Source organism: Rhododendron vialii, chromosome 1a, assembly GCF_030253575.1.
Source record: "Rhododendron vialii isolate Sample 1 chromosome 1a, ASM3025357v1".
Taxonomy (NCBI): domain Eukaryota; kingdom Viridiplantae; phylum Streptophyta; class Magnoliopsida; order Ericales; family Ericaceae; genus Rhododendron; species Rhododendron vialii.
In genome coordinates, this window is record NC_080557.1 from 37309442 (window position 1) to 37379774 (window position 70333).

The following is a 70333-nucleotide window of genomic DNA, read 5'->3' on the forward strand; positions in this document are numbered from 1 at the left end:
TTCTCCCTTAGCCCGTTAAAAATTTTCAATTATACTCAACAATTAGTTACAGAAATTGAGATACATTTTCAGCATACAATTACCGAAATATAATATTTTTTTCAACAGCTATTTACCGAAATGTATGTTCGGCAGTTGTTTACCGAAGGTTGAACATATATTCGACATGTAATTATCGAAATATAATCTTGTTTTCAACAGCTATTTACCGAAATGTTATGTATGATTTTCAACCACTATTTACTGAAATATAGTGGGTTAAGAGAGAAAATACGAGGCTGCGAATAGTCACCCCCTTCCATAAACTCTTGGCTTTTATTCAAATCTTGATTCCATGGTAAGGATTCTTTTTATTTCCTAAAGTGGGTTGTATATTTTCTATCTATCTTGTGTGTATTCTAGATTTCAAATATAGTCGTGCAATGGTTTAATAGTTTGCGATTCAGAGTAATTGAGATAGATTATGCTAGGAGAGACTACTCATGCCTACGAGACGATTCATGCAAAACCTAAGATAGTCTATGTTAACTATTCATGACATATGTAGCAATTTGTACATTTATTAAAGTTTTCTCAGAGAGCTTGAATTTGAGCTCAAGCTCAGCTCGTTTACATTTGCTCGACTCGAATTCGAGCCGAGCTCAATTGTGATCAAGCTCACCGATCCAATTCGAGCAGAGCTCAATTGTGATCAAGCTCACCAATCCTTGAACACTTTAAAGCTCAGCTCAACCTGTTTGTAGCCCTAGCTGGCAATAGCAAGATCGCAGGTGTGGCTATAATAATGTGGAGGCACGTCCTATTTAGACAATTATTTCTATAAAATAAAACCTGCAATTATCTCAATTTGGAAGCTCATGATATACAAGGATAATACATTCCAATATCTAATTAAGTGCTTTTTGGCATGATTGATCTTTTTGACAAGCTCTGTAAAATGAAGAGTTCCGATCATGTCAGTAGGTCTGCAGTGAGCCCCAAAAAACTAAAACTGAACCGGTCCGATGATTTGCGTAACTAGAGAGGATCCAAACCCTTAATCAAACGTAAAAGAAAGAGGACTAGGGACAGTCTCCTTTCCAATGTTTTCATTCCTCGACCTACACCTTATTGGCACTATACCAAAAATTACTGAGAAAACAAGATCGCTAGACCCGTAGATGGTTTGGAGAGTTCCAGTGGGGATATTGCGGCGAGTGCAAGATCCAATGGTGATCCTCCACCCACTCACGTCCACGAGTGGAATACTGGGTCGGACATTGTAGCTGAGAGGCTTTATGTCTGTTGTTTTGTTTTGGTTTTGTTGTGTTTTTTTTTCCTGTATTTTCGGACCAATAATGTCCTTTGCATGCACACGCTTGTACTTGGCTTATGATATGTTCCGCTTTCTCAAAAAAAGAAAAAAAAAAAAAAAAGAAAGAAGATGATCAAAACTGCTCATGAAATTATTTAAATGGTTGGCAGGCCAATGAATGAGGGTTATTCAACAACATATTTCTGTCAAAAACATATACTGTATAAATAAAAATAAAAATAAACTACGTAATTACCGTTGATGATTATGAACTTGAATAGTTCAAATCAAAATGTTTTTTCTCTTCTAACATATTTGAGGTCAGAATAACTGTGAAGAATGCTCAAGAATGAGATCAACAGCTATATTGAGTTTTACCTCTGCGAGAATTTCTATAGATATATTCCTAAACCAAGCTCTTTGGGATCAGTTTCCACCATCCATGGAGGCCTGTTGAAAGTAGGAGTAAGGAAAACTGCTGTAGGAAAAAGGTAATGACAGAATAAGCCCTATCCAAAGCAATTTTACTTGTTCATTATGAAACTGATTGTTCCTTCTGCAGCACGTTTTAGAAGAGCTTCCCTTGCCTCAATCGCGATTCCTTCAGGCTGCATGGGGAGAATGAATATGTAATCTGAGAGGCGCCAGAGAAAATGTTCTGCAAATCAACTCTCTCGGTATTCGGAAGTTGAATATAGCAGTATACATGAGCCAAGAAGTGTCGTTATCAAAGCTTGGCTGAAGCCCTTCAAAAAGCCTGACTTGTTTTTTAGTCAAGATGATGTCAAATGAGCTTTAATCAAGTCGATCACCAGTAGCTTGGTTTTTGTTTGTCATACACCATAAGATTTTCGAGTTGATAAGCTTACCAGTTATCAAAAGTTTATACACCATAAGTCCACTTTTATTTGTTGACAAGACCTTTTTGATACAAACGGACATGTATAGGTCCTTTTCCGTATACAAGCGGCATTTCCGTTTTTCTTTATTGGCCGCTTGTGGATCTGATTTTAGAAAATGAACGAGGTTCCAAATGTATTTTAGCTTGTATCAATGATGCAAGTTGCCAATCTCGAACGAGCTTTTATGGAGCGAACACCAAGTTGAGCTCGAGTAGTTTTGCTCATTCTAAAAACTATCGTTCATGAGACATACCTCTTCTGGAAACCAAACTCCTGCTTGCGTGCTTCCTTCAAGAATAGCAATAGCAAATGCAGCTGCAGCAGCTCCCACTGAACTGCAAGTGGGGTTTTATTAAACAGATAATTAGCACAATGAGATAGGGCTTCAATAACCAGTAACAAGACGATAATTTCTAATGTTATAACTTACACAGAGAGTCGTCTATGACTAAATAAAGCTAATGTCTGGCGCCCATCAGAACACTCCAAATCAACCTGTCCATAAGTAAATGAGGATGTAAGAAACATTTTCATTAGAAAATGAATTGTCCACCAAAATGAAAGTGAAGACAACAGCACTGTATCTGTTTTAAGAATTTATGCAAGTATCATACCCTCATTGAAACACGCTCTCCAGCAATTTCATCAACTGCTCGGACCACAGGGTCAAATAGTTCAACCAACTTCTGAACTTTACTCCTGTCTCTAAGAAATTCCTGCAAGACTAGCCCAAAATTAGAAAGGCCAATATTCAACCACAGTAGATCATACATATGGCATTTGTCAAATTGATAATGAAGTGTAAATCAGTAAACCTTTGTCTTTAAATTCCCATAAACTTGTTTGGATGGACAACATTTCTATTCTGCAGAGCAATTATCAGTAAAAGATACAGTCAAAAAGTACATTAATGGTACTGTACAAAAACAGAAGTGATCGGTAATCTCCAAACAACCATTCTTCATCCACCGTGATGTACTAATGGTATGCTAACTCCGTAATGGAAAGCTAACTCCTACAAAAGCTGTTACTCGTAGTAACTAAGTTATCTTGCTGAATGTCGCTGCGCTTGTCAATTTCTAATTTCTTTAACTTGTTTAGTAGTTACGGGATTTACGAACCTTTTCCAATAATTCAAGGAGAATTCTTAGACCTAGGAAGCAAGGAAAACAAGTGCATGAGACACAACCGAGTTGAACAAAAATGACGATAAGAATGTAAAATCATACCACTGGTAGAAGATTAGTCATCGCTACCATTCCCCAATTCCAGTAAAATGGTGCAGTTCCAAATCGAGCACTAACAGTAGGTACTCCTAGGATCTCATGAGCACTTCTCACCTCTGGTAAATTCCTGAAAGGCATGATCTGTTACTGAAATAGTTTTGAGAGGGAAAAGTACCTAAGCCATCTGCATGATAACCAGGATTTTCTTTTGTACTTCTATAAACCAAATCTTCAGTATTATGAACTACAATTTTTTTGTTATTGCTCTTTCCAAGTTCAACTCCAGTGTGACGCCAGTTTTAGTATTCGCAAAAACTGTATTTACTAATTACATACTCCCTCCGTCCCAATTTGTTTGTCCCCTTTTTGACTTTTACATGTCCCAAATTGACTGTCCAATTTCAAAATCAATTAATTAGATTATGTAAATTTTGAAATCAATAGATCAGATTTGTTTCCTTAATAAGTTGGAACCGAGATTGGACAAACAAATCGGGACGGAGGGAGTAGCATTTAATAGTTAGAAATAACTAAAATTTTATTCAGAGATGACTGACTAGTTGTCAAATCACTTTTGGAAAATATTTTGGCTCCACAACTGTACACATGCAAATTTCGCTCTCGAAGTCTTATCCTAAATACTTACAAGAGATAAACATCTTTTTTTCCAATCCCCTTCCCAAAGTCGATATTGCGCATTCCACTATAGGGCTTGACCTTTATCTTTTCTCCTGACATAAAGTAAACCAAAATATGGGTCTTCAAGTCATAAACTTTATAAAGATATGAGCTAGAAACAAACCTTTACTATATGCAACAACCTCCTCTCCAAGGAGTAAAAAACTAGTGGCTAATATTGTTGGGCCAGCACCACCAGTGCCTGCTGTGTAGTAGGAGAATCTGATACATAATACAAGAACATGTAAGCTCCTCAATTCGTTCAAAAAGAAAGAAAAGGCAGAGTTTAATTGCTCTCGATCCCAACTAACAACTACCAAATTGACACTGATGGATAAAACTATGTTGGGTTTCCATTTTATCAACTGCCCTTACTATTAGCACCTAAGTAGTAGTTTAACGTGGGAATAACTGCGTACAATACACAGAACTATCAGGAAGGCAAGGAACGAGAATATTAATAATGGACCAAAAAAGACCTGGCTAAAATCAACAGAACGAGAGAAGATGGACAAGGATGTTGACTTGGAGCTAAAGGTGTGTGTTCTTTGTTTCTTGTAGTTTTGGTGATGGTTGAATTATTGCCAGCCATCTTTTGTTTGGTGTGGGGGGCACATGATTAGTTCTGGGAGTTGGTGCCAAACTAGTTGGAATGTACTGATTTGGATCAATGATGCCGTATTATCGCATTCTCCTCTCCTGCTAATCTCTGTATACTTATTTGAGATTAAAATTCCTTATTTGTTGTCCAAAAAAAATAAAATGACAAGATGTGCCCCGTTACGTAGTTGAAGAATATTCTTTTTGCCTCCCCCCTCCCCTCCCCCTCTTTCCTGATCCATTATGCAGAGAATCAAGTAAAACTGGACTAACTTTCCAAGTTTTAAATTTCAGAATTCCACTTCGTAATGGCTGCAGCAGATGCTGAAAAGAAGCTAACAATCAAGAAAGAAACCAAACATGAAGGGAACAGGGCAAATGATTACCTTAGCCTCTCAGGCTCTCCCTTGCTTTCACTCCGTGCAGCACGAACTAACTCAGCTGCCATTACTGTCATGAAAATCATTTGGGAGTCAAATTCCAGAGCTGAAGGAAGCAATCCAGACATATTCAATGAATATCTGACCTAATATGAATTCCAACACAATAATACTGAAGTTCAATTCCAATATTTATTAAAAAAGGAAGGTTTTTGTTAGTTCAGACAAGCCATGAACTCTTCCACAAACTGTGGGAAAAACTAAAATCTGTCCGAAATCTCCACTGGAAATGCCGAAGTGTTGAGATATGGATATTGACAGAGATTGCATAAGAAAAAAGTTACTCTGGCACTGATTGGGATTTGGGAAAATGGGGCGGGCCGAGCCAACACTGTATACTTAAATCAACACCTCACAACAGTATACGGGACTAAGAGTTGCAGAGCCAGGGGTACAACATCAGCTGTTGGTTCTGTTTAGCAGCGTGGATACAATGCAGTTCTTTGACTTTCGGTCGTAGAATATTTTATATTTCAAGGATCAGGAGTTGTTTCTGTTTATTGGTGGCATGGCCATTCTTCCTCCAACGCTGTTCTTTCACTTTTGTTCGTAGAATAGTTTATATTTCTATTATAATGTCCTCAACAGGTGGTTATGCAGTTGAAGGTGATTTAAATGCACAAAATTCAACAAGACCGAGTGTACTGGCACCGTTGCTCACTCCAGGATAGATTCCTCCTGTTGTTATGGCTGGAATATTGGCAGCCAGTGCTTTACTCATGTAGGATTTTGCACGGAATGCATAACTGGTATCATCACAAACATCCATGTATGCTGTCTGTGCGGAGGCAAAAACGAAATCAATAAAATGAAGTAGCTAATCCATAAGAAGAAAAATATTTAACAAATTACTAACAAAAACCAAGCTAATTACCTGCTTCTCACCTTGGTCTGTATGGCCACTTCCAGCACAGTGCACTTCTCCGCCTGTTGGAATGGTCCCGCAGAATGAACTACAAGATCCACATCTGCAGAGGAAGCACCACAGTTCAATTTTGGAATGTTGATGAAACCAAAACCATTTTGATGGTGCTATAACCTCGGAGAATATTCTATTGTTGTATTGGACATTTTGAGGGCATCATGTGGTCAGTGTCCTTTACTAAATGCAGTTACAGTCTACAAGCACAAGAAGTCTTCTTTTCTAATGCCATGAACGAGAAGATAACAGTAAGATCCAAAAGGTAACCTGCTAGCAGCATTTCATAAGAACCACATTCACCAGAGATAGGTACAAACATAAACATAAACATTAACAACTCCCAAAGGAAAAGACTTCCGACTAGTTAGACGTACTTTGCCCAAATCTACCTAAGTGTATACTGTGTGTATCTCCTAAATGGGCATTCTCCACTGAACCCTCATTGACTCCAGTTAATCCAACTGCATATAGTGATTCAGGATCCATTTTCGTCCCCCTCCGTATTCACCAATAAGTCCCCGTGCTACACATATATAGGAGAGACGATATGAAGTTAGTCGAAGAACATAGAAAATATATGGCTTCTTTCCACCAATGTGACCTGGGGTTCATAATCAACTACCTAGATGATACGATTGCAGAACTGTATTTAACGAAAGATCAGAACGAAGACATTTCAAGATCTACACGCATACTGAATGTGATTAAACATTTTTCCTGTAATAACAATGGTGGGAACAGAATAGCTAAGATTTTTATTCCAAGCTGATTCCTATTGGTCCGAGTTCAACACTATTTGTCCACAGGAAAATGGAAGATAGAGTCTCAACAAAATTTTGTTGTCCTGAAAACAGCTGGTTGTATACTTCCTGTTAAAATTACCATAGTGACCAATAAAATGCTATATGAAAACAAGAAGTAAAGTATTCCATCTTCAGATGAACAGGAGACCAGCATCCCGAAACTATAGGCAGCAACTGAAGCCTTAAAATTACACTCATGATACTAAGAAATTGTTTCGTTGAATGTTTGAATTTATAATTAGACGGCAAACCACGTAAGGTTGCTTCCAATGATGCTCTCTCTTCAATGTCAACTTCAGCAAATTCTGAGTTTTTCCCTAGTTCAGCCACCCTAGCAGCACCTTTTTCCCTGCCATGGAACAGCAATGTAGACAACTTGAGAATCTGAGATTAAAAATCACGTAGTTTTCGGACTAGAAATGTCAAGAATCTAGCAAATTAATGGGCACAGGAACTGCAGCTCCCACCTGAGAGAGAGAGAGAGAGAGAGAGAGAGAGAGAGAGAGAGAGAGAGAGAGAGAGAGCATCTTCTTTTGTGATTATAATTGCAAGTACATAAACCCATATGCCAAAAGGCATTTTGACAACTGCCTTCCCATATCCCTATCGCATGTAAACCAAACGGGACACTAGTAGAATTGTTGAATGCTTTACTTGTATTCGAATTTTGTCGGCCAACAAGCCCAGATCCATCTTCAACTTGTAGTAATCAGTATCCATAATAGATTAATAGTCTTGTACGAATCTCAAGAGTGCTTATCATTCAGATTTTAACACCAAAAACCCCTACAGAATGATATGGCATTGAAATTTTTGTAATTACAAACAACATTGAAGGAGTGCAATTTAGCCAAATGATTTCGCGACAAAATTTCTGTATGTTAATTATGATAGTATTGCCTTCTCTGCGCTCATACTCTAAAAATACCACAAAAGCTAAACTATAACAACATGTACTGGGCACATGTGATGAAAACTTCTAATAACTTAAGGCTGGAAACTCTACTTCATTGTAGCATCAGCTAAGTATAGGGAAAATAGAACTAATATAAACCGGAGAAATCGCCAGAATTCAAAATCGCTACGTAGCTAAACTTACGCGCTCACAAAATCAAGGAAAATGAAACCTCGCATCCGAAACTAAATATATAACGCAAGGTACCAAAAACAAAAAGCCTAGTTTATTTTCTCGGCAGCCAAACAGGGCGAGGTAAGGGAAAATTGAACAAAATTACTTGTTCCGGCCACCAACGACGATTCGGAGGTCGGGACAGAGCTTGGAGAGAGCAATGGCGGTGGAGCCTCCGACCCTGCCAGTTCCACCGAGTATCAAAACCCTAGAATTTCGAACCTTTTCTGGAAGTAGAACTCTGTGTTGGTTACTCTCTTTGGCACACGCCATTGCCATGCTCCTGCTGTTGTTCAAGTGTAGCCAAGGTCGTGCCATTCTCTCTCTCTCTCTCTCTCTCTCTCTCTCTCTCTCTCTCTCTCTCTCTCTCTTCTTCTTCTATCGTTTCATCACTCTCATCAGTGCTCTATGCTATCAGGTTATCAGTTTATCGTTATTGATGGCGTGGATCATCTGGTCCCACGTGGATGAAAAAGGTTGTTCCACGTGGCTCGTTGATGTATGGTGTCTCTAGCAGCTGGTCCCACTCGCTCTTTAAGTTTCTTAATTACACATCACCTCCTTAAACCATGTGAAGTAGTAAAATGGAGTAATTTTACTTTAACCGCTTTATCTATGTGAAAATAGCGAAATAATGTATTATTGATTGTATTGAAACATAATAATAGAACCTACAAAATATGATAACATAAATTTCTCAATATTGTGTTAACAATCTAAAAAAACCCTACTCATTAGTCTATATTTGTTTGGAACCTATGGAAAGGGAAAAGAAAAGAAAAGAGAAGGAAAATAAGAGAAAAATGGGAGGGATAATTTACTATTTACTAAACTTGAAATCTTTATTTTCTTCTCTCTTTCTTTTCCAGCCAAACAATAGAAGGGAAACATTTTTTTAATTTTCCTTTCTTTTTCCTGAGTTTCAAACAGAGCATCAGTATCACTTAGCCCCTTTTGTTACTCTTTTCTTCAGATTTGAACATTAGATGCCAATATGATAATAAGTCAAGAAACGACGTTATGGATAGGGACCAAATCGACACAAATTTTAAACATTGGTTGCTAAATTGGTCAAATGTTTACATTGGGAATAAAATTGGTTACTCGCTAATACTTTGTGGACTAAAAAGGTAAATAAACAACGAGCTACCACTCAAGTTTGTTGCATTTGAAACAAGTTATATTCGAACAAGTCTCTACAGATTTCTAATCAACTTGAGTTTTACCATGAAAAATAAATACATCAAGAGTTACCTAATAAATAATTTGGATCATCAAATAAAATGGTGATAGACCCCATGGCATAACTTTTTCTACCTAAAACGAGAAATTTTGAAAATTACTTTCCATCAAAGGTTGAAAAAATATGAAATGAATGTACTAAAAGATTTTTGGTGTGCACTTGGCCACCACAATAATTTTGAGTCTTTTGTATTTCATCCCTGCTGTTACAAAGACATCCAAATTATATTCTTTCGTCATGAACACACTAATAATTACATTGCAACATGTGCCTTTTCAGAGAGCGTGATTAACTAACAAAAATGACCATAATCTTTCATTTTGTAGAACTCCTCAAGAACATTTTCTTTGCCAATCTAATTAGTTCATCAAATTGTATGAACGAATTGCTCGTGTGGAAGGAAAAATGGACGGTTGAAGTTTTAAACCCAATTCGGTTTCCCCTTTTTCATGCACAAACACGGTTAATTGACCAATCCCTTCAATGGGTACTACAAAATGAACGATTGCGATCAATTATTTGATTCAATACAAACCTTCAAAGCTGGAAGCTGGAGGGGATTGGGAGACATTAAAGTGGACAAGAAATCGGTCCCAACTCACATGAGTGAAGACACAATTTTGAATGGCACCAGATATAGTACAAAACACCCCATTTCACTTTCAGTCCCCATAGCCTCAAGCCAGTCAAATGGTACAGTATAATACGAGGGATTCGACCAGGGGTATTGTTGACCATGTGTTTTGGGGAATTTGGTATTTGGGTTGCTTGTTGGGTGAGAAAAGCCCAAAATGTTTCTCACTCTCGGCTCCAGACTTCTGATTCTCATCAAACATGGTAAACAAATAAGTCTCAATTGCCCTCCCAGGCCTCTTTGGACTCCCACTCCCTCCTTGCACATGATTGATAAGGTTCCCATAATAAGCCCCTGCATTCACCACCGAAGCAGAAGAGCCACCCGCAGACGGCCATCCGCTCTCTGACACAACGATTTCCACTTTGGGTCCGCCCGCCTTCTCAACGGCAGAGTAGGCAGCGTCCAACATGACATCGAAGAGGTTCCTGTATTGGAACTGACCATCTTGTATCAGGAAACCTCCTGTTGCTGTGCAAAGGGCAAACGATAGAGGCACGTTTAGTTGATCTCCAATGTAGCCGAAGTAGGGGTATATGTTGAAGAGTAGCGGGTTGTCGGTGTTCTTTAGGAAGTTGATGATCGGTCCCATGAATGAGCCCGAGGCGCCATCAAAAGAGCCCTGAGAAGGAGGGAATGAGTTGCTTACGAGTGCCGAGTATGTTATAGTGGAAACCTGTTGGGGAATTTTAGATTTCGATCAATTCAGAGTCATTTATATAAAGGATCACCAACTTGCTTGGCATGTAAGCTAATTTGAAAAAAATAGACCTAGCATCAGTAGTTCAGTACTTTGTATCCTGTCGAGACGATTTCTATCCGTTTACCGTGAGTTAAGATACAACTCAGAGAGCAAGAAGGTAAACCGGAAAACAATATGAAAAGTCAAACCATCCCAAACTCACAACGGCTTTAAATTAGAGAAATGTAGGCTCTGTTTGTTTCGATGTAAAATAATTGGGGAATCACGTAAATTCTTGGGTTGTTTGATTCTTTACAGTTATCGTATTTTCCTACACTAGTTTAGAAATATTTTAATTTAGTAAGCTCTCTCTCTCCTCCTCCTCTCTCTCATTTTGGATTTAATATGACTTGGGAGAAGAAGGAAATGGAATACGTGGTTTTGAAAAATGTCGGACCATCAGGGGGTGAAATGTAAAAATGACTTATGGCCAAAATTAGAGGAAAACAATTTCACCTTCTTGGTGCAAAATGTTTTATCTTGAAAATATTTTCCTCATTTTTATAGCCAAACAACTGGATTTGTAATGGTAAAAAACTTATTTTGAAACGATATGTCAATGACGACTTGAAGGAAACTAATTCTAAGATTAGAAAATCATGGTAATAAAAGTAAGCTTTTGAAGTAAAGAACCTTGATTTGGTCCTTCAAGCCAGCAGAGACAATTGCATCGTAGATCTTTGTCATGGCAGGGAGCACAAACGAAGCAAGGCGAGTCGTTTCACCGCTGTTGGGATTGACCTCATTCCCTACGGCTATGATTCGGAACTTGACATCTGGATTATAGTTCAAGACGTTGTCTTGGACCCACTTTCTTGCAGCGGCACCGTCGTCGTTAGCAAGACCCTCGAGATCGCTGTTGGGGACATCAAGTACGAGCTCGATGCCGGATCCCCGGAGAGCTTGGAGAGCTTGTGGGTTGGGAGCATACATTCTCATCCTTCGAATGCCGTTGGATTTGTAGAGTTGGACTACTTCTTGACTGGACGGTAAATTGTTGCCCAATCGTCCGTTGCACACCCCTATTTGTGCATCTGTACGAATTTTAGTATTTCATTTAGCCAATATGTGGTTGTTTGGATTTAAACCCAATAGAGTTAACCTTATACTTAAAAAGGATTATGCACAGTGGCAATGCCAAAAGTTGGTTTAGCAGGGTCGCTTGACCCGGCTAAGTATTAAAGCTCTTGTATGGACTCGTTCCGTAGGAATTGATAGTATCTGATAGGTTTCGAACCTGAGACTTTAAGAAAGAGCAAACCTCCAAGTCCCAAGCCTTCACCACGACTGAAAAATCCTAGTTTGACTATGTTTAAAGATTTGCTTATTTTTTTAATCTCTTACGGAGTATAAAAATAATCAAACTAATAATCAATATTCAAGCAATCATACGAAGGGAAATCAATAAACAGAATAACTAAGCCAACCCTTGAGGGTACGAGTTTTAATCTTATCTTACATATGAGAGACTACCTCAGATCATTGCGAACACCAGAGAGAGAGAGAGAAGAGAGAGAGAGACCTGTTTGATGAAAATTCGGAAGAAATAGCACCAGTGGCAATAGAGAAACGAGAAAAGAGTCGAAGTAGCGTATTGTTGCACGGAAAACAGCCATTTAGAAGAGGGAAAAGGGAACAACTAGCTAGGAGTAGTAGATCAAATGTCCAGTGTATGTGTAACTGTGTATAGAGAGAGAGAGATTACATAGTAAATACTTTTTCCGTCTCAAATTTTTTGTCCGGTCCGCAAAACAGAGTGTTAAAAATAATACAATTTTTTCAAGAAAAAATTCAAAATTTTTTTACAAATTAAAATACTCATTGATATCTAGTAAGTTATAAAAAAAATTAATTTTTTTTTATTAAAATTGTATTATTTTTAACACTTTATTTTACGGATCGAACAAATAATTTGAGACTGAGGAAATATGAACCAAGAAAAGTATGTCAGTCATGATTTCGCAAGGGCAAGTTGGACTGGACTGGTATAGTATGTAGAAGTCTGCCTGATTTACCCTGATGTAATCATTGGTGGAAAATTCTACGAGTGGGATAATGGCGTGATCGAGGGAGTAGAGGTCGCGATGGAAATGAAGAGAGAGTGAGAGAGAAGACCAGCCACCGACCGACGTGATAAGGTGGAAACTTCGAGGGGACTCCAGACCAAAACGGAGTACTTGCCCCGTCAACTAAGTACTCCATAGACCAGAATTTAGGTCCGTTCCAAAACGAGAAAAAATAAAGCAATTTCAAACTTAAAAATAATTGACTCATTGAAGTCTAAAAATATGCAATATTGATATTGCACATTTTATATGGTGTAAAAAAATTAGAAAATTATTTTTATTTACATTATTTTTTAGTTTGAAAATGTAAAATAAGTAATTATTTTTTAAAAATGTGTTCTGGAACGTGGTCTTACTTCTTTTTTTTCAAACGAGTCGAATTTACAAATACACACTCACATAAATGTAATAGACAATAAACCACAAGTGTGTAGAGCCCCACACATTTATGCAAATATTTGTGTATCTGAGCGTGTATTTTTGATGTGATTGTAGACTTGTTGTAAGTAAATGGGTATCTATTTACAAAAAAATCAAATGGGAGAAAAATGTTAGAAAAACATAGTGTGCTCAAAACTTAATTTTCGTATTTTCCTCTCACTTTCTTTTTAAACCAAACAAGGGGAGGGTCAGTTTCTTTAATATTCCCTCCATCTCTTTTCCACATGTTTCAAACAAAGTTTAAGTTTCCAAAAGGTTAGAAATTCTAATTTATTGTAGGGAGTTGATATCACTCAAGTTCGTTGCATTTGAAACAAGTTACTCCGTACTGTATATTCGAACAAGTCTCTATGGATGTCTGATCAACTTGAGTTTTACCATGGAAGATAAATACATTGAGAATTACAAAATAAATAGCTTGGATCGTAAAAAAATGGTGACCCCAAGGCATAATTTTTTCTACATAAAACGAGAAATTTTGAAATTTTACTTTCCATCAAAAGTTGAAAAAATATGAAGTGAATGGGTGTACTAAAACATTTCTGGTATGCACTTAGAATCATAGTAAGAATAGCCATAACGCCACCACGTACGATAATTTTGAGTCTTCTGTATTTTTCATCCCTACTGTTACAATGGCATCCAAATTACAGTATATTCTTTTGTCATGAACACACCAATAATTACTTGCGCCATGTGTCTTTCTGGAGAGAGTGAGTAACTAACAAAAATGATCATAATCTTTCATTTTGTAGAACTCCTCAAGAACATCTTCTTTGCCAATCTAAGTTCATCGAATTTACTGCATGAACGAATCACTCATGTGCAAGGAAAACGGACGGTTGAAGTTTCAACCCAAATTTGGTTTCCCATTTTTCATGCACAAACGCGGTTAGTTTGTATAGAAAAATGAAGTCCGATTTGAATGATCTTTTGAATGACCACTCTCTTCAGCGGGTTCTACAAAATCAACGATTCCGATAAGTTTGTTGAATTCGAGACAAACCTTAATTTGAAAGCTGGAGGGGACTGGGAAATAGCAAACTGGACAAGAAATCGGTCCCAACACACATGGGTGCCGATACAATTTTGAATGGAACCAGAGTACAAAACACTCCTTCCCTTTCTGGTATTCTCAACAAAATTTCTTTCGAAATTCTCATCGGGAGCGATTCTACTTGCGGTTACAACGATTATTTGACAACTTTCCAATCCCCATAGCCTCAAGTCAGTCAAATAGTACAATATAATACGAGGGATTCGACCAGGGGTGTTGTTGCCCATGTGTTTTCGTATTTGGGCTGCTTGTTGGGTGAGAAGAGCCCATAACGTCTCTCACTCTCTGGTCCAGGCTTCATATTCTCATCAAACATGGCAAACCAATAAGTCTCAATAGCCCTCCCAGGCCTCTTTGGACTCCCTCCCTTCACGTGATTAATAAGATTCCTGTAATAAGTCCCTGCATTCTCCACCGAAGCAGCAGTGCCACCCGCAGACGGCCATCCACTCTCCGACACCACGATTTCCACGTCGGGTCCACCCGCCTTCTCGACGGCAGAGTAGGTGGCGTCCAATATGACATCAAAGAGGTTCCTATACGAAAGTTGACCGTCTTGTACACCAACTCCTCGGGCAGTGAAAAGGGCATACGGAAGAGGCACGTCCTGGGGATCACCAATGTGGCTAATGTAGGGGTATATGTTGACGAGTAACGGGTTGTTGGTGTTCTGTAGGAAGTTGATGATCGGTACCATGAATGAGAACCAGGCGCCCTCGAAAACGCCCTGAGAAGGAGGGATTGAGGTGCGTAGGAGTCCTGGGTATGTTACAGTGGAAACCTGTTGGGAATTTATAGATTTCGATCAATTCAGAGTCATTTGTATGAAGGATCACAAACATCGATAAGTAATTAGAGGGTATGAATCATGAAAGCTAATTAGATAGTAGGGTATAAATTCCACTGAACTCGCCGGAGCAATTGACAAAAATAGCCAAGGACCTCGGCTCGCAAGTCTCCAAGGCATCAAATCGCAAGTCTCCAAGGCATCAAAACTAGTGGGTGTTTGGATCCCTCTTTTTTTGCATTTTCATTTTTAGCTTTTTCTCTTTTTGGCTGTTTGGAAGGAGTCACCCAGAATTATTTATGGCAAAACTCATTCATGGTTTCTTGCTTTAGAGAAGAGAAGCCAAAAAGAAGAGGATAGGAGCTTTTCCCATTCTCGTTTTCTACTTCTCTTTGATTGAAGATGAAAAGACCAACTTGCCCTCCGCATATTTTAGAAATAACACGTCAACAGATAATGCAAGTGCAAGTTCTACTAGTTGTTTTCTTTAAGAAAAAAAATATGCATATAAGCTGATGAAGAGACTTTAGGCTTTGGCATTTTTGTATTGATCGGATTTTTAAAAAATGAATGATTATTTTTATTAGAGAAACATACGAAGATTGAACAATTAATGCAGAAGCATGAAATTAATAGAACTACAAAAAAAAAAAAGGAGAAAGACCAACGAAAAATATCCATGTAAGTTGTTAGATTGCTCCTCTCCGAGCGGCTTTTTAAATATATCTACCAATTGAGGACAAATATATTCTAATTTTAGTTGTCTCTTTATTTTTTCTTCAGTTCCTTTATTTTTTTGGTTTGGGGGGGGGGGGGGGGGGGGGGGGGGGAGTTGGGGGATTAATGATGATTGGAAGTGTTCATGCTCTTTTGCAATAGCTTAGATTTAACTTATCGTTATTTTTTCTTAATTGTCAAAAAAAATTAGTTGGCGACTTTTAATTAACTAAGAATAATACAATTTCATAATATAATTTTTACAAAATTGATTAAACCGTTCTTTGTACCCACTATATCCCATAATAAATAATCAAGGGCAACATGGTAAAAAATTAACTCACAATTCATTGTCATCACATATCTCCCAAATACTATTCATGTTGTAAAATGCATTCTGCACATATCATCCAAATACTCTGCTAGATTCAAAAAACATTCTGACCATAATCCAAAAAGTCAAAAAACAAAAAAGTTAAAAATGAAAAGCCAAAATGTCTAGTATTCTAAAATCATTTCTCTTTGGCTTATATATTTTCATATTTTCGAAAGCTCTTTTCTAGTTATTTGTCAAACTTTTTTACATTTCTAATTCATGTCAACCAGACAAGTTATGGGTCATAACTATTTATTCCGTCGAGACGATTTGTATCCATTTACCGTGAGTTAAGAAACAACTCATAAAGCAAGAAGGTAAGCCGAAAAACAATATAAATCATCCCAAACTGATCACAACGGCTTCAAATTCGAGAAATGTTATGGTCAAAAACTTCCGTTTGAAACCATCGATACGATAGAAAGAGACGAGCGACTTAAAGGAAACTCCTACTAAGATTAAAAAATCATGGTAATAAAACTAAGATTTTGAAGTAAAGAACCTTAATTTCATCCTTCAAGCTAGCAGAGGCAAGTGCATCGTAGACATTTGACATGGCAAGGAGCACCAACGGAACAAGGTGAGCCATTACATCTTTGCTGGGATCGACCTCATTTCCAACGACTATGATCCGGAACTTGACATCCGGATAATAGTTCAGGACATTGTCTCGGATCCACTTTGATGCGGCGGCAGTACTGTTAGCGAGACTTTGGAGATTGCTGTTAGGGACGTCAAGTACAAGTTCTATGTTGGATCTCTTGAGGGCTTGTAAAGTTTGTGGATTTGGATCGTACATTCTCATTCTTCCAATGCCGTTGGACTTGTAGAGATCAACTACTTCTTGGTCGGAGGGTAAATTGTTGCCCAGTCGTCCGTTGCACACCCCTATTTGTGCATCTGCACGCATTAATTAGTATTTCATTTTTAGCCGATAAACTACCAGTGCTAGGCTAGGGAGTAGTAGGAACACAAATCTAAACATATTTTGAGTTAATCCAATGTTTCCCAGCGAGCATTATTGACTAATATACTCAAGTAATAATTAACATTAATACTGTTGTAACCTTATGCTTAAAGGATTATTATATGCTGCACAGTACTGGCGACGCCAAAAGTTGGTTAGGTCACTTGACCCTGCTAAGTATTATTCAAAGTTCTTGTATGGACTTGTCCTACAAGAATTATAGCACTTGAGAGGTTTTAAACTCGAGACATTAAAAAGGATCAAGCCTCCAAATCTCAAACTTTGATCACTAGGTCAACCCCTCGAGGATAAATATGAGACTACGACAGATCATTGCAAACACCTGAGAGAGAGAGAGAGAGAGAGAGAGAGAGACCTAGGCCTGTTTGATGAAAATTAGGAAGAAATAGCACAAGTAGCAATAGAGAAACGAGAAAAGGGTCGTAGCAGTAGCATATTGTTGCACGAAAAACCGCCATTTAGAAGAGGAAGAAAGGAACAACTAGCTAGGAGTAGTAGATCAATGTCCAGTGTGTGTATATACAGAGAGGGGGGAGGGGGGCTAGGCCCGGTTACTCTTTTCCCGTTTAAAAAATAAGTACTTATTTATAATTTTCAAGCTTAAAATTAATAAACTTACTAAAATAAAAATATACAATATAGATCTTATTTGATAGATTTCGATAAGATCTATCAAATCCTGAAAAAAAAAATTAAAAAATTATTTTTGTAAACCTATTATTTTTAAAATTGAAAATAAGTACTTATTTGAGAATTATTTGAGAATTTGAAACGGAAAATTACATTAAAGTATGAACCAAGAAACGTATGTCGGTCATGATTTCGCAAGGGTAGGTAGGAGAAGTGGCAATCTCAACCCACATTTCTTAACCCGCCCAAATCCGCCCACTTATAACCCAACCCAATCCGCCCATATTGTACAATGGGTTGATATGGGTTGGACCCATATAAACCCATATTTACATGGGTTTAGATGGGTTAAAAATGAGTTCAATATGGGTTAGACCTAAAATACCAATTCTTGCACAAAATCGCTTCCTGTACGGGACCAAATTCGGTCTGTTTTATTCACTTCAATTAGATTCCCTTGCAAATCCCCACTCTCTCTCTCTCTCTCTCTCTCTCTCTCTGACTTTTGGAAAGAACTAAACTAAAACAAATCTGGATTTGGCAAGTTAAAATGGGTTAATTTTTTTTTATTTGATAATTTTGCGCTAAACTTTTCAGTCATCCATTCGTGCAATTAATTTGCTGAGATTCGTTTTCAATTATGACCGGTCACAATTAATTGTTACCGGTCATAATTGATTTTCAATTCGGATCATCCAAAAACACTTTGGACGTGCGCGATTGGTCTTCATAAAACCTTCTTTACGGAATGGTCTGCAAATAAGATTTTTTGTTAAAGGACAGAGAAGAAGACTTCAGGTGGGTTTGGATTGTTAAGTCAAAATGATTTTTCTTTTTTGTCTTTATTCAAAAAAATTTCGCATTTGTTAATTTTGCTTTAAATTTTTGTAACTTATTGATTCGTTTCGTTGAGAGGAATCAAAAAAATAAAATTTTTTTAATCGAAACTCAGTTATTTTTTTTACAAAAAAGATTATTTTTTTACTTATTTTGTCTTTATTCAAAAATTCATGAGTTTCGATTATAATTTTTTACTTTTTTGATTCCTCTCATTGAGACGAATCAATAAACTACAAAAGTTTAACGCAAAATAAACAAATACAAAAAAAATTAAAAAAAAGAAGAAAAAAGTCACTCAATTTTTAATCCAAATGCACCCGAAGCCGGCATTGGTATACCGGATATTTTAGCTTAGGGAGAAAAGGAAGTAGAATGGGTCGGGTCGGATGGGTTTGGATCATAATTTTAAAATTTTTCGATTCTTCTCTGAATAGAACTAATAATCGACAAAAAATTGACGCGGAACGTACAAATTGAGTTTTAATCATAAAATTTTACTTTTTTGAATCCCCTTATTGAGACAAATCAGAGAAAGGAGGGGGGAAGAGAGGGGAAGGGGGAAAAAAAAAAAAAGGAAAACGGGTCGGGTCGGACGGGTTTGGGTTTGGCCTGACCCATATTTAACCCGAACCGTTCCAACCCGTTTTCTTTTTGGCCCATATTTGACCCACGACCCGTTTCAACCCGCCCAAACCCGCCCAGACCCGCCCGTTTGCCACCTCTAGTAGGTATGACTGGACTAATGTATGCGCGTATATATATAGAACCTCTCCATTTCTTCCCTTTTCTGATTGAATTTCGATGATCCAAGCCGCTCAATGTGTACAGGATGTGATTTTAAGGATACCCTCAAGAAATTGGCTAAAAAAATGACCAGAAATGGTTTCATCCGAACAGTGTTTGTTTGAACCGTTAGATAAAAAACAAATAAAAACTACTCGGATGAAGCCTTTCCCGGTCTTTTTTTTTGTTGATTTCTCATGGCCTTAAAATCACGTTCTGAACACATTGAATTGGCTCAGATCATCGAAATTCAATCGGGAAAGGGAGGTCCGCATTTTATTAAGTTAAGGTGGTCCTTACGGGTTGTTTCAAATGAGAGGGTCCTCATTTTAGTTAAAATGCAGACCCACCTTTTCCAATCAAATTTCGATAATCTGAACCGCTCAATGTGTGTAAAACGTGATTTTAAGGGTACCAGCGAGAAATTGGCACAAAAAAAATACCAGAAAAGGCTTCATCCGAATAGTTTCGAACATTTTTTTACTAAACGGTTCAAATAAAAACTGCTCAAATCAAGCCTTTTCCGGTCATGTTTTTTGCCGATTTCTCACAGGGTGCTCTTAAAATCACATTTTGGTAACATTGAGCAACTCGAATTATTGAAATTTGATCGGAAAAATAGAGAAATAAAAAGGTAAAATGAGGACCTCCCCATATAAAACGAATTAATATACACACACATTGATAGAAGAGGGGGATTAATATACACACATTGATAGGGGGGTGGGTGGGTTTCTAATTGCATTAAAGTAGTATGTGAACTAAGAAAAGTATGTCAGTCATGATAAATCTTGGAACAGTGCTACACGCTCAGATTTTCGCAAACAAACAACACGTACAGATGAACTTTGGACCCATTTTGGGTCCTACAAAGATAATCGGAGTCGTTCATTTTGTTCAAAACATCTTATTTAAGGTCACGGTAAAAAATCAGTTCAATTGGATATCGGTAAAAGGGTTTACGAAACACCTATCTTTGCTTCAGAAAATAGCCTATTTTTTGAAACAAAGTTGGGTATTTCGTAAACCCCCTTACCGATATTCAAATAAGCTGATTTTTTATGAAAACCTTAAACAACATATTTTGAATAAAATGAGCGGCTCCGATCATCTTTGTGGGACCCAAAATGGATCCAAAGTCCATCTATATGCGCTGTGGATTTTAAAAAATCTGTGTCTGTAGCGGTTTTGATTTTGCAAGGGTATAGTGGAAAATTCTACGATAGGGATTATGGGGGTGGAGAGAGACAGAGAGCAACCATAGACCTACATGATAGGAAGGGTAGTGGAAAATTCTACGATAGGGATTATGAGCCCAGCTACAGTACCGACCGAAAACCCAAAGAAATCGTACCGACGGTCGTGTCGGGTCGTCTCCGGCCACCGGACAGCCGATCCGAGCCGTCCAAAAATTCTAAAAAAAAAAGAAACAGGGGGGCTTTCGTGGAAATCAACGGCATCCGACGTGTTTAAGGTACTCGATCCAAACACCCTATTTTTTGTGCATATATGTACTTGATCCAAACATCCGACCTTAAACACGTCGGATGCCATTGATTCCCGAGTAGGCTCCCTTGTTTTTTTTTTTTAGAATTTTTGGACGGCTCGGATCAGCCGTCTGGTGGCCGGAGACAGCCCGGCGCGGCATTCGGTATGTTTTCGATGGGTTTCCGGTCGGTACCAATAGGTTTTCTGAGGGATTATGGGGGTGGAGAGAGAGAGAGAGAGAGAGCAGCCACCAACCGACATGATAGGATAGTAACTTCGGGGAGGACTCCGGACCGAAACACACTCACATAAATGTGTGGGAGTCACACACACTACTTTCCCCCGTCTACAACTCCAAAGACCAGACTTCACTACTTTTTTTTTCCAAACGAGTTGAATTTATTTACAAATACACACTCACATAAATGTGTGGGGGTCACAAACACTAAACTACTATTGTGTTGTCCCACATATTTATGTGTATATTCATGTATTTGAGTGTGTATTTTGGATGTGACTACTCCCTCCATCTCAATTTAACAGTTCTTTTTGAAAATTCGTGTCATTTTTCAATTGACTATATCTTGTAATTTATAATGTTTTATTTGCTTTTGAAAATACTGTATTATAAAACTAATCGAGATCTATCAAAAAAGTTCCATACTAGATTTAAAATTCATAACTAATTTGAAGATATAACTAGTTTTTCATCCGATTAGAATAGAACGAGAGACTATTAAATTGGGACGGAGAGAGTATATACTTGTGTAAGTAAGTGGGAAGCTTATTTCCAAAATAAATGGGAGAAAAGTACGAGAAAAACATAATAGTGTGCTCAAAATTTAATTTTCTTATTTCTCTCTCGCTTTCTTTCTAAACCAAAAAAGGGGAGGGTCAGTTTCTTTAATTTTCCTTCCCTCTCTTTTTCATAGGATTCAAACACAATTTAAGTTTACAACAGGTTGGAAATTCTAATTTATCGTAAGAATGCCAAAACCCCATATGTTCTGTTCCCAACAAAACCCAACTTGTTCATGCCAAAACATTATTCCACCTGCCTTATTTGCCCTTTACTCCACCAGTCACTTTTCATACATATTTTTATTTTACAAAACTACCCCTTCAATCTGTTTGGATTATTTTATCAAAAAGTCTAAATACACAATAATCCAAATACAACACCATCCACAACCCCTCACATACATATGGAGCCCACTACTAAGCGCATGGACCCCAATAGTTACTTGCCACATTTGCCTTTATGGAGAGAGTGATTAACTAGAACTTAAATCAACTAGAAGGTTAGGGATTTTGATCATTCCCCTCAGTCTGCAGCTGTACGGGAAAAAAAAAAAAAAAAAAGAGAATCCTCAAGTTACAGTAAAAGAGAAATGGAAATGCAACACTAATTTTATTACTGCACAAATAAAAAGGATCTAAATCCAACCCTCCTTCCTCCAGTTTACAAATATGAGGCCTGTTATGGTACATGAAAATGTTCCATGGAAGTGTCCATGAAATGGAAATGAATAATTCAAATTCACACAGTTGTGAATCTGAACCATTCATTTATAGAACCCCCTGACTGCGTAAAGCAAAAGTAGTTTACACAAGAAGAATAAGAAACCAGAGCATTCTAATTTTACCTACAGTATTTAATCACATCTCTAAATTCAAATCCGAGCGAAAACTTCAAGAGAAAAAAAACACTTCGATCCGAGTCAGATTCGAGCCAACCATGAACAATGCTGAAATGATTTGTCTGTACTTGCCCCCGTGTCCAGGATGTGCTTGCATTTACAACACCAACATTGCTTGGTTTGGCAACTGCTTGAAAGCCGGTTCTTTAGTGTTTCGCCCATCTTGGCCTATTGATAAATTTTTAGGTTCTTTTTTTTTTTTTTTTTTCATGTCTACATTTCATGAGCTGCCAAGCTTTTTGACTTTTTCATTTTGAAAATTTCACGGGTGTTTAGCTCAGCAGCCCAGAAACATAAAACTCGTCTGAAAAACCCTAAAAATTTGCACAATAGGACAACAATGTCCTTGTAAAGGCCTTGAAAAGCCGTTGCTAACTCAAGTCGCTTGTATTGACATGTAGCCAGCGGGGATAGCCTGCCTAAGACTGTATTAGTAACATATAATCATCGAAACAGTTCCGGGAAAGACCACATAATGAACCTGGCAAAAACATCGGACTCCAAGAACTCGATATGAGCAGCCCGTCCAATGAAGGTATTCAAATTCCTGCCTTGGGTGGAGATATCAAAATTGACATCACATCGCATGAACAACCTATGCTCAGAGGAGGGTGCCCGTATCTGGTCCAAGCAATTATTCAGCATCTCCATGAAGACTTTGCCCTTCTTCGAGTTGTCTCCTGCAGCTGCTGGGCACATCTCAATTCTAGCGGAATGATACGGAACATAACCATCCTAAGAGAGATCCAAGATCGATTAGAAGCTTAACTGGTGGCCACTTGCGCATACAATATCAGTTAGTAACGAATTAAATAAGCAAGTCTACTTCTCAAAAACTATGTTCTCAAATTTTAATGGAGGGATTTTAATCAATTGAAGCTGCAAGTCTCTCCCTAATGCCAACATGTCCAAATAAATCAACCAAGAAAAAATGCTGGAAAATAGTCCAAACTGCAGCCAGTGTACTGAGTTGCTGTTTTTTATTATTACTTGAGCTCTTCATCAGTTGCACACATTGTTTACCAGATACAAGTAACAAAGATTAAAAACACTGCTTTCATAAGATCAAACAAATCCCTCTGGCCTCTATGATGATGTGTCATTTTCTTTCATTCCAAGTCAATATTGAAACCTTCCAAAGCATCAAACAAAGAGGAGTTTCTAGTGTAACAAAATCCTGCTTCAGTTTGGGCCTAATAAAATCCCTAGCTCAGTCCCCAAATACCAATAGGGGGTGATAGATTGTTTCATACGAATTCGAAAATCGCAAGTACAGGATTGACAAAATAAAACCTGCAAAAGTGAAGGAAATACCTGAGGTGAAGATAACAGAATTATATTCTTGAAATTCTCCAGCGTCTTTTGCTAAAAGAGAGAAAGAAAACAACATCAGAACATGAGCCAAGCAGAAAGAAGAAACATCTCCCTCCTCCTTCAACCAAAAAAAAAAAACTCATCTCACAAGCAAATAATCAAGAAACTGTCATGATGCAAACCCTAAAAAATCTAATATTCCAAAGTGGACATGATAGTGTACCGGAGAAACTGTCATGATGCAAATCCCCATTTTCTCCTTTTTTTTCTTTACCCAATAACAATTTCCAATGAAAGAAAATACATAAAGCCATCTTTAACCCTCCTAAAAATGATGTGGGGAATGAGGAAGTTTGTTCGGTACCTTGCAGAGTTTATACAAGAAAGTATTTTGCAGATCTGGATCGTCAGTGTAAGTAAGCTGATGAATGCACTGTGTGCCCTTGAACTTCTTCAGGACCCACAGTCCAGAGTTAAATAATGAGTTTGAACTGTACAGGTAACCTAAATGTGGGCCAGATATAGAAAGATATGTATACAGGTATCTTAGGTATGGCTCCATAATTTCCTCTGCGAGAATCAAAGAACGAACTTAGTCTTCCTTAGTTAAAATAGCATAACATGATCTCCAAAGCCAAAAGTGCAGACCTGTTAACGCTGTTCTTATGATGACATTTCCAATGGAATGCCCAACAAAGCTAAGCTTGATATTTCGTAAACTTCCAGATCTTGAGGCTTTATCCATTTTCTTCTTAACGAATGAAGTGACTTCTTGAGCTAGCCTTTTTCCCATTTCTCTGAAGTCCCCAGAAGTTTTTTCTTCATTCACCTCTGACATAAGCACGTCTACCTTGGAATCCATCAAAAGCCATTGATTCCGAACAAGCCGTAAATCCAGATGATGTCCCTATTTATGCAGTGATGAGCAAAGTTAATTGAAATACACTTGGAAATACAATGTACCGTATGAAATTCATGAAATGGACTTCACTAAAATATCATGACAACTGAGGAGGATAAACCTAATTGAACTCCACAGTGGAACACCTAAATGATCACAATATAGTCTGATCAAACAATTCCAAATATTGCACACACATAAGGGAGAAAAAGGTAGTATGTACTAAGCGATAATAACGGCTAAATCTCAAATGGTACATCGATATGCTGCACAGAAGAGATCAAAACAAGTGGTGAATACAAAGAATAAGTGGGCACCCTTCAAAGAGACACGAGATAACTTTTCAAACTTCATTGTAGAACGTCTGATCTTGTTGTTTCCAACATATCACTTAAGAAAGGGGTGTCTCTGAATGTGTCAACTTGAGTAGAATTATGTAGCTTCAAATTATACCAAAACACAACCACTATGCTGTCAGATGTTAGGTGTCCAAGATGAGCAGCTTAAGCACAACTTTCTAAGACAGAACTTCCCTATTTGCTGCAGATAGAATAATCCCATTCATATGCAGTCAATAATAACACCGCAAATTTCGGAAGGCCCTCACCCCTCAGACATTTCTGGTAGAAACCCAAATGAAGCAGCCAAAAAGCAGCAGAAACAGCGCTTTTGTCTAGATCCTCTCAGTATTACTGCTATCCAAGTTTTATGAATAAACAACACAATAGCACGGTGCTAACTGTCAAGGCATAATCCAAACACGCCAATCAGATGAACAAATATTTAGTGTTAATGGAATCAGATCAGACCTCCGGATCCAACAAGCAGATTGCTAATCAGCTAGTCTACCAGTCCACATGACCTATTTGAACTGGCTTCTCCAGCTTAACAGTAACTCAGAAAAATAGTCAAGACACGGTTTTGGGCGGAAGCTCAATCTCAACCTCCTAATTAGACGTAGACATTAGCCAGTTATCCCAATTAACATCCACTCTCACTTCTTTTTTCAACTTTGAAGCTTAAAGTCTCTGGTCAAACATGATTGAAATGTGTGACATGTAATCAGACCGTGTCAGAATGAACCCATTGCCTATCGAGGTGCGAATGTAGTACATTACTATTTTATCCAGTTCTGAGTGTCTCCAGTCCTCCCCCACTTGTACCCCCAGTCAATTAGGGATTACATGGGTTCTATTCTTGTTGAAGTTTAGAGCAAGGTCGCTCTCTTTTTGGCACATTTTGACCAGTAGGAAGTAATTGCACCAGATTGCTCTTTTTGCTTCTACATGATTAATGCAAGCAATGCTGCTAACCACTAGGCTAGTGCAACTAAAGTTAGTTCAGCTTGCATCACAATATATTGGTCAGTCACAAATTTGAATGTTCAACTGTAAACATTACACATCAGCCTTCTAAAAATGCACAGATTGACTGGTCAAGGTTGCCAAATAGAGCATGTCCAATTGGTCATTGACCATACTCCATTCATGCATAAGTAAGGAAAACTCAGTCCAATATTTATTGCTACTCTGTAAATATTTGTTATCCAATAATGTCTTCAGGTAACAATCCGATCAAAATTCATAATAGATAATCCAGCTCACTCAAATTGATATTCTAGACTTGAATGGTACATTTATCTTGCAGACAATAAAAATATATAAAGAAGACTTCAAAGTTAGATTACCTTATTAAGTGTACAAGAGATGGCTCATTAGACCTGATTATTGCAAGGCCCAAGTAACATTTGGTAGTGTCAAAATGGCGTACGGACTGTAGAGCAGGTTTTTAGCCACATGAATGCATCCAAGAGCCTAACTTCCCCATTCATCTTACAGATATCGGGCCATAATGTAGCACTACTGATCATACTCATATAGCTAGCCATTTGCCTCTTGTTCTTTACCTCTTTTTCTAAATTGGACGATAACAAATATATGCAGTTTAAGAAGACCTGGGCCCATCATTTTTTCGACACTAAAAATCCAAATATAGATTTTAATCTCCCCTTCGATAATCGAATCACTCACGGTTTTTTTTTTTTGTCTCTGTTGGTTTTTCTTGACAGAGTAATCACTTCACTTGGATTGTGATTGCATACGAAACCTAGGTGTAATCACACCTCGGTCCTGAAAAGTTTGTTGCCTGTTCTCTATGTTTGATGTAAAATACCTAAAACCCAACATTCAGCCCTTATAAACCCCAACAAAATCCCACAATCAAGTCTACCTACTCCAAAGCACTCAAAATATATTTTACAATCAACTAACGACAAGGCCTAATGACAGTGTTCTTACTTAGCATAATACTAATCAATAAACAAAAGACAGCATGCTCCCATTCAGTCACTGCTACTACCGCATCACTTCCGCTTTCTTTTCCTCTGGCTAAAACCGTGAAAAGCCACATGCTGCAAGGATAGAATTGACTAATCCCGATACCAAATCAACGACGTACTAAAGGAATATGATGTCACCATTCTACAAAACATGGTACTCCCTCCGTCCCAAAAAGGATGACAATTTTTTAAATTCGTGTCATTTTTCATCGCTTATATCTTTCAATCTATAATATTTTTCATGAGTTTGAAAACTTTGTATAATAGAACTAATCGACAACTATCAAACAAGATCCATATTGCATATTTGCGGAGATTCATATTGAAAGATACAAGGAATTAAAATTGGCACGGATATCAAAAATTGACGTCCAATTTGGGACGGAGGGAGTATATTAGAGTATTTAACTATGAGGATTATAGAGCTCGACTTCCCCATGACTCCACCTAATCTTATGGAACAAGATTAATTGCAATTGCGTAAGATGAAATTCAACCTCAAGTTGATTGCTATTATTTCAAAGGGCAAACAACAGAGACAAGCGGCTGAACATAAAACAGCCAATAGATAACTTTTCTGAACAGAAACAAATGCAGCATGGTGAAATACTTCAACGTGAGAAAATTAAAGAACAGAACCAACAATGGCGAAAAAGTACAAGAACATCAGTACAATTAAGCCATAATGTAGAGCACTTGACACGTACCTGAAAACCGTGCACAAAGACAACAATCTTCAGTACACGACCACGTTGTTGAGTGTTAGGACCAGATTTGTTTTTCGCCTTGGACCCAATATCAGTGAGCAAGTTAGGTGTATCTTTCTCACTGGGATTAGTGAAGTACGAATTTCCACTAGTAGAACGTAACGGAGCATTCATGACACGTTCTACAATTACAATCGGAATGCGCGAAGGATCACCGAAGATATGCAGGTCTTGTATAGACCTGTTGTTGATCTGTATAGATCAAATACCAGCTCATAAACTCCAACATACATGGAAAGAAAAACATTGTAGCACTTCACGAAAGAGTATTAACTCAGTGAACTCACCCTCATTTGCTCTATACCACGTCGATGAAGCTCAGCTCGTACTGCAGCAGTTTGTGCAGGCTACAAAGGAACCAAGCAAAGAAAGCAGATCACAAGGCTGTAAAACGCACGCATCCTCAACATAAAAAGAAATATGAAGTAGCAAACCAACTAAAAGTTGAACCTAGAGGATAAGGGGAAAAAATGAAACTTTTTGCCAAGTTATACTGAAGCAAGTAAAAGTGGGTCTTCAATATATTACATCCTCAGTTAACTTGCGGAGAACTGCTGCTTTTCCATGAGCACCACGGTAGGAGTCATCAACCCCACTACTTATGTATTGGTGAGGCATATCCACCTTAGAGTACACCATCCAAATCGACCATTCAGCTTTCCTGTCATTAGCCCATGCATCTCGCAAAAACTCCAAAATTTTTGTTTCATTAGCCCTGAAATTAAATAATAATAATAAAACATAAGCTTGAAGTTCTGCCATAAATACAAGGACGGATAAAATAGCAGGATTCAAGAGCTTGGTTATCTAGTTTACCTTCCTATGTAGAAGTTTTGCTCAACTATCAGCTATTGAATACAAAAAAGGCAGTGATTTACAGTACAACTACAGATAGCTAAGCACAACACCTAAAATCCAGACGGAAGTGGCTGGAAATGAGCGACAAAGTCAAAATAAACACACACACACACACACACAAAAAGAACATATACCAGCAGCAATTCTCACAAAATCCGCAATGTGAAAACGAGAAAATATTAACAAAATTTTTATCCAACAGATCACGAAAACTCAGCCTGAATACTAAAAGTTGGCTTACCCAGTTCAAGGGATTCTTGTTCAGGCTCTTTGTTGTCTTTTCTATTCATCATTCTATTATTCTGCTATGCAAATTGCACCTATGCAGTCTTATATCATTTTAACAGAACATACTAGGACGAAAGATCAGCATATCAGACATATTTATCATCATGTCCGATGATTTTGAAAATTGCTCTTTTGGTGTGCTCGTTATACCGTAGTCTAGGTCCCATGTCCATAATCCATATCCGTACTTACTATAATACTTTTACCATTGAAGAGAAAAGAGTTTTCCAAATGACGAAAGATCATAGGCAAAATAAAGAATCACCAAGTAATCAACCTCTACAACATGGTAATCTGAGATTAAACAGGTTTAATCAGAGATTTTGAAACTGGAAGCTCATTTTCGTACAAGTTTTATAAAATGCTACTCCGGCTTCAGCACAAGAATAAACAAATTGCAGACCAAAGAACAAATCAAAAGACGCAGCTAAGGCAATGTTCTTTCAAATCTGGAGCCATTTAGAGTGAACGTTGTGGCTTGCTATGGCTTTTTTGTACCAGCCACATGTACCATCCCCAACAGTCGAACATACATCTTTGCTAGAATCTCAATCGTTTGAAAGTGTGGGCATTTCGAAAATTATAATGAACATATCAATAAGATGGCAATACTGATCATGATTATCAATTGTAACTATTAATGAACCTCCTCTTTATTTCGGGTACACGCAAGCTAATGAAACCATCAACCACATATGTAACATTCAAGTGTGTGAAAACTAAGTACCTGAGTTTATGGCTCTGGACAAAACCTTCTGATGTCAAAAAAATTGTTCAACTCAGTCAGTCAAAAGAGACAAAACAAACCAAGCAGGGGTGCAAACGAGCCGAGACGAATTGGGGTTTATAGTGCTCGAGCACGGCTCGTTTACTAAACGTGCCTAAAACTCGGGCTCGAGCTGAGCCTAGCTAATTTACTTAACAAGCCTCTTTAGACGAGCCAAGGCTATAAAACGAGCCCAAAACTCGAGCTCAAGCTCGGCTAGATTACTAAACGAGTCGAACCACGAGCTGCTCGTTCGTTTGGAGCCCTAAAACCAAGTAAGATGACATAGTACCTGTCATTTATTAACCAACACCCAAATGATAGTTTTGTCACCCATATATCTTGGGCAGGACTAAGAGTGGAATACACTAGGGGCTCGTTTGTTGCGTGGGACTGGTCTAAATTGGACTTAAAACAACTAAGCCATCTAGAAAATGTTAGAATTCATGTCATCTCTTTCCCACACCCCTCTTTCTTTTACATCTTATTGACTTTCTTTTTTTACAAATAAAAAAATTAAAAAAACATTTTAAGTTTTTTAATTTTCATTTTGATCTCTTAGTCGGATCAATAATTTTGATTCCTACATATTGACTTGGCTATGATTGTATGACTAAATTTTCTTGTTATGGTTAGTTTTTTGAAAAATAGTGCATTGTTACCCAAGTTACATGACAAATATGATGTCTACATGCTTTTTATTGTTAATTAGCTTGTACATATGACAAAATAGAAAGGGCAGTTTTTTTAATTGCATGCTCTAAATATGCTACGGGGACGGGTAATTTAGTCAGTTGGTCAGGTTCCTTCTCTTGAGCCCTTAAAAGGATAAGGCACGTCCAACCATCTAATCTTTATGAATTCCCAGACGTAAGACTCATGGTAACACTCCAAAATAGTACCAAGACAAACCTTCCAAGGAGAGAAATTACGCAATTGAGGTCTGGCTTCTCCACTACCATAACGCAATTGAGCAATTAGTTAATACTGGCATTTGTGGTGGAATGTTTTACATTACCAACAGGTACACAAGTTCTTGACACATGATTTCTATAAATCAGCCAAGGGAAAGAAAAAATAAATGACTTCTCGACTATTGACCAAGGTGTTGTCTTCTCATTCTAGAATCCACAAAAAGGAAGAAAATCTATTGCAACTTTCATTCAAGTAGAATAAAAAGTGCACGGTCATTGAATTTAAGACAGTACTTGAACAAACCTGTGAAATTTCAGAAACGTGTTCCACAAGTACAATATTTGACTCCCAAGCAAATGGAAGAAGTTCAAGAGTTCATCCTTGGATAAGGAACGGAAGAACTCATGGTCCCGGAAATCAACACTACCATTTGGTTTCTGTTCAAGGATGAATATAGAAATGATAAGCTAAAGCCACAAAAAGATCAGGATTCCGCAAGCATCAATGAGAACTATGAAGCACGAAATTAGTACCTCAGAACCCATTTGTGGCATGGTAGATGCTTCTGCCGAAACTACAGCACGTGGAGTCTCCACAACTCCTCGCAGAGAAGAACCAAACAACTTCGAATCATCCAGTTCGGAAGTAAAATCACTCAAATCAATTATTTGATTAATTGATTTGCTGAGGTTTCGTAGCTCTTCAAGGAGAATGTCCCGGGAAGTTAATAGTGCTCTGACAAGCATGGCCTGTTTAGAGTAATATACAAGCTAGTTGACTCAATAAGCATCAGACGCAAAATGGTACTGTGTTATTCCAGTGAAGACACCATATTAGCAAGATACAATGGAAGAGGATCGACATAACAGCAGCCAATTTTGATAAGTCGAATGGCTCAATGATGTGAGTCGTGACTTTGCCACACAAAAAAAAATAATAGATCCTGAATTCACTGCACCCCCCACCCCCCCCCAAAAAAAAAAAAGAAAAAAAAAAAGACGAGTATAGAATAAATAAAATTAGACGAGGACAGATAGCAAAACCTCTATTAAGTTAAATATCTTCTATTACCTCTTCACATGATTACCTTTTTGCAACTGTAACCCTAAAACCTTTCTTTGTCTTAAGGCCTAAAACCCAGCATATAACCAAGTGCAGGGCGCACTGTCCCACAATTTCTAAAGTTGTCCTGCTTCATACTCCGCTTTAAACAACCACAACATAAGAAAACCCAGGAGGCAGATCTTGTGCCTTAACATGGTTGTGTTAAACTGGCATACATATTGCCCCAAGACACTTTCATAAAGCCAAATAACTGCAAAGCGATTAGCTAACAAAAGAAGGTCCAAGGTTCAAGTCTTGTTATCTGTGATTGGTCCCCAGTTGAGTCTACCAGTAATGACAAAGCATATGTGCAGAGCATTTGCAAAAGAATTGCAATCAACAGCAAAAGAATTGCAATCAACAGTTAACAAATCCTACTTATGCTATGAAAGGAAAGGAAATCACAACCAGAAAATACATAGAAGTACAAGATGAAAAAAGATTAATCATGAATCTCAGGTAAAGAAATCATCAAATAATAGTTACTGTGAAGCACATACTTGCTTCGGCTTGTCAAAATTTCCATCAGCCAACCGTTTGATAGCAGAAGAGTCGCTGAAAAGAGTCCAACGAATCAAGTTACTTTGAAAAATTAACAGGGGGCTATTACTTAAACCACAGCATTAAATACCAGCACGAAAATATGGTTTTAGATTATCAGGGGAATGTGACCTTGATCAATTTACTCAGTTTAAGAAACTGAATCTGCAACAGACCTGGGTACCTTCGCCGAGGCAGTGTGAAAATTACCCTTCAATAGGGTGATATGTATGGTAATATCAACAAGCACGGCATGGAAAGCATCAAAATGTACAGGGCAATATGAATGCAGGCCGAGAAGAGCTTTAGGTGGAATTCTAAATTCATGGACTGCAGTAGAGCATGCATCCAGAGAAGTCTGCAAACCAGACCTGCAAATCATACATTGGAACAGAAAGTATGGGTTGGATATCTAAGTCCACTTTGCAAGTTACAAAGTACGAGTAGAAAGTCAACTTACTCATTTTCCAATACAGGGGCATACATAAGCTCAAACTTCAAAATGACAGCAGATGCAGGCAAACCCTGGCATATGAACGCTATATTAGTCCAAAAAATTGAAATATGAAATGATGAAACATGGGCACCCACAGATGGTAGATGGGTAGAAACATAAATAAAAACAGGTATTCTCTAGGACTTTTATGTTCTGCTCCTGCAGTCTTTCTAAACACGTAGGTGAGTATTCCCAACCAAGTTTATTCCATCCTTGGGCGAGAAAGCTTCCCCCATATAGAAGTGGAAGGAATTAATGCCATGATAGGGGTTGCTTGGAGTTTCAGGCCATAGATGTGTACGTCTTTAACAAGAAATTAATGACATTACTGTGCTGCCTTGTGCTTGGAAAAGATCACCGCTCTTTCCGGTATATTCTACTTTATCAGTTTACTTGTAATTACAGTTGCTTTTACACATTGGCACGCATGCAAAGGGACCAATACCTCATATTTACCCAGTGATAGATTGAATGCAATCATGACAGATAGAAGAACATCCTGCCTTGCATATTTGATCCGGAAAGGCTGTGTTGAGAAACTGTGATCTGTATCATCAATTCTCCAAACTCCATATACATCATCAGCACCAACTTCAGGAGCTGCAGTCAAAGAAAGGGTAACTTAGACGGTAGTTCATCAGGAAGAACCATAATCAAAGACTACCAGCCCCTGAAGGATAGTTATAAATAACTGAAGAGATAAAAAGAACCAATATAGAACGACCTTCGTGTATGTGTGTCAGACCCATCTAATTCTCACGCCAATGACACATTTTAATGCAACCCTTTTGGCTTCTAAAATATATTGCGTTAACAAAGAATCATAGATCATTTTTTCATAACATCAAGTTATTCCAAGATGGAAGTCCAACTAACATATCCTCCACACCCCAACTTTGTCGAGTGCCTGACATGAGTACTTCATACAATTCGGAGAGTCCATATAATATGACTCTAGCAATGAAATATATTTCTCAAATATGCAGAGCAATATCTGCCATCAAGAGGGGGAAAAGGCACAGGTTCACCATATAAAATGCAGTACTCAGGAGTATGTACATGAACAATAGCAGCAACTTTATTAAGAGAAAGGAAAACAAAACTCAAAAAACATCTTCTATTACTACCCGTTCGTACCCAATAATACACGCTTTTGCTCCAACCCCTAGAATCATTTAAGCATTTGCTAAGGCATACCTATAACAAATACAAGTTCACTGCTTCATACCCATACAAGTGACTTGAATGGGAAAAACTTACATACCTACATATTGAACCACTCGAGCTGGAGTTCCAAGAGAACTGTTTTCACTGTCCTCCCATCTCATCGTAATCTTAATCTGATACCATCTGCATGAGGGAAAATGAAAACAAATTAAAATAAATCATAGACATTCGATCCACCCAAGCAAAAGAGAAACTGAAACAAACACACAACACAAGAGAATACACTATAGATGTGGTTCAGCAGTGTGGCTACCTCTACAGAAAAGAGAAAAAACATTCCACTATACACAATATAGCCTAGGTCACATAATCTTTCAATAAAACCCTCCACTCTCGCTCTCAATTCTCACCCTGCACTCTTGCTCTCAATCCTCACCCTGCACTCTTGCTCTCAATCCTCGCTCTTGCAAATTTTAACAGTTTGAAATTATTTTCAAAAGACGCTTTCACGCTCACGCACACCCATTATGTGATAATATTAGAGCATCTCCAATCTTTACCCATTTTATTACCCACACCCAAAATTTGAGTAAAAAGCCTAAAAACTCATCTCCAATGTCATACTCATTTGCCTACCCATTTTGAGTTCTACTCATTTCCTCACCCATATTTGGGGAGACTCAAACCCATACCCAATTTCCAAACCCTCTTTTCACTCTCATGAATTACAAGTGTGCCATTCAGTAATAGATTTGGGTAAAAATATGGGTTTAGCGATGCCTTGCCCAAATCAAGCTTCTCACCCAAATCCCTACCCAAATTTGGGTGAAAAAAAGGGCAAGGATTGGAGATGCTCTTAAAACCCCGCATGGAGACACATTACCAAAACACTGCAGGGGTGGGGATAAGCCTCAGCCCACCACAATTACTAAAGATTAAGTAAATACAATACAACTTATAAATGAGAAAGAACATTCCACTATACAGATTATAAGCCAGGTCACATAATCCTTCAACAAGAACCTCCGCTCCCCATGCTGCACTCCGACTCTCAATCCTAGCTCTCGCATACTTTAGCACTTTCAGATATTTTCAAAACACTCGCGCATGCCCATTATGCACTCAGATTACCCACTTAAAAGACACATTACCGAGTGTTCGCTTTGAGTCTCTAGACTCAACCCCTCTCTTAGGGCGCGGTCTCCCATAAGTTTTCTCTCCAATTATTACTTTCATTTTCCTATCTATCTATCTCCACTCGTTGCCCCAAAAACCTCTCTCAAAACCCAAACCGAACAAAGGCCTGGGATAAACCTCGGCCCACCACAATTACTCAAGATTAAGTAAATACAACTTAAATCCGAAAATGACCAACACAGATGATAATAGTAGTTGCAGTAGCAGTATCAGAAAATAACAATAACATCGACGACAACAGTGACACGTATATACCCTTGCTGGAAGAGGTCGAGGTTGTGGAAGCGATGAATGTATATGGCAATCTCGTGCACGGCATCCAACATTGGAAGCTTACGCTTCGGAAGCGGCGGAGGTGTCGGCGGTCGCGGCGACAAGGGCGCATTAGACAGCCTCTTCGGATGATTCGAAGAGGAAGAGGAAGAAGAAGAAGGGGAAGAAGAGGAGAGATTTTTGTTCGTATTAAAGCCAATGATCCATTTAAAACGCCGCAGTAACATTACTCTCCGTATCCAACACGAGCATCCCTCCGGTTCCAAGCTCCGCAATCAGAAACCCTAGGTTTTCACCTCGGCGTTCGTTGATGATCGTCGAAGTCGGGTTTCTAATGGGTGATTCTCGGTCGTGGACGGAATTGAGAAGACGGTAGAGAGCAGTCGCCGGCGGGGAAATGGGGGAGAGAGAGAGAGAGATGGACGGGGGTTTTGCCGTCGTCGCCGTCTTCCGAGAATTATTATTCGAGCAGATGAGGACAGAGAAGAAGGCGCGTTTGACCAAAATCGATCGGGGTATACGGCGTCGTTTTTAACGGGAAGGGAATGGGCCCAGTGGGAAAAGTGGAAAAGAGTCAATTAATTTCCAGATCAAAAGGGAGAGGGGCCCATTACTAAAGAAAAAATGAAATTTACAATATTAAGGAATAGCATTGTGAAATTAATTAAAGATTTTCTCAATATTTTCAATGTTAAATATGTTATTAGAGCGGGTTTTAAGTAAGAATGTCTAAAAATTTAACATATCAAATGTTCTAACGCGCAACAATGACGTTGCGTCGTATCTTAATTCAAATCTCACAATGTACTTTTAAAGTTTTCTGATAGTGACGAGATGGACGAGTAACCTCAAGTACCTCACTCTGTATTTACATTTTCTATTAATTTATACGCGCTCGCTCTCTTTCTTCACCAACCAAAAAGGAGTCAATTATCGGGTGGTTGGGTGACAAAATACTACTCATTTCATAAAGAGCATGGGTTTGGATTTCGAATCCCACTTCTTCTATTTGAGATCTATGACTACATTTATGTTTGAATAGTTTTTAGTTATTGGATTCAAGATCTCTGTAAATTCTATAATAGTGGTGGACTGAATGAGTGACTCAAATAGCTCACCCTATTTTTATTTTTATGAAGTCATAGTACTTTTTAGCAACAAAATACATTGTAAGGTAGCCTCTGTGGTCAGACACTAATTATAACAGTAGAGGTCCTAATTTCATATCTCACTTTCTTCCTTTAGTTGAAATCCAAAGATTAGTTATAGATGAATAGTTTTTGGTTCTCAAAATCAGAATCTCTATAAATATGAACCCTTTTATCAGTCTACCAAGGGAGGTCTATGGGGGTTGTTTTTTCCATTTTAATCAAAAGGTCTATGGATTGTTTGAATAAGCTTATCAGATTAGTCGGCCTTTGATACTTATAACTTGACTTTTAAACTATAAAAAAAAAAATGTAGGAAAAAGAAAAGAAAAACAATGCTCATATAAAATTAGAGTGGTGCTATTTGCACCGATATTTACATACCGACAGTATACCGACGGCCGCGCGCGGCCGTCTCCGGCCACTAGACAGCAGATCCAAGCCGTCCAAAAATTTAAAAAAAAAAAAACCGAGGGGCCTAATGGGGGAATCAACGGCATCCGATGTGTGTAGGGTGTTTGATCTAGACACCCTATTTATATACATATATACACGAAAAATAGGATGTCTAGATCAAGCACCCTACACACATCGGATGCCGTTGATTCCCGTGTTGGGCCCCTCGGTTTTTTTTTAAAAAATTTTTGGACGGCTCGGATCGGCCGTCCGGTGGCCGGAGACGGCCGCGCGCGGCCATCGGTATGGTTTCCCTACCCTTTTTGGTCGGTACATATAGGATTTTCCATAAAATTATGCTATGTTGTGCTTTAGAATTTTTTTTTGGCAAAATCCACTCTCCTATTGTCCTTGTATAAATTGAGTTATCTTATGCTTTCAACTGTTTTTCATCCCCCTTTATATTCCAACTTTTTACTTTCGGTCTTGCTATTGTTAGCCTACTGGGCTGACGATAAATACACTAGAAGACAAGAAAAACACGTATTCCTGTGTACTTTATACACCATTTAATACACATTTACACACATATTATCGTCAGCCCATTAAGCTGATTTTAGAATTTTCCTACTTTTAACTATCGCTAGATTTAAACTTATCGACAGTATCAATCCAGATATAGACATGATCACGTGTTGTGAATGAAGTTTCAAACACATGAAACCATCCAAAACTTTACCATCTAACTTACTTTAGAATAAAAACTCCGCATCAAGATAAAATGTGTCATAGATGCAGCAACTTACACTTATTTTCAGTTCTCAAATTTGACTAGCCAAAGTCTAGTCCATTGAGAGCATCCGCACCAGGCTCTCTACATTTCGGATCAATTTACACCTTAAAAAGTTAGTACTTTATTACTTTAGCTATTCACTTTTAAAAATTCTACTGCATCAGACTCTTTATATTAAAATTATTCCATTAAATTATTTCTCTATTCTAAAAAAAGCACCAAAACTATCTCATTCCGAGCAATTGTTCACTTGTTATTTATTACTGTATATAAATAGTCTAAAAAAAATTAAGTTCTCCAATTTTCAATCAGATTGAACCGATGCGAAGATTTTATTTTTCTTATCATTTTATCCTAAAAGGTCATAATTTATATTTGTCCCTAGGACTTTCATATATGACCCCTAAGAGAGTCATAGAACCAAATAAAGTATTAAAAAAATATTAAGCCAAGTCACTGTAGCAGTGAACAGTGGAATAAAAAATATTAATATTTACTATTCAAATAAAAAAATATTAAAATATTAAGCCGAGTCATGCTAGATGGGTTCCATTCTTTATTTGGACAAATATTATTGATTACTTGGAATAAAAACTCAGCATCAAAATAAAATTTGTCCCAGATGCAGCAACTTTTGTAGTTATTTTCAGTCCTCAAATTTGACTAGCCAAACAATTGGATTCCATTCTTTATTTGGACAAATTTTATTGACTGGACCCGTAATTAAGAAAGGTGAGGTACAAAATAGATACAGAAAATAATAAATGAATGACACAAAAAAATAAAGTTGGGTAGTATATAAAAAATAAAAGTGAGATTACCCTAATTAGGAAATTATAGCTTGGATTTCAAAATTTTCCCAATCTCCATGCTTGTCCACCTGAGGAACAAAAATGTTGGTATTTAATCTGCCAATGAGGTGATCAGAGAATTTACAGGCTTTGACAATTCAAACCATAGTTGTGAGTCTGAAGTATAATAAGGCTATAGAAGGACAGGAATGTTAGGATACATTAGATCAAAGGTTTGGAAGGGCATATAACCAGGAATTTTTCTTCCATGCCTGAGTGGTAACGGGGCATGATGCCCCATATATAAATGTAGATCTTTAGATTGAATAACGGGTAAATCTCAGTCACTAGATCAAAATTATTCACAAACGAGATGGTTTTATGAATTTTTTTCAAAATATAGTAATTTTACTTGCAACACAAACTGATTTTACATACCATTTACTACGATCACACTTACTATAATGTATGGTCACACTTACCACACTGTATGGCCACACCTACTATCAGAGGGATTCAACCAATTGTGTTGAGATAAAAATAGGAAGATCCAACGGTTGAGGGAAAATGGGGGCATGGATGCCTTAAACCGGATGGGGCATTTCCTTTCTTTAAAATAGGGTGTTCTTCTCTTAGATGGGCTTATGTATTGTATTGGTTGAATTGTTGGACTTGATTATCTCGTGAACTCTCACAGTTGATGTAGTTTCCTGGATTGGTATTATGTAGTTCATACATAATGTAAATAATCTCTTCTATGGAAGGAAAAAAAAACCCCTCAGGCCAACAAAGACAATCATACATAATATAAATAATCTCTCCTATCGAAGGAAAAAAAAAACCCTCGTGCCAACAAAGACAACCATGAATAGGGTCTTCAAAGCTGGGGGAAAATGACTTTGCATCCGAAATGAATCCATAGCAGGTCAAGATAACGTTTAGGAAAAATTAGTCATAAGGATAGTAAAATAGTTTCTATTTAAGGCAAGACGTAAGCAAAATAATTTTTAGTTGAGGTCCTTCAACTTTTTGAGTTTTTTAGCTGAAAAGCCAAAACATGTTTAGGCATTTTTATAGGATTTTATGGTGCATTTTCCTATTACAAGATTTTAGTAGTTTTGGTACTTTCATAGGGTACTATAGAATTTTAAGCACTTCCATATATATGGTACCAGGGTTTTAGGCACTTTTATAGCGTACCCTAGAGTTTTAGGCACTTTCATAGGCAAATTTATCCTTATATTTGATTGCAAAAGATGCTTGTCCTTGAGCTCAAAAAATATAAATATGAGGAATTTTTGGCCAAGTCTCCCTTAAAACAAAGGAGAAGTAGGAAGACTTTGGGCGATTCATAATGGGGTATCTAGAATATCTATGTCTCTCATCAACAGAGCCGGTTCTGACTTTTTAGGAGTTTAAAGTAAAAATAAAAGATGGCGCCCTTTTATCGGACTATTATTAAAAGGTAAAAAAAGTATGAGGAGCCCTTGAAATTCAAGAATTTTTTGGAAACCTAAAGCGGCCGCAACTCAAGTTTTAGCTCAATGCCTGCTCTGCTCAACAACAACAACAACAAAAAAAGACTTCGAGTTTGGTCTCCTGTAATTTGGCTTTGAAAAAGATGAAATGTTGACCATCGGCACCGGCACATGATTAACGTGAATGTGGGAGAGCTAGGGTTTGCTCCCTGAGTAATTTTGTGTGCACTTTGCATGAGAAAGCCATGGACACTTTTGTCATTGCGCCGAAGGAAGGGACTCTGGATTGAATTGGTAATAATACAGAGTCCCGGCCCCTAGGTGTTGATGGTCCTGACTCACAATTCGATGGGCTTGTTATGCCCATACTATCAAAAAAAAAAAGAAGTTAATTTAGTAGTAAGTATTTCACATTCAGTGATAAGTATTATATATCTGGAATATTTATCACTCAATGTGAAATACTTACCACTAAAATGACTTTATAAGTATACGTTAACAAATAATTTGTATATCATAAAAAAAATTCCATATCATAAAAAAAATTCCATACTAAAGTGAAAGCAAATATTAGTAAAGGATTTGGGGTCTACATCATTAGAAGTCCAAATGTTCGATCCCATGGCTGAAGCGGGTTGTAAAATAAAGTGTTAATGTGAAGGCAATTTAGACCGCCCAAGCAGTGATTCAATTATTTAAATTTGTTCTTTTTCTCTCCTCATACCCCACTATTCTCTCTTCTTTTTTTCTCTTTTTAAAATCCAAACCTTCCAAAATATGTTTGGACGGTCCAGATCGCCAACCGATACACTGGAACCCAAAATTTTCGACCACTTTAAAAGTCCATGCCCATCTTTCAAAAAAAGGGAAATGGAAACTAGCCGTTGCAAGAAAGACAAAAAAAAAAAAACATGTACGCCGTGAGTGTAACGTTCAAAAAAGTGGGTGGAATTCCGAAGACAGAAACCCCTTTTATAACGTTATTCCAAATCAATTCAAACCCCCCTCACACTTTCTCCCGTCTACGTTTCTTTCTCTCAACGGGAAGAAGAGATCCAACTCACCGCTCTCTTCTTCTCTAAACACATCTCTCTCTCTCTCTCTCTCTCTCTCTCTCTCTCTCTCTCTCTCTCCCCGAATTATAGTCACTGGTAAATCTGCAGAGGGGGAGAGACACACGAAAACCATGACTACAATCAACAGGCAAGACAGCAACACGCCCGTGACCGCTCCCCCGATCGCTTCCTCCAAGCAACCACTCCCCACGGCGAAGACCGTCGATACACAGTCCGTTCGCAAGAGGTATGTATAACGTGTATATATACGTACACCCACATATCCACATATAGATCCCGCGGGTTTTCATTGGGTGTTCTTGTTTGGGGTTTTGGAAGTTTTGTTTTTCCGATCTGGGTTGTATGTTTGATTGGCCTTTCTTTTTGTTATCTATCTTGATTGGTTGCCGTGTGTTAGATTATTTGCTTCTTACACGGTCCAGTTGATCCTGCAATTAATGGGTTCTCTTTACTTTCGCTTCTCGAGTCGGGTTTTGTGTTTGCTTCTTGATTTGGGTTTCCTTCTATCTTGATTGGGGTCGCCTTGCATTTGATGCATTTTGTATCTGGAACCATCCGATTCACAAGTACCATACAAACTAATGAGGGGCTCACGTGGTGTCCGAAATTGGGTACATAAATCTGTGCATGCAAATTGGCCCAAACATTCGGTCACCAAAAAAATAAAACTTTCTTATTAGTAGTACGTTACGTAAAGTACAACGTTATTTTTAATCGTAGTTTTCCATTGCGAGTAAATTATTAATCATCTTTCTTTTGTGTTTTTGACTTCATTAAACAGGTTGCAATCTGAACTGATGGCATTAATGGTGAGCACTGAGCATACCACATACTACGTAGATTTGAATCATTTTGAGCATAGTGACATAGAACCAATAGTGTTCTCTAATAAATCTTTTCTCTTTTTTTGTGAATTGTAAAGATGAGTGGTGATTCTGGGATATCTGCATTCCCTGAGGAAGATAACCTATTCAACTGGAAAGGGACCATCTCTGGTAGCAAAGACACAGTCTTTGAAGGGACAGAGTACAAGCTATCCCTATCTTTTCCCAATGATTACCCATTCAAGTCCCCGAAGGTCAAGTTCGAGACTTCCTGCTTCCACCCCAATGTCGATGTTTTTGGAAACATATGCCTCGACATTCTTCAGGTGAACTATATCAACAAGACTATCTTGGTGTATCTTTGATCTGATTTAGCCTTCAATTTCGCCGGTCATGCGACAAACTAGCATACAACTTTCACAATTTTTTAGCTACTAAGAGTACCCATTTGAGTATTGTTTTTTGCTTTTCTGATATTCTTTCATCTGATTCTTTTAGGATAAGTGGTCATCGGCGTACGATGTGAGGACCATACTGATTTCTATCCAGAGTCTGCTTGGAGGTAATTTAGAAATTCAACTAAGCTAGTTTAGAGAATATCCATTTATTGATTTTTGCGATATACTTTGATCTCACTTATTACTTTTCTTTTTGCCCATGTTGAACATCCAGAACCAAACACAGCCTCACCTCTAAACACTCAAGCAGCGTCGCTTTGGGGCAACCAGGAAGGTTAGAAATTGTTGTTGTTTGGGTGTTTTTCTTCCTGTCCACTTTCTTTCTCCTCTGAATTGAATTTATATTTCTTGGGTATTTTGCAGAATACAGGAAGATGGTGGAGAAGTTATACAAGCCTGTTGCCTAGCTCTAGAGATGTTAAAGGGGCTTGGAAGTTAGGCACTCAATTTCCTTCTTTCTTCTGTGAGGAAAGAAAGGTTCAACAGAGATTGTTTCACATGTTCCATTAATTTTCTTGAATTTTTCTTGTCACAGAAAAGAGAGTTTGAAACAATTCATGTGTTGATTTGTTTGGGGTTTTTTTCAAATGGAGGAAAAGGTTAGATGTGCTGATCACTCCTTTGTGTGTGTTTTACCTATCGTTGTGCGTAAATGGGACTGCTAATTTAGTTCTTACAAGTTGTCAGAAAGCAAAATCCTTGAATCTGTAGTATTGATTGGAGTGGATTGGATTGGATTTTTGCGAATGAAACTCAATTAGCAATTATTGTCCAAAACATTTCGGTGAAAAAGCTCGAGAGTGACCATTTCATAAAAAGCTTATTTCAAAAGACAAACAAAGAAAGTATACGCCAGAGAGCACACTCGTTAAGCTTGAAGCTAATGCATCAATCAAATATGGCAACTCTCAAAGCACAAATGTTTGAAAATCCAAGGGCCAAACGTGGTTATTCAGGTTGCCCCATCGTCCCACTTGTCGATCTTGAGACCTCAGTTGTTTGAGGTTAATGTATACTATTTGAAATGTGCCTCCATTAATTTGCATCCGCTGGTGCGTCGATTGTGCCACCAACAAACTCAGGCATGTTCTTGACGCGCGGAGCCATTGTCATGGCACGAAGCTATGTTCTGTAATTGTCTCCTGTGAGAGGCAGATAGACAAGGACGGCTGTGGGATCATCAAAATGATGATGAAGAAGGGATCATCATTTGATCCTTGATCTTCAGTGTTGAGAACTTCTTTGTCCACATTATTTGCCCTTTTTGTCGAGAGACAAATCTTTCACTACTCCAATACCATGTCAAGAAAATAACATGAAAGAAATATGGAATTGGTTAAATGTTTTCATCTTCGTTTATTGAGATGACCCTGTATATATAATGTTTGAACAAATTTACCCTTTCTATATTGCTAACAAATCCCACAAGCGCAACCTATGTAGCACGAACACTTTGTCAGAGATCACGTACAGGTGTCGGACACCGACACTCTCTGGACACGTTTCCGACACTCATTTCCAAGTGTCCTAGTTTTTTATCAATGTTTTCCATTTGGACACTCCGGGACACTTGGAAAATAAGTCGGGGTTGATAAAAGAAATAATAGGATCTAATTAAAACTTGGGGAAGTTATATTTTTTGGGTGATGGATGATGGATTATTTGGTTAAAAAGGCACACAAATGATCGAATGCTTTTAGTCGAAATACTTTTATGAATGATATGAGGATGGTTATATTGTAACGTATATGTGGTGTTGCATATTTACAATTAGAACCTTAATTGTTTTACTTTTTCTCTTCATGTGATAGTATACATATATTGTTGGAAAAATTGTCTGCTGCAAATTCTGAAATGTTGGCGAAACCTCCACAAATGCTGAAATACGCTCCGAGTCACGACTATGTTGCTTTCCTAAAGACAGTATTTGCCCCCACCAGATGGTATGCAAAGGGTTACAGCAAATCTGCCTTCAAGATAAATCGAAGCCCGAACTCGAAGTTCTTTCTGTTTGCGTTTGCACAAACGAAACGGACAAAATACCTGCTAAACGGAAATGAGAACCGAGAACCACTGCGTTCTGTTTTCTGCAGCAAAATAGAATGCAGAATGAATGCTAGGAAGTATATAGAGAGATGTGGAATTTTGGATTTTTTGTGTGAATCTATGAGCACTGGATTCTGCTAAGTAGTGGTCTATTTATAGGCCACTACGCACCCATTGAGAATGGGTATGCACCCGATCTAATCTGACCGTTGGATCAGATCCTATGGTCCAAATCGATCAGTCACACCGAACTGGTGTGCTGTTTCACTCACACCCAATCGGATTTGATCCAATCCGTTGGATCGAGCCCATTCGCGGCCGACGGCTGCGATCGCAACTCCACGGACCAGCGCACCCGTACGCACGAGTTGCACCCGATCGGAACCACCCCGTGTGACTCACCTGCCACGCGTGTGACACGCGGCATCCTCGTCAGCGCATCCTCGTCAGCGCCACCTTACTGCCAACACGCAATAAGAAATGGCGCCTAGCGCTGACGTGCTAAGTGCGCTGCTAAAGCACAATGCACCACAGCCCACGCGCGCGCGTGCGTGTGTACCAGCTCTGCCGGTACCAAAGGGCTGCACCACACTAGATCATTAGTTACTTACATTAGGAATGTTTCCTAATATATACCACTCCAACATCTCTCAGCTAACCAATGTGGGACAAAGCTCACAAAGAGGAAAACAAGCATTCTAAGGAAACAAAGGAAATTTACAAAACCAAAACCGATGACTCTTTTATTTTGAAAATCTCTAACATATATGCTTTTTAAAACGTGTCCCCTAACGTGTCGTGTCCTCCATTTTTTAAAATTCGCGTGTCGGAGTGTCAATGTCATGTCACGTGTCCATTTCGGTGCTACATAGAGCGCAACTAATAAAATCAAAATCTACAATAGAAACTCTAGAAATGATTTGCAAATATGAAGGATTGATTTCGGCTTGATTTTTTTTTTTTATCGGAATTTAGGCTTGATCGACGAAGATTGATTTTTCTTCTATCTTATTTCCCCCGTGTGAAATGGAAAAGTAGGCAAAAACAAATTGTCGCGCTTAGGAAACAATGACTGCAACGATTTGGTAAGTTCTTGGATCCTTAAAGCCTACAAAAGGTTGAAGTCCATGCAAATATTTATATGCTGATACTGCCAGACAGATGAGGCTAGCTAGACCTGAGTGATCGTTTCACACAGACAAATGCGCCAAAAATCAATCAACTCAAATAGTGCATCGCAACTCTGAAACAAGAAGATGCATTTGTTTCTACTTATTTCACAAAGATGAAGGCGTTATGGGATGAGCTGAACGCGCTTATAATGGTGAAACCATGTAGCACATGTGGCCATGAAAAGCCAAGTGCAATTCAACGACGACAGCATCGTGCAATGGAGTTTGTTCAAGTGCTCCGCAAGCGATATTCAACCATTCCGCAGATCAGGGATTGAAACAATTTCTTGCTGAGAATCTTTTCATCAAAGACCTTGGCAGTTGAAATATCTCCTTGGTATTGAGGTTACAATCATCACCAAGGTATCTTGTGTCAAGACAGGTATACATTGGACTTTCTTAAAGATGCAGGATACTTGGCGCTAAGCCCTCTACTTGTCCCATGCAACACCACCTTCATTTGGCTTCTAATGATGGTAAATCTTCATCTGACCCTTCTGCAAGTCATCTACTCGTAGAACGTCTCATATACCTCACGGTTACTCGACCCGATAATGCTTATTCCGCATACATTCTAAGCCAGGTTCTGCGCGACCCTCGCAGTACTGCCCAAATGGTTGAAGCCATTTATGTACCGGTATCTCAAAGGTACACCTGGGAAAGCCATATTGCTTTCTTCATCTACTTCACTCACCTAGAGTGGTTTCTGTGATTCTGGTTGGATAGGTGACCTTATGACACGTTGTGTACCGTGTTTGCATTCTACTTGGTTCTAACCTTTATTTCATGGGAAACGAAGAAGCTAACTATTGGGTCTCGCTCCTTTGCTGAAACAGAGTATCGTGCTATGGCAACGTCACATCCAAACTTCGATGGTTGACATACCTTTCGAGTGATCTCGGTATCCCTCATTCATCACCATAAATTCTCTAATGTGATAACCAAGCAACAACTCAAAGTGCTAAGAATCGTGTCTCATGAGTACCATACAAAACCAAAAAACTTCATTGTCATTTCGTCCACGAGAAAACCCAATCCAAGTTGATTTCTCCCTATTATATCAGGTCATCGGATCAAATTGCTGACATTTTTACTAAACCTTTGGGTAAGTATATATCCTTTCACCATCTCAAACGAATCTCCAAATCTCAGCAGCTTAAAATTAATCCTCGATATGGTTCAAATTACCCCGTTTGTTTTGCGATCTTGGACTCTCTCTGTACACGGTCCCTAATAAATTCTCTCAATCATTACTCTCATTTCTCTCTATACTCATTACCCAAAATCCAAAAACCAAATCCTAAAACAAACATGGACACAGCCCTAGAGTTTGTTTATCCTAGATTTGGATTTTACTTGCTGTGTTTGTGGAATTTTTAGCTGTATAGAAGTCAATATATGGTTTTTCTTTTTTTTAAACTTAGGTCAATATATTGTTACATGACACACAAACACATGAGGATCACACAAACACAAGAGGATCAATGCAGGGTTCTCGCTATACATGAGGAGAGAGAGATAACCTTTAACCACATGTTTTCTTCTATATGTTATTTTCTTACTCCAATAGAAACGGCTAAAATAGCTTCATTGCAAAAAGATGGGTTATGTCTAGTCTCTAGAAGTCCCTTACAAACTGCATAATGGAGCTTGTATTCCAAGTGCGTAATGGAGTTGGTATTGTAAAGTAAAAGACATAACCAAAAAAATACTCTCAAAATCACAATACAACAACAGTTCAACAAATGAATTAAACCTTCATAAATAAGAGAGGAAACTTGTTAAACAAACAAGAACCACCTTTCCATACATGACACATATACACAACCCTTTCCTTTCTCATATATAACTATAATCGAAAACAAATTCTACAATTTACAGGAGCTATACATATATAATTATAAATATATGTATCTATAGCAACTGTACGGTATCCACATTGGGAGACGAATAAGCTGCCGCCAGGAGGGCCGCTCCGATGCCCGATCCATCTTCTGTATCTTTAAGAATGACATGGGGTGAAATTTCTTCCCCTAAGATTTCAGTCACGGCTTCATTCAAGTATTCTCTGAACATGGAGTAATTAGTGTACAATCCTCCCTCAACCGCCACAACCGTTCTTCTTACCTTGCTAAGGCCTTTTGTTCTTCCGCTCGTGACGCCACCACTTCCGTCCCGTCCGATCTTTTTCAAGATGCCCACAATGCCAGCAGCTGCCAATCGGGCAGCCCTGCGGGTCACCACATCGCATACCTTTACAATGAGCTTCCGAACTTTTAGAGGGACATCAGGGATCTGAAATTTAAAGGGTAAAAGAACACCAAATAGAAAATATAAGAAAATCGAGCAATTCAATGATGGCAGCCAAATTCGGAAGTGATGCAAACCGATATACCTCAAGATCGTCATTCAAAATTCTGGCTACTTCCCTCAAGTCGGGGGAGTCATCCTCATGCATAGCAGCCATCAATGGAGTCCTGACATTTTAGAGGGGTCAGTGGTATGGAGTTTGTACTAAAGCAGGGCATTAAGTTCAGTGGGACAGCCTTTGCCAGGGCACCCTTAGCTGATAGCAGGGCATTAAGTTATGCAAAAGAAGTTGATACTGACAGTGCATATCAAGTTGTTCTTTTTCCTTTTCCTACTCGAGAGAGAGAGAGAGAGAGAGAGAGAGAGAGAGAGAGAGAGAGAGAGATGTCAAGTTGTCCAAAATCTAGGGGGTGTTCACGATCCAGAAACTAATAGTCAATCGGCTTTATTTCACCATGTTTCCCCTTACAACTCTCTTAATTCCTCAACAATCACAACCACAACATGGTGATTACCATCTGTATTCATTCCAAGAGCCCTTGCACATGCAGAACCTCTATGGAAAGGAGACAGAAACCTTCAAGCAGATGAAATAAACCTGAACTTATTCTTCCCAAGATTAAGTAGAGCTCAGTTAAGAGTTTAATTTTCGATTCTCTCTCCGGTTGAAGTACACGGGCAAAATGATATGGCACGTATATACTAGAAGTGATCTTGAAAACCGTGACTACCTTCTGCTCCGAAACTTAAAGCCATCCACGTATCTACTGACATTATCCGCGCAGACCACAACTTCAAAGTAAAAATATAAACCATTATTTTTTGAAAAATTTTCCGCTCAATTTAATCTAACATTCAAACATGGAAAATAATGGATTCACTAGGTTTCCCTACACTTGGGCAGTCTCATTTTACTTATAAGCTTCCACATATTCGTGTCGACACGAGTTCCTTAACTGGAAAGCCATGAATCAAGCATCCATATTCACCTCATCTTATTGCCAGATACATGATTAATTCCATTTATCAAAGCTTTGAATATTCTTCCAACCGTAAATACTTTTCTTTTCCCCTGTTAGACCAGAGTTACTAATAAAAATCACTTATTCATAATTAATCAAAATAACTTTGATATTCCATGGAGAGTTGCACCTAGATGTGTCGTTGTGCCAGGTTAAACCAATAGAAAGAAAATCATCTATGAAATTACAGAAGTCCAAATGAGAAAACATTATTCAGCTTTTAGAATCCTAGAAATGGTAACACAATCACCACTATAAACAGGAAAAAAGAAAACATAGCTAGAAGTCTACATGAAAGTAATAATTTTCTTATCATTTCAAATTCCAGTGAAATCGGTTTTCCTAGACGCACTTGCTAGATGTCCTAATAACAGCCAACTGCTCAGGAGGACCCCTTGAGGCTGGAGATCTAATGGTTGAAGAAGGAATTTAATTTGATCAAGCCCCAACCACATATATTACATAATTTCAAATTGTTAAGGTTAAGCTTCACTTAGAGTGTGCTGGACATAGTAACTCGACGGGCTAAACAACGGAGAGGGCGCCCAGTAAGGAAAGGTGTACCAAATACCAATTGCATGTCTACGAATTAAAGACAAACAAAATTAGTTAAGATTGCAAGTTACACACCTTAAAAAAAGATAACTAATTTAGGATGGAAACTACATAAGGCTTTGATTTTCATGTGTCTCTCGCTCGCACACATGTGCGCGCGCGCGCGCGCGAGAGAGAGAGAGAGAGAGAGAGAGAGAGAGAGAGAGAGAGAGAGAGAGAGAGAGAGGGAGGGAGGGAGGAAAAAAGGTATATACCTTAAACTCAAAGGTGCTGATAGTTTCGAAGATATTGGTCCAAAACTATCCGACTCCTCCGACATCCTAAGAATTACTCTTCTCACGATCTCACCAAGATACATTCCTGATACCATTTTCTCAAAACCCTGCATCAAGATCCTTACAGTTGCATTACTCACAAGATTGATGGATGAAAGAGGGAGAAAGAAAAAGACGTTACCAGCAACTGAGCCTTACTTGGTCATTAGGGTTTGGGCTATTGGCATCTAAGTCAACATCGTAGGATGTTCTTGGCAAATGAGATGACCAGAAATTCCCCCATTCCATGTTAACTACCTAATTACGAAATTTTAAAACACAAGTACAAGCAGTTATCTTTCTGCCAAATTTCAGCATCAGCCACATAAGATATGGCACTGGAAAACCGAAGAAAAGATACCATGCATCCTGATGTAGTAAGCAAGCCTTGACATTTAATGATAGCATCTGCCCGTTCTAAATAGCATGCATTTGTACCCGTCCCAATTATCACTGCAGCAACTGTGTCTTCGTCATGATAATGTGCAAGTGCCAATGTCCCGACAGTATCATTTACCTAAACACAAAATTAGACCAAAATTCCTAGTAAATGTCACAAGTAACAGACTCACATAAGCGCATTTTAAAGCATATATGCATGTTTATTACCCATACGACACACAAATATTGGGACCATGTAATTCCAATTCATGCAAGATGAGACCATATGAACTTGTAGTATATGAGTTAAAGACTAGGCATAACTAACACAGAGTTGAAGGAATAAAAACCCTGAATATCCAAATAAAATCATAACTTCATTGTAAACATAGTACAATCACAATAGAAAGAGGGACAAAAATGGTCTTTAAGAAGTGAAGGACAAACCAATATTATCACGGTCTAAATGATAGAAGAGTTCAAAAGGATTATGGATTGAGGAAAAATGGAACTCAAGTGAGTATTCTCAGTGTTCTCAAGAAATGCAAATAAAAATCTCCATCCAAAAGGTACTTAGCAACCTCCTGAGCTCTTGAAAAGGGAAGGTGACTCTCAAAACCAAAAGGAAAAATGCTCTTGTAAGATATAGCTAGTGAAACCAAAGCATGCCAGGTTGGTAAGAGTTGGATGAAAGCCGAAAGCAAACTTAAAAAAATGATACGTACTAAAAGAAACAAACATATTGAGGACTATTGACGATATAGTGTGTTTTCCTCAAATTCCGTAGCAAACTTTCATCTTGACTCCACGTCAGCAGTCATAGATTAGTATCATATACCAAACTGCTTCAAAGCATGCATGCAGCCGTGCAGTCAAAGCTAACAGTGCATATACAGCCTATTTCACAGATGGATAACATGCATTTCCCATATTTTTCACTTCTGAATGAACCTTTTAAAACTATGAATACCTAATAATACAAAAAAGAACAAAAACAATAATATCTGCAAAAAAAAAACTGAAGCAACATAATAAGCAATCAAGTAGTGGTTCCGTCAATAATTATTAAGCTCAATATCAAAGATTTGGAACAACTCAGTAATAGGAAATCTACACATCTTCCAACAGGTAACAATAGCAAACATACACACACCAAACATATTAGTAGACAACTAAATTACCAGCCAATCTTCTACAAACAGCAAGAATGTGAATGCAGTATCACCAATTGAGCATTTTAGCAGGAGTTCTAACTTCTAAGACCTTTAGGGGAATATCTGCAAGGTGTCCCTCCAGGGTAGGGAAAGACACTCATATGCATAGGGCTACGAAAATATTTATTTCACACTCAGCAAAAGAACATTCAGACCGCAAAACAACTTTAAAGGAAATTGAAAAGTACTTACCAAAGCTGCTACTCGCATATTTAGGCCTATCTTAGACATTGCTTGCTGTAAAGGTTCAGAAACATCTTTTCCTACCTGAAAAGAGAACAATTTTTGGGCTATATTAGCTCCAGCCTCCAAACTAATCTCTTGAATAAACCATTAAAACAATCCCAGATTTTTCTGCAATGGTCCATCTCTCAGAGAAAAGTAAATTTTATGATTACTAAGACCACAATGTGAACAGATTAACTGAGGTTGTGTATACAGTACAGCTACAACCCAGTCCCACCTGTTGGGCTCAATTAGTTTGAGTGCTACCCATAGAACAAATATCGCTCAACTGGAGATGTAAATTCTTGTTTTGCCAACTGAAGAGGAAAGCTTCCTACATAAATTGCAGCCTACAACAATTAAATATGAGCACATCTTATTGGATCATTATTCAACTAACCATGTCTTCTATGGCAAAACCTTTGGTCCATTTGATCAGAATGCCTGACAAGATAGACATTTGCTTCACGGGAAACGAAAATGTAAACCCGAGTTCCATACTTTTGACTGCTGATAGTTCAGAAAATCCTTCTTCCTTTTCCACAAACTGCTTTAGCAATGAAGCAATAAAATCAAAGAGATCCTGCGAGGAAAAAATGGCATCTCCAGTTATATTACTTCCATCAAAAGATCAAAACTTGAAAAAATGTGCTCAGGGGTAAGAGAACAATGGGTTACAAACTCAATCACCTCGCTTGTGCTTGTCATTAGATGTGGAGGAATAGCTTGTCGATCCACATCATGTCTAAGGATAGCAGACCTATCACTGCTATTACCCCCGAGCTGAACTCGCAAGACCCTGAAATTAGTACCTCCAAGATCCAGCGCATAATAGGTGCCCTTCTCACTCCTGAAGGAGATTCAGTAATAACCAAAGGTAAGTATAACTAAAAGAAAATGGGGGGAACAAAGAGGATGACAATTATGAACACTAAAGTTAAGTAAATCATTTCTTGGCAACCAGCAGTGGAGTCAAAGACGGTCCATGTCAAGTTTAAAACAACAAAAGAGTCTCGTATGTCTGCTGTTAACAAGAAGAAAATAAATGATGACACTCCAGAACTCAAATCATTTTACTTTCTTGCAATGTCACTGCCCATCCGCGGTTATCTCAGTGATGAGATCCGTACTTGCTAACAACAGACAAACCATTGTGCATTCTGCGGAGAAACCAAATCTCAGCTATAATTCCTTAAGTTTGGCAACGTGAATCTTTCTTGATTCCAGAAGCATTTGTAAACTGCTTTTCGACGCATGAAAATTATACTACAAAATAAAACAATATGCACATCTACCAGAAGATATTTACAGGAATACGAAAAAAAAAGAGAATTGACATATCAAGGGTCAATTATTCCAGCTATGATTTGTCATTATAAACACGTTATATAACAAAACCTATAAAAGGTTACCAGCCGATACCATTTCGGGAGCCCCAGGCTTAGGATTCCCAGCTTTACAGTTTCAAACGAGAATATAAGGTAAATGGGAAAAAGAAACACTACAAATTCTATTTGCCAGATGCTTAAAGTTTCCCACAAATGTTCTCCAATAAATCCTTGATAAGAATGCTCCATCACCATACAGAATATCAAAAAAACAGGGTAGACAACTAATTTCAAAATCATAAAATGAGAAAACAAACTGTGAGTGAGCTATTAATCTCTCAATCAGAGAAAAAAAAAACCCTTTTATACGAGTATCACAAAAAAAGAAGAAACCACGATATTAACAATTCTGCCCCTAAAACAGTGGCACAACCCAAAGAGGAATCCAAAGCACCAACCAATCAAAACTATCAAACTTGGACAGCCAAGATAGATGAGGAGACATAAAGGAAGCACTCCCATGATAATCTCAGCTTGAAACAAGAATGGAAAGAATAGTAGACACTAACCAAAACAAAAATCAGACTTAAACAGGCTAAAAAATTCACATTACCAAAACATGTTTGAAGAATGTTAGGAGAAATCCCACAAAAGTTTAAAAAACATATCCCAATTCGACGGCAATCAGAAATCAGAAAAAAAAAAAAAAAAAAAGATTCTAATACGATATACACAAAAATAACAAATTGGCAGAAAACAAACAAATGAGCTGATCCAATGGTACTCGTACAAGATTAAAAAAGAAAAAAGAAAAAGAAGCATCTCTCTAGTCTCCACGCCTGACTCAACTGCGACCTAAATTTAATCAGAGTCAATAAAACCCATAACATCAATCAACTCCTCAATGGGTTTTACCCAAATTTTCCAAAAGAGAGACATTTTATCCTTTTTTATAACCAGGTGTCCATGAGCTTACGCACTGCCCACTTGCAGGTGTCCAATTGAAGCCGGAGCAAAGCTCAAGAGACACTTTTATCGATCAAATTCTAGAACCATCCTATGTAATTTTCAAATGTACCACTAACCACTTAACAAAGCTTTTACCCAACTTTTACCCGAAAACTAGAGCTTACACAGTGGGTTTTTTCACGCCAGATGAAATTTTTCACTCAAATTAACTAAAAATTTGTCTAAAAAATCCGTAAATTGAATCAGAGAAACACAGGAGAGTGCACGATATAGATATATATACAGGAGGTTTACGTAATATGGGACTATATATTTATTATACCCATTGGGGAGAGCGTCGACGAAGGTGAGGAGCATCTTGAGCTTGCTCCCGCCCTCGGAGGCCAGACCGGCGTGCATCTCCACCGCCATGGCGTCCACCACCTGCCTCAGCCGCCCCACGTGCGTCCCGCACGCCTCCTCAAACTCCTCAAGCACCGCCACCACCCTCCTCCACCGCCTCCGCCGCCTCACCCTCCTCCCCACCATCACCGCCGCCACCGCGCACGTCGCCACCGCCACCCCCGCCGCCACTCCCAACCCTACCTTCCCCATCCTCCAAACCCTCCCCCTCACGCCATCGATAAAACGACGGCGTTTTCAACTAACCGGAAAAAAAAACTGTTCGTACTCGTCGGTCGATTTTGTCCCTCCGGCGGAGAAAAGGTAGAGAGAGAGAGAGGAGTTGGGGGGGAGGAAAGAGAGGGAGTTGGGGGGCGGTCTTCGCTTCGGCACTAAAGTAGTGTTGGAAAGCGAACCATGGATACTTATAATGAGGTGGAAAGACGGATTTGCCCTCGGGCTAATGTGGGAATGCCGGATTTGTGGACTTTATGGGAGGGTTTGATTGATTATTGTTAAATTCCATTTTACTGCCCGTTTAAAGATTGGGGATTATGAAAATCTGTAATTAATGATTTTGTCTTTGTGAGGTGGGGCCCCACGGGGGGCAGTTTTGAATCTTCAAAGGGACAATTCTATTCCCACCCACATTTTTTCTCACCTCCCTCTCCAACCTTATCAAACTAGTTGTAGGTATTTTATCTCTATGGTTTGGCCATTTTGCATATTATCTTCCTGTGTTTCACTCATAACCATTTCACCCACGTATGGTTTTGGGGGGTTAAATTGGTGTTTTCATAGTGATTTTAGGGGAGAAGATGAAACAATGGTATTATTGTCTTTTTAACATACTATACTTTTGGAGGCAAGTGTAGTTTTTCATGCCATAAATGCACTAGGAGCGCGTAAGGCAAACGCACAATTACTTTGGACGGAATGTCTAACGGTTGCATTTTACTCCAAAACCATAGGTGGGTGGTGCATGGGCGGAGGAGGGACAAGTGGGGTCACTCACTTTGATTTTTCACAATAACATTTGATAGTTTGCAACCAAAATTTTCTATTTTGACCCCATCAAAAATCTCTAAATTGTCCAACTTGTTTTAAATGCGTAGAAATCCCAATCGTTTTCTTCTTTTCAAGAGTTGATAGTGCTAGAATTAAAACTATCATGCATTATTTTTCAAATATAACAAGTCTTTTGGGGCTAACTATGAGGCAAAAATCAATTATTAGTGCATTTTCGATCTTATAATTTGCCTCTTAATTTAGTTATTTTTGGACTTGTGCGTAGAAAAAATATATTGCATATGAATCTAATTTTTGACCCCACTAATCAAAATTCCTAGATCCACCCCTAGGCGGGTGAAGTGATTATGAGTAAAACACAGAGAGGTCATTTGCAATATGGCCAAACCACATGGAGGTATTCTACCTTTTGCCCAAAAAATAAAAATTGTACCCATTTTCACAGTAAAATTTGACTCCTCTACAATTCTTTTAAAATTGGAGAAACGATATACATCAGCGAGGGTTAGCAGGATATTAGTTTGTCTCGGTGGGACTCGAACTCATATCACCACTGAGAAAAAAAATGAGAACCAACTCGACAAGCTTGTCTCAAACTCTAATCCATATTCAAGGGGTTTGATTTTAGCATTAAACTCAGCACGTTTTATGCCCACATGAATTTTTTTTTTTTTAACAACAATATGGCCATGTGGTTGACCTTATCGAATTTGTATTCCTTTTTCCATTTTTCCTCACATACTTACTCTCTCGAGTAGCCCTCAACGCACCAAAAAATTGTATTGGTGGGGACACCGTCCAACACATGCAACTTTGTAGCTAAAATAAATAACAAGGCCAAAATATTATGAATAATAATGAAAATGTTACGAATCGTACTACTGAAAAGTTATGAATTCTAGAACAAAAGTTACGAAACACTCTAAAATGTTATAAATGAACCGCAAAATAGGTGCATATGGTACACCCTTTTAAGAGGTGTGTATTGTAGACTTTCCCAACAAAATTATATCTTTCTTCTTTTTTGTAAGAATCTGAAACACCTTAATGCTTCGTTCTAAAAGAATCATCTTCAACCCAAGATAGAGGAATTGTTGATAGATTTAAGATTATAAAGAGAGAAATAAGAACGAAGGTAAAAAGGAGGTTGGCTTGACTTCAATTTTGTTATGATCAAATAATAATTGTAACTCCGTAAACAAGTGTTATTTTGGAGGCAAAAATTCAATGAATGGAAGCTTGCTTCCTGGTAACGGCCACAAAGGTGTCTTAACACCCTTCTCTATCACATTTTTAGGTGATACTCATACATTTTAGTCTTGATTCCACGTGAACATGTGGTGGAGAATAGTGTTGATACATCAGGTAACGAAACCCCAATAACACTTGAATAATTTTTCCTTGTTTTAAAGTGGTATACTACAATATTACAAATGTATGAATAAAAAAAACCCAAAATTCGGATGGGGGCCGTGCCCCCACTGGCCTTAAGTTATCTCTACCGCTGCCTCAACGTCAATTCATCACCTTTGAGAATCAAGCATCATCGTTGAATTTCTTCATTTTCAGATCACTTACACCACGAATGTTGTCACTTGTCACATCATATTTTTATCAAGAATTGCTGTAATGTTCTTTCCTGCGAGGTTTGCAGTAGCCCTCATTGCCACCCTTACATTTGATTTCATCAAATGCTATTGATTACATGAGATGCTAGCAATGGAGATTGGATTTGGGTTCCAATCAAAAGGGGCAATGAGGATGGGTCGTTGGGCAGAGGATTTTTTGGTTTAGGCTAGTTGTTCATAGGAGCTAGTTTCTTTTGTTTTTGTAGGCATAGGGGTTGAAGTGTTAAATTTTGGCCCTTAGGGCCTATTTGGATGGGGCTACCTAAGGGGTATTAGTAATACCCCCTCTGAAGACCGTGGGTCCATGGTTAAGCCATGGTTTGAGAACACATTTTGCCAGGTATTAGCTAAATTATGGATTCTCTTGTACCTCCTAATACCCCCGGCAGGGGATTATTTATGGGAAGGTTTTGAGGTGTTATTACATAATACCTCCTCTTTCTTCTATTTCAACTACAAAACAATTTTATCCTCCCATTTATTCCTCATCCAAATCCCCGTCACATCAATGTGGGTCCACCATTCTTATATAATACCCCCTACTATCTTATTCTCCCTTCATAATTAATACTACTCCCAATCCTTACCCCGCATTCAAACGGGCCCTTAGATCAATACATTAGTAACTACCAAGTACAACACTTAACTTGCCAAAGTTTCTACATCGGTTGATAGATCTCAACAACATTTGACCTTAAGCTTTTTGTACTCACCATTCATATTACGAAGTTGTATTGATTTTTTCGTCCAGTCATCAACGATTGAGACTTTGTCCCTTTGTTCGCTTAGTCAAAATTGAACATGCATCAAGACATTTGAATTAGATGTGAAATTCCAAAACCATCACTTACATATTACTCTAAATAACAGAATAACTTGCATATCTTCTTGTCTATTTTGCTTAACTAGTCCAGGGTTAGGGTTGAATTGGAGGAGAAATCAACCGATGGATGGGATAGAGTTTAGGACAAATCAAGTGACGGTTGAGATGATCTTAGAATTAACGAGATTAAGGTTAAGGGGACTTTTAGAAATGATGCGAAGAACAACGGTGATTGGTAGGAATACTTTCAGTGAGCTCAAGTGGATAAGAGTTCGGTGAGATAATAGCTGCTTGGCACCAATGATGACTTGCCATGTCTCAGTTAGGATTACGATTTGGCGGGTGATCGAGCAAGGGTGAGGTTTTTCCGAGCTCAAATCCGGAAAGAAAACCGTAAATAAAATTGTTTCCATAGGTGCACCAAGAAGTAGGGGGGGGTGTAGAAAAAGGAGTGGGAATAGAATCTCCCGTAGGGCTTAGACTTTCGGTGAACAAAATTGACACTGAGGGAGAGTGATACTACCGTTGTTGCCATTTGGCTTTTGGGAAAGGCTTGAAAGGTACAGTTGATTTAATTGAATCCCTTGATGGAGACCTTTCCATTGGGGAATGGAATGTGACAGGGGTCTAATGACCCCAATGCCTTGTGAAGAAATTGAATTGTTTTTCACCACCCCCCCAGGAGGATTGGGCATATTACTAATTTAGTAGTATTTTGAAGTGACTTGTAAATCTCTCATGTGTGTGGACTGGAATTCAGTTCATGTGCATAAAAACAAAATACTAACTCGGAATCGGAACCACAAGAGATTAGGTCTATTGGCGTAAGTGTTTGTCCTTCATAAGGTTGGTCGCATGTTCGAATTCTACGGAAATCCAACATTTCAAACATTAGGGTCACTAGAGACTTTGTCCGGTCGCCAGCTGTAGTATCCAAGAAATTAATCGATGTGCGCGCAAACTAGCCGGACGTCCAGTTAATGAAGATATATGTATACACTAAATAAATTGGTCTTTGGGAAGTCTTTCATTAGGATTTAAGGGGTACACTTTTAGGTGTTTGCGGTGTCCTCCACTTTGTCTTTGTCCTGTATTTGGATTTTGAATTTGTGGGAGCAGTAATATTGAACGCTAGATCTAATCAAAAAGTAATTAAATACACAAAGAGAATGAAGCTGACTCATTTTTCTTGTTGCATAGAGAAAATGCTTATTTATCAAACAACCAGTGTTATATACCCTTTTCAAAAGCTGGTTATGCATGAGTGATTTTAATTTTCTTCTCCTTTTTCATGTAACTTAACAAACTCAAAATTCAAACATTGCAAAACATTTTTCGAAAAAGTGATAGGTAAAAAGAAGAAGATACTAATTAAAACCATTAGTCGATGTTCTTATTTTGCTTATGCGGCAGTGCCACATTGGTAGTCGAAAACTTGCAATCCATCTAGTTGCCAATAAAACAAGAAAAATTCTAAAATCAGCCCAGTGGACGGACAATAATGAGTGTGTGAATGTGTATTAAATGGTATAAAAAGTACACAGAAATATGTATTTTCTTTGTCTTCTAGTGTGCTTATCGTCAGCCCAGTGAGCTGAAAATAGCAACACCGATAAAACAATTCGATCAACATAGACACGTTGGACAAAACGTTATTACTCCGTATAAGTTATACATCATGTTTTGTTTTAGACTTTCTGTTTGGTCAAACCAACTATACCTCTACCATTAAAAAAATTGACCGAAATACGCCGATTTCGTATACCACAAGTTCTCCCTACCACTTCTCCATTCAAACACGAGTCGCTAAGAATTGACATATACAAAGAGAAAGGCTAACCTATAGTTGATTTTTTTTTCCCGGCATAATCTTCTCTCCTTCTCCTTTACATAAACTCCAGTCAACACAAACCAAAACCTCTGACCAAAAATAGAATAAATTTAGCTACAAATAAAAGAATACCAGAAAACAGGAAATAAGTTATTAAAAAAAATAAAAACCTTAATAAAACGGGTTAGGAAAATGAGATTAGTTTCTAAATTCGTAAGTACCTTGGAAACAACAACAACTACTACAACTACATTACTAGAACTTCGAGGGCTATGTAAGCTAAAAACAATCAAGGAGGAATTTTGTGACCGTATTTAATGCCTTGTTTGGATCACAATTTGAAAAAAAAAAGTTTAACTCAAAAAACGCTCATTATCCATACTTTCAATTATTATTCTCATTTTTCTCTTCACTCATTACCTCTATTTTCAACCATTACTCTCATTTCTCTCTTTATCTCTCTCCACTCATTATCCATATTTCTAATTATTACATTAATTTCTTTTTTCACTCATTACCCAAAAACTAAATCTAAAAATTTTCAAATCATGAACCAAACAAGACATAAGGCTCCCTTCCCCCAACAGTAATAGGTCAAGGGTCATTCTAGTGAAGTCAAACATCCCCATTAATCAAAGGGGTCCCCCATCTCCCCCGTTGGAACAAACAAATGGATAGTTGTTGTGAACAACGAGGCATTACACGAAAAGAGAAGGAGAAAGTGGAGATTTACATGGACATTGAACGAAGTGGCATGAGTTGTGAGTAGTAGTGGAGGTGGGTTGCTCCCTTCACAATTGACTTCCGTCTGATTATTCTCGTCAATCAGTCTGCAGACTGCAAGAAAGTAGTAATTTTTTAGACTGAATTTTTTAATTTCAGCTTCGATGATATTTCTTTAATCGGGCTGAAAAGAAATTAGCGGGTGTTCGTAAACTGACCTGAACACCTACCGAGACAGGATAAAAAGGTAGGACTACTTTTTTTAGTACTACTACTTTTGTAAAAGTATTCGTGTGGGGAGAGACAGCTGCGTTCCTACAAGAAAATCGAAGAACGGCGACGGTGTAGCTGCGTATCCAACCGAACAGTACCAGTCTGGCCAGCTGGCATCCGCTCATTCCCAGCTATGCATTTCAGAGGCATTTTCTCTCTCCTCTCTCTTCCCCCATTCTCGAGAGCCATAATTTAGTTCTCCTATGAAAGTTGGTAACGTTGTACGTACAACACATCCAACGGGCCCAATTCCAAACATAAGTTTTTTTTTTTTTTTTTCCCGAGTGATTTTTACAATTTCTTTTCTGGCATCCACACTAGGACCGTAAATTATCCGAGTAGCTTGCAAGCTCGGTTAGTTATGACTCTGTTTGGCTCGGTTCGGCTCGACTCATTTACTAAACGAGCTGAGCTCATGCTCTAGTTTTCGGTTCGTTTGACAAAAGCTCGACTCGTTAAAAGAGGTTCGACTCGATTAAAGAGGCTCGTTTAGTAAATGACTAAGCTCGGCTCATTAAAATTCGAGTTGAGCTCGAGTTTTTGACTCGTTTAGTAAATAAGCCGAGCTCGGCTCAGCTCAACTCAACTCGTTTACACCCCTAATCCACACTTCTTTTTTTATCTTTCAGGAAAAAAAAATACATTTTTAACACTTAAAAAAAAAGTGCGAATATGAAAAGGGAGTGTACAAATTATTTTCTTTTTTTGAAGCATAAATTAATTGGAAAATGATTTTTACACTAGTATTCCCTCTAATGCCCTCCAAAACTTTATCTCTGTGTGCAATGTTAAGAACAGAAAGAAAAGTTCAAGAGGGCATCAATTAAAAAAGCAGAAATGATGCTCGTACAGCAGAAGTGACACAGACAGCACGCACAGCGCGCGTTTGGACCCGTTTCGGGTCTAACAAAAATAATCAGAGCCGCTCATTTTGTTCAATATATTTTTCTTAAGGTCTCCGTAAAAAATCAACCCCATCCGACATCGATAAGGGCGTTTACGAAGCGTCAAAAATTGCTTTACAAATTTTCATAAGCAATTTTGGATGTTTCGTAAACGCTTTTATCGATATCGGATGGAGCTGATTTTTTACGAAGACCATAAGCAAAATATATTAAACAAAATGAGCGGCTTCGATTATTTTTGTTAGACGCGAGACGGGCCCAAACGCGCACTGTACGCGCTGTCTGTGCCCACTTCTGCTGTACCAATAGCATTGCTCTTAAAAAAGTGGAGTGCACTCATCATTTTTCAAATTAATTTTCGATAGTGATTTTTACACTCTCTTTTTGATATCTACACTTCTTTTTTGTTTTTAGTGTTAAAAGTGTATGTATTTTTTTCTACTTAAAAAAAAAAGGAAGTGTGGATATAAAAAAGGAGAGTGTGAAATTCATTCCCCTTAATTTTTCTTAAGACAATTCCTATTATTAATTTAGTGACTTGGTGTTTAACTTTCAAATTGTTTGTAGTAATCATTCGTCTTGACAATAAAAACTAGAAAAGCATAAAACTACTAAACAATGTTGAAGAACATTCAAATAAGGCTACATCAAAGATCATAATGTTGGACGAACCCTAACTTTTTTCTCGTCTTTAGAGAACCAAAGTAACGATACATGCATTAAACCCCCAATTAAAGGATGGGCCTCCTAGTTAAGGGCAGAGGCTTGGATGTTTGCTCCCGTTACGTTCCATGTACGAAACCTCTTAGATGTCGTCAATTCTTATAAGATTAGTCTTTACGGTTTGTTAATTTATCTTTTGGACAATGAGATTAGTCCCCCAGAAACTAACCGAATTGCACGCAAAGAAAATTATACACATATTGTGCAGGGTGTGGAGTGCTTGTGGACGCCACACTGTAATAATTAGTGGGAAATGATATTGCACTCCAAAATTTGATGCATGCACTCCAAAATCAGTGTAACTCCAAAGCCATTTTTCTTTGTTTTTTGGAGTGCCTGCATCAATTTTTGGAGTGCCAATATTATTTTCCTAATTAATAATCTGTCATTTATATGTGTGAGGTGATTGTGAGTACTATATTCGTCTCTTTGTGATACTAGAAGTTGTATGTTGTGCTATTTTTTTTCCCGGGTGCCCATAACGCTTCATGTGACATTCATGTGATGGGTTGTAAAATATTGTTTTGCTTATTTACAAGAGATACCAAAATAAGCAAATAGTAATAATAAAAAAAAAGAGCAAAAGGGCCACACCCTACCACTTTCAATTTTGGCAAGGCTAATTAAGATCGATCGATGCACAAAAATATTACTACTGTACTACTTTGCGTCGTTGTTTGTTAATCGTCGATTGAAGAAACGAGAATTGGATATGGTTATGACCTATATATCTTCGTTTAAGTCTTCGAAAATGTTTTAGATATTGTTTTTCCAAGAGCTTTGTGCGCGGGTGTTTTTTTATGATATTTTCAAGTGGAATTCAATTGGTGCTTTACGTTTACTCAAAACGTCCTTAAAATAGAAGTGAGAGTTGTTTCTTCTATTTTTTCTCTTATCGATTTATCTTCTCCTTGTATGGTTATTGTTTTAGCTAGGATCTTGTGACCTGTCTCTTTTTTATTTTATTTTATTTTATGACATTTCTTTTGTAAGCCTCTTGGGATTTTATGAATAAAGATATTTTATTAGTAGTAAAAGATGATGCAGAGAGGCGTGTTGAAAAAAAAGAACGCGCAACTAGGATGTCACGAACAAGTATGAACTAGATGTACTCCTTAACACACAATTATGAGAAATTTCCTCAAATTTTCATTAATCAATCATAAACAACCCCCTTACCTTACAGTTCAATTTATACTAACATAGAAATACTAAAAAGAAAATAAAATTATTACCAAACAATCTAATTCTTGGAGAATAAGAAACTAACAAAAATAGAAAAAGCAAATCAAAGCAAATAAGGAAACTAATTATTCTATCCTAAATTATCATATTTCTAACTAAATAGTAAACTCAAAATAATGCGTAATTAATATATATTCTTAATATTTTGGCTGCATCAAAAGAAAAGGAAAAATCAAGGGGTAGGCACAACGTATTTCTACGTAATTCAAACGTCACTAACTGAAACTAACAATTCTGACTTTCGCCAAGGGAAAAAAAAAAAGGAAGGAAAAACCCCGGGCAAAATGGAGGGATTCGAAATTTTGTTTATCATGGCTGTGTCGAAATTTCAAAGGGGAAGAAAGTATCATGATTTGATCACATGTGCCATTCATCAAAGTAAATGCTGTTTAACGAGATTTTATTCCCCTTGACCAATAATTAATTCCTTTTGCCTTCATTAGTAGTACTACGATTATTACAGCTTAATGATCCATCAAACGGTCATGCTCATATTAAGACAGCGGTCCGCTCACTAGATAATTCATCTTTCATAGTAAAAGCTTTTTATTACCTTTAATATTTTAAGGGACCACATTGTCAATAAAAAGTAGTAATAAATTTTAGGATGTGGAAGTTTTTTTTTTGATCCGCAGGATGTGGAAGTTTGAAGAGTCATTTCCCACTCTTCAAACTTAGAGAGAGAGAGAGAGAGAGAGAGAGAGAGAGAGACCAAAATGGTTTAGCAAGTTTGCTATTTCTTGAAGTAGATTTTGCTGACATGACTCTTCAAATATAGATTAGTTCTGGTTAATTTTGCTATTGCCCTTGGAGATGCTTTAAGTTACATAATTCCTGTGTGCTTGCGTACGGGCACGAGCGTGAGGGTGAAAGTGTCCATAAAAATTATTTTCAGTCATTAAAATTCGCGCGGTTAAGGACTGAAAGCGCGAGCTAGGGTAAAACGAGCATTGAGAGCGCGAGGAAAAAAAAAAAAAACACTCTCACAAGTGCACAAGCAGCACAGCCAATGTGTTGTTTCCCAAAACAACATATTAGTCTAAAGTCCAAATGAAACAACTCTATAGGAACTTTAGTCCAGTCTAAAGTTTCTGTGATGTATAGAGGTATAGAGTCCATTAATAAAAATATTTTAGAGTCTAAAATCTATGAAAAGACAAAATTGCCATTAATGAGACAATGGCTTTGTTTGGCTAACATAAAAAATGTCTTTCCAACTGTCCATCCAACATTAGTTTAGTATATTAAAAAAAATTAATGTCAATTGTACGTCGATTAGGGAATAAACGAATCACTTATCTTACTCTTTGTCTAGAGTAAGACAAGTGATCATTTGGCGACATTTATAAGATTATCAAGCAAGTCATTTTTTTTATCGGCATCTTTTTTTTGGGCAAGCAGCATACCTATATTAGCGGAGATTAGGAGAGAAGTTAGAAACCGGAACGGGACCAGTCCGTTAAAGGGCCAAGTACTCCTTTTTTTCTTCTTGTGATAATCTTCTCACAATGAGCCTCATGATAAAATAAAAAAATCTCAAAAGATTTTTTTTCCCCCCCAATAAACTGCTAGTGATATGGCACGATCTTAGTCGCATGCACGATCTTTCAAAATGACTTTCGCATTCGCTCTCAATCTCCGCTTTTCTCTCGCCCTCTCAATCCCTCCTCTTGCAAACTTTAGTACTAGCATAATCTTTCGAAACGTCTTGCGCTTTTGCTCTCAATCTCCACTCTTCACTCGCGCTCTCAATCCCTGCTCTAGCAATGAAATTTAGCAGCTCGGGATGTTTCAAAGACGATTTCACCCTCGCGCTCACACTCCCGCTCACGCACACAAGTTAGAAAGATGGTTGCATTAAAGAAGCACGTAAATTTTGCAAATTTTAGTCTTTACCCAGCTAGGTACTAGCTTTTTGGTTACCGTTTTGTACCTGCTCTAGTCCAGTATATATATTTTGAACAAATCAAAGGCAATTATGACCTAGTCAGTGACTCGGTGGAATGTTTAATTTGTTAGGTGGAGGCCGGAAGAAAGGATCCCCTCCCTCCCTACATATAGGAAGAAAGTATGTTAAGTTTTCCAACCAACTTTAGAAGCAAAAATAGGATCGATGATGACCATTTCCACCTTTGTCGACCTTTCGATCTAACCATGCATGAAAGTATGTTAATTGGTACTGGAACTTGGACTAGTTTGGTGCCCAAAAAAGATGAATTCCCAGATCCATCCTAGCTGCGTACAGTTGCAAACGAATAGAGGCGTTTGAGCAGCTCGAGGCTCGGCTAGTTTAGTAATTGAGCCGAGGCTCGATATCGAGATCAAGCCTCGGGCAGTTAATGAGCTGAGCTTAATACTTTAAAGCTCGACTCGGTTTGGAAAAAGCTCGACTCATTCAGTAAATGAAACGGGGCTCGGCTCGATTAATCGAGCTTGACTTCAGGCTCGTTACAAAGCTCGGCTCGACTCGTTTGTACCCTTACTAAACTAGCCAAGTCGTTCCCCGATGTAGTCTTTTAATTTTGTGTTGTTTGGCGACTTCGCGTAAACATGTTAAAATAAGTATCGTTGTATATATGATGCAATTGTTGAGATTACTTTTTATGGACTTGTGTCTATTTCGTCAAAGATATAAATTTATAGACTTTTGGTCGAAGTTAATTATCTTTAACAATTTATTGAAGTTGCTTGAGATTGTGTAAAATCTTCTTTTTATATTAGAGATTAAAAAAAACCTGCTGAATTAAACTGTGAGAAGTCTAAATAAATGGAAAATAAGATAAATACCCATTGTGACGTGTTTTCCTTTATATTGATTTACTACAGCAAATTAAACTATCCTAGAAGAAATCTTCTTTAATAAAAAAGATAAATGAAAAAGGTATCTGTGACCGATTGAAAGTCTTTTGTGTGGTGAATTTGGACATAATCTAACACAAACAGGTTTGGCCAAGTGAGCATGAGAAAATAAATAAGTATTTTTCTTTTATGAGGTTGAAAGTTCGAATTCCACCGAGACCAAATATTTTAAACTTTTGAACCACTTAAAAATTTGCCGGGTTGTTAACTTTATAGCATCAGTCTGGACATGTGTGGGGTTATTATCATTTGACAAGTTCAAAAGACGCGCTGAAAAGCACATCAAAATGGGAACTGGTGGCCATAATTTTGACCAAGTGGTGCAAACCCAGTGATCACAATTCTTTCCCTCCTTTGACTAAATAGAGACATTGCGACCCCGTTTGGTTAAGGATTTGGATTTTGGATTCTAATTATTATGTTATTTCTTTTCAATTATTACTTTCATTTTTTTTTCTATCTCTCTCCAATCATTACTCTATTTTGTCTACACTCATTACCTAAAAATCTAAATTCAAAATCCCAAAACGAACGGGGTCTTTTCTCTCTCTCTCTCTCTCTTGGGAAACATAAATAAGTAAAGCCATGGTTGACAAATTTACCGAAATATTCAAAATTACTAATTTCAAAAAAAATAAAAATAGAAAAAGGAAAAATCTCTTTATAATAAAGTTAAAGTGAGAAACTAAATTAGGTGTACTTTGCTCCCCTAACCTTTTGGTTATAAGAGAAAATAAATTGATCGCCAAAATACAATAAAAACGGTAAATAAAGATATAGGCATGGTTCTAAAAAAATGATAACCATGATCCACAAGTTTGCTTACCAACACAAGGGGAAGATAGATTAAAAAAAAAAATGCTTAGCAAAGAAAAATATATAAACTCTTATCTGATTATATATGTCTCCTACAATTCAAATTTTCCTTTCTCATAGAATATTTTTGTCTATTCATTTTGAAATTTAATTAATTAAGTTGAGACCTTTTAAAGTATTTATCTTTATTGGGTATAGATCGATTCTCAAGACCACAAGAGACCCCTTAATTATATGTAGTTACGGAAAAATTATTTCCCAAGAAAACTCTTAATACATGTAATTTAAGTAATAATATAATTAAATTTTGTTTGTGTTGTGTCCTGCCGGTGCATGGCACGGGTTTGGTGCTAGTTTTTCCTCATTCCGAATACATAATATTAGGGTTTTAAATCTTGTAGATGCAAATAGTGCTTGGTACGTACGGGAACCGGATAGAATATACCCTCCAGTGATTACTTATTTGATCAATAACCTGCAAAATCGAATCAATATTTTTAGTTGGCTTCTTGCCATTTTACGCTTATTTTTCGGGTAGAAATAGCTAATGGCCATAGCACCACTTGATATTAAAAAAGTGAAAAACGTAAATTACGTAACCAATGGAGTAGGTTTTTTAACCAGCTAAATTAAAAAAAAATAAAAAAATCTTTCTAAAATTCTCCGTGTTTTGCTGTATTTCTTTCCTCACAGTCCAATAACTAGATCATGTTCAGTTTGGGTTTTGAGAAATTTTTAAGAGTAATGAGTAGAGAGACATAGATAGAAAAATTTATTGGAGACTGTGCGCAGAAATTTTGAAACCCCCAAATGAATACTTTTCCAATTTAGCAGGACCTTTTTCCCCTACCAATTAGTATTTTCTAATTCTGTATCGGTGTATTGCAATTTAGTGTGGGTTTTTTTACTTTTTTCTCAAAGCTAAAACTAAAAGCTACTATATATAGTTGAAAAGAATCACTATCTAGTCGAAATGGTCATCAAAATAGTGCTTAGCATACAATTTTCCAACTTTTTTTTTATCTACATGATTTGAGCTCCTAAAATCATTGAATTTCTAGTGATTACTTTTTTATAATTCAGGTGTCGAAGCTAGCTTTATGCATACATCAACTAATCACGAGGGTCCAATTCCACCGCCCCTTTGCACATGCATAACCCAATTAAAGCCAAAACTTTGTAAGGACTGGCCCCAAAAAGAGTTGATATATAGCACCTAGTGAATTCGAACTCAAAATCTTACAAGTGAGCAAACTCTTAAGTCATCCTAGCCCTTCACCCATGGACCAACCCCTTGGGGATTAACAACTAGTTGATTATTATTAGTTAGTTTTTTAGTAATTAAAAAAAGAGAGACCATATCTTAATACAACAATGCAAAAGAAGGAAATATCGCCATCAACATTACCTAATCACTACCTATAATGCTAACGTTGCAAAATCATCACGTGCAATAAATTAATAGGTCAAGTGGCACCATGACTTTGATTCCTATTCATTTAGAATATATTTGGAATAAAGTATATATATTTACTCTAGAATGTCATTATCACACTAAACAAGTCATAATCAAGAGTGACTATAGCTAGGCTAAAAATTGATAGATCATAATTAGGGTTTTTAGACAGCCACAAATCAAAAGCCACTGGCCTGCCCTAATTGTCACAGACTATGCTTTAAGAATAAATATTATGCATGTGGCTGCTGTCAACGTTTTGCCTTGTCCAATTGCAAACCACAAAAATAATCTTTTCTAGTTGGCAGGGGTGGCTGCACTTATGTTTGAGGGGGTTCAAGCGAACCCTCTAGACTCGAAAGATATTCATATTTTTTTACTTTACTCTTTGTTTAGATGAATTCAAGAAAATTGTCTTCCAGGACTATATCGGTTAACGAAGAAAATCTTGTGTTTTTTTGTTTTGTTTTGTTTTTTTTTTTGTATTAGAAAATTTGTTATTAGTTGACCCAAGTAAAGACTAAGAACAATACTATATATATTATATCATGGGGGGGAATCAGAGATGGTTGAACTCCCAAGCTCTCCCGCAGAAGACTCGAAGTGGGAAAAATGCCCATAATCCATTATGTCATTTCTATGGGGCTTGTTTGTTTACCCGGATATATATTAGAATTGGTTTGGACTATCTCTATTCAAAAGGATCACATATTCGGTGTATGATCGAAATTATTAATAAAGGTCATATTAAATGTATGATTTCACAAAGTTTGATATCTCCCCAGTAGCATGGGATGTGGTATTTCCATCACCTTTTAATTTTAAGAGACTATTTATTCTAGGATGTTTATATATCCCTTCCCTTCACTATAATATTAATCTAGTTAATAAACGGACCTTAGAACAGTATATTTAAATTTGTGTTTGTTAGTTTTGCGCCAAACTTTTTTGGATTATTGATTCGTCTCGACGAGAGAAATTGGAAAAGTAAAAAAAAATAAATTACTTGTACTAAAATATTTTGAGAAATAACCACTTTTCAACAACAAAAAGTCAAAAAAGTTCTTTTTTTTTTTTTTTGGCTGAAAAGTGATTATTTTTTAAAATATTTTGGATAAAAGTAAACGAAAATCCTATTGGTACCGATGGTACCCTTGGGAAAATGCACCGACGGCCACCGGACGGCCGATCCGAACCGTCCAAAAATTTTAAAAACCAAAATCGAGTGGGCCTATGCGAGAATCAATGGCATCTGAGATGTGCAGGGTACTTGATCCGAGCACCCCTTTTTCGTCTATATATGTATATACGTGTATATACACGAAAAAGGGGTTCTCAGATCAAGTACCCTACATACCTCAGATGCTGTTGATTCTCCCATGAGCCCACTCGGTTTTGTTTTTTAAAATTTTTGGACGGCTCGGATCGGCCGTCCGGTGGCCGTTGGTGCATTTTCTCTACGGTACCATCGGTACCAATTGCAGTACTCAAAAGTAAAAACTAACAAACGTGATCTTTTTTCGAATAAGACAAAACCTCCCAGAAAAAACCAATTTTTTGCTTAGTGGAACAACACCATACACTATTATCTTTTGTTTGATTAGACAATAAAAAATCGCACTTGTCAAAAAAAGACAATAAAAAATCGCAACCATACTTTCGGTTATAAAAGTCGGTGTTAGCTAGGTTTAAAGCGTGGACTCAATAAAGCAGCCGCCAAAGACTTGTTTT

The 70333-nt window shown here is 37.7% G+C and overlaps 6 protein-coding genes across 13 annotated transcripts; 1 reads left to right on the forward strand and 5 right to left on the reverse strand.

The window, feature by feature from the left end:
* Positions 1-1424: 1424 nt before the first annotated feature.
* On the reverse strand, positions 1425-8534 carry LOC131335326 (uncharacterized). Of its 4 annotated transcripts, none has more exons than XM_058370825.1 (14): positions 8101-8534; positions 7117-7214; positions 6437-6585; positions 6026-6108; positions 5792-5918; positions 5087-5150; positions 4225-4322; positions 4069-4153; positions 3426-3549; positions 2811-2912; positions 2627-2691; positions 2450-2531; positions 1823-1902; positions 1425-1744 (listed from the first exon to the last, which is right to left on the reverse strand). In XM_058370825.1, exons 3-14 carry the CDS (start codon positions 6546-6548, stop codon positions 1687-1689), a joined length of 1080 nt encoding a protein of 359 aa, XP_058226808.1. In that variant the 5' UTR covers positions 6549-6585; positions 7117-7214; positions 8101-8534; the 3' UTR covers positions 1425-1686. The 4 variants fall into 4 exon arrangements, with proteins under 4 accessions (XP_058226808.1, XP_058226885.1, XP_058226662.1 ...); XM_058370902.1 differs by having other exon boundaries at positions 6452-6585; positions 8101-8532; XM_058370679.1 differs by lacking the exon at positions 6437-6585 and having other exon boundaries at positions 8101-8419.
* A 1109-nt stretch (positions 8535-9643) lies between these two features.
* Positions 9644-12663, reverse strand: LOC131335562 (glucan endo-1,3-beta-glucosidase-like). 4 transcript variants are annotated; one of them, XM_058371086.1, is made up of 3 exons: positions 12533-12663; positions 11247-11647; positions 9644-10547 (listed from the first exon to the last, which is right to left on the reverse strand). In XM_058371086.1, exons 2-3 carry the CDS (start codon positions 11550-11552, stop codon positions 9924-9926), a joined length of 930 nt encoding a protein of 309 aa, XP_058227069.1. In that variant the 5' UTR covers positions 11553-11647; positions 12533-12663; the 3' UTR covers positions 9644-9923. The 4 variants fall into 4 exon arrangements, with proteins under 4 accessions (XP_058227069.1, XP_058226998.1, XP_058227210.1 ...); XM_058371015.1 differs by lacking the exon at positions 12533-12663 and adding an exon at positions 12136-12308; XM_058371227.1 differs by lacking the exon at positions 12533-12663 and adding an exon at positions 12087-12208.
* A 1080-nt stretch (positions 12664-13743) lies between these two features.
* LOC131335793 (glucan endo-1,3-beta-glucosidase-like) lies at positions 13744-17568 on the reverse strand. Its single transcript, XM_058371333.1, has 3 exons — positions 17407-17568; positions 16560-16957; positions 13744-14958 (listed from the first exon to the last, which is right to left on the reverse strand). The coding sequence occupies exons 1-3, from the start codon at positions 17501-17503 to the stop codon at positions 14353-14355; spliced, it is 1101 nt and encodes a 366-aa protein (XP_058227316.1). The 5' UTR covers positions 17504-17568; the 3' UTR covers positions 13744-14352.
* Positions 17569-22178: 4610 nt separating this feature from the next.
* LOC131297951 (uncharacterized) lies at positions 22179-35907 on the reverse strand. 2 transcript variants are annotated; one of them, XM_058323213.1, is made up of 15 exons: positions 35393-35907; positions 34038-34123; positions 33219-33373; positions 32738-32802; positions 32454-32648; positions 32238-32292; positions 31167-31382; positions 30937-31070; positions 28335-28521; positions 28094-28153; positions 27747-27998; positions 24449-24707; positions 24165-24370; positions 23801-23851; positions 22179-23221 (listed from the first exon to the last, which is right to left on the reverse strand). In XM_058323213.1, the coding sequence occupies exons 1-15, from the start codon at positions 35635-35637 to the stop codon at positions 22931-22933; spliced, it is 2457 nt and encodes an 818-aa protein (XP_058179196.1). In that variant the 5' UTR covers positions 35638-35907; the 3' UTR covers positions 22179-22930. The 2 variants fall into 2 exon arrangements, with proteins under 2 accessions (XP_058179196.1, XP_058179275.1); XM_058323292.1 differs by lacking the exon at positions 24165-24370.
* A 4980-nt stretch (positions 35908-40887) lies between these two features.
* LOC131298327 (ubiquitin-conjugating enzyme E2 20-like) lies at positions 40888-43138 on the forward strand. Its single transcript, XM_058323760.1, has 6 exons — positions 40888-41318; positions 41874-41901; positions 42015-42242; positions 42415-42478; positions 42589-42648; positions 42738-43138. Exons 1-6 carry the CDS (start codon positions 41203-41205, stop codon positions 42779-42781), a joined length of 540 nt encoding a protein of 179 aa, XP_058179743.1. The 5' UTR covers positions 40888-41202; the 3' UTR covers positions 42782-43138.
* Positions 43139-47329: 4191 nt separating this feature from the next.
* Positions 47330-54685, reverse strand: LOC131298162 (hexokinase-3-like). The gene is made up of 9 exons (XM_058323527.1): positions 54233-54685; positions 52304-52463; positions 52014-52196; positions 51581-51655; positions 50155-50310; positions 49953-50051; positions 49734-49861; positions 47988-48069; positions 47330-47887 (listed from the first exon to the last, which is right to left on the reverse strand). Exons 1-9 carry the CDS (start codon positions 54502-54504, stop codon positions 47507-47509), a joined length of 1536 nt encoding a protein of 511 aa, XP_058179510.1. The 5' UTR covers positions 54505-54685; the 3' UTR covers positions 47330-47506.
* Between the last annotated feature and the right edge of the window lie 15648 nt (positions 54686-70333).

What these genes read in the sequence shown, in the direction of transcription:
- LOC131335326 (XM_058370679.1), bottom strand. Translation starts at nt 8,312, where the DNA reads ATGGCACGACCTTGGCTACACTTGAACAACAGCAGGAGCATGGCAATG. An exon ending in GTCGTTGGTGGCCGGAACAA is followed by an intron (nt 7,215 to 8,100) that starts GTAATTTTGTTC and finishes GTTCCATGGCAG; the next exon opens with GGAAAAAGGTGCTGCTAGGG. An exon ending in GAGTTTGGTTTCCAGAAGAG is followed by an intron (nt 1,903 to 2,449) that starts GTATGTCTCATG and finishes CTCCCCATGCAG; the next exon opens with CCTGAAGGAATCGCGATTGA.
- LOC131335562 (XM_058371015.1), bottom strand. Translation starts at nt 12,229, where the DNA reads ATGGCTGTTTTCCGTGCAACAATACGCTACTTCGACTCTTTTCTCGTT. An exon ending in TCCGAATTTTCATCAAACAG is followed by an intron (nt 11,648 to 12,135) that starts GTCTCTCTCTCT and finishes AAATTCGTACAG; the next exon opens with ATGCACAAATAGGGGTGTGC. An exon ending in GCTTGAAGGACCAAATCAAG is followed by an intron (nt 10,548 to 11,246) that starts GTTCTTTACTTC and finishes ATTCCCCAACAG; the next exon opens with GTTTCCACTATAACATACTC.
- LOC131335793 (XM_058371333.1), bottom strand. Translation starts at nt 17,503, where the DNA reads ATGGCGGTTTTTCGTGCAACAATATGCTACTGCTACGACCCTTTTCTC. An exon ending in TCCTAATTTTCATCAAACAG is followed by an intron (nt 16,958 to 17,406) that starts GCCTAGGTCTCT and finishes TAATGCGTGCAG; the next exon opens with ATGCACAAATAGGGGTGTGC. An exon ending in GCTTGAAGGATGAAATTAAG is followed by an intron (nt 14,959 to 16,559) that starts GTTCTTTACTTC and finishes AATTCCCAACAG; the next exon opens with GTTTCCACTGTAACATACCC.
- LOC131297951 (XM_058323213.1), bottom strand. Translation starts at nt 35,637, where the DNA reads ATGTTACTGCGGCGTTTTAAATGGATCATTGGCTTTAATACGAACAAA. An exon ending in ATTTTGACAAGCCGAAGCAA is followed by an intron (nt 31,383 to 32,237) that starts GTATGTGCTTCA and finishes TACTCTAAACAG; the next exon opens with GCCATGCTTGTCAGAGCACT. An exon ending in CATAAGAACAGCGTTAACAG is followed by an intron (nt 24,371 to 24,448) that starts GTCTGCACTTTT and finishes TGATTCTCGCAG; the next exon opens with AGGAAATTATGGAGCCATAC.
- LOC131298327 (XM_058323760.1), top strand. Translation starts at nt 41,203, where the DNA reads ATGACTACAATCAACAGGCAAGACAGCAACACGCCCGTGACCGCTCCC. An exon ending in CTGAACTGATGGCATTAATG is followed by an intron (nt 41,902 to 42,014) that starts GTGAGCACTGAG and finishes TGAATTGTAAAG; the next exon opens with ATGAGTGGTGATTCTGGGAT. An exon ending in TATCCAGAGTCTGCTTGGAG is followed by an intron (nt 42,479 to 42,588) that starts GTAATTTAGAAA and finishes TTGAACATCCAG; the next exon opens with AACCAAACACAGCCTCACCT.
- LOC131298162 (XM_058323527.1), bottom strand. Translation starts at nt 54,504, where the DNA reads ATGGGGAAGGTAGGGTTGGGAGTGGCGGCGGGGGTGGCGGTGGCGACG. An exon ending in GTCGACGCTCTCCCCAATGG is followed by an intron (nt 52,464 to 54,232) that starts GTATAATAAATA and finishes AATCTCCTTCAG; the next exon opens with GAGTGAGAAGGGCACCTATT. An exon ending in TCAGCACCTTTGAGTTTAAG is followed by an intron (nt 48,070 to 49,733) that starts GTATATACCTTT and finishes CTAAAATGTCAG; the next exon opens with GACTCCATTGATGGCTGCTA.